We start from the raw sequence: 72089 nt of genomic DNA on the forward strand, positions 1-72089 counted from the left end.
ATGTGTAGCCATGCAAGACACACCGCCCTGGAATCTCCTGGGTGTTTACTTTAAAAAATGTGTATGGTTGGTTGGTTTCCATGAGTGGTGGCTGAACATGGCCCCAAATACCGCAGCTATCCCTATTGCTGATCTCTCCTGCAGTACTTTAGTGACTCTTATGCAGCAGGCGGTCTTTTGGTGCAACAACGCAAGAGGGGTGCCGTTCCTATCGAGAGACATGTGGCAACTCCAGGTGTAGGAAACTGTGGCAATACACAGATTTCAGAACTTTCTGTCAAAGAAATGTGATCAAAATATGTGTTTTTAGTCAAAGTGTAGGGTTTGCAAAGGCTTGGACTCTCCTTGTTGTTTAGTTTTAAAAAATGTGCAGGTTTGCTAGGTTTCCCTAGGTGCCATCTGTGCTAGGGCCCAAAATCAGACAGTGACCGACATCGCAAAAATAGGTCCGTTTTTCAATGGAAAAATGTGATAAGTCCATGTTGCATTTTGGGATGTTTCCTGTCACAGACACCAGGCATTCCCCCACACAAGTGAGGTAGCATTTGTATTGGGTGACTTGGCAGAATACTGGGTAGTAGGAAATCCCTGTAGATTCCAGAAAGTTTTCCTCACAGAAATCCAAGGAAAATGTGTGTTTTTAGCCAATGTTTGAGATTCGTGAAGGCTTACGGGTAAGGAAAGCTGGGAATAGGCATGCAAGTCACCCCACCTTGTCTTTCCCTAGGTGTGTAGTTTTCAATAATGAACAAGCTGGCTAGGTTTTCCTAGGTGCGGGCTGAACTGGCGCCCAAAATCCACAACTACTGACATTGCGAAAAATGCTCAGTTTTTAGAGGAAAAATGTGATGTTTCCATGTTGCGATTTGGGCCATTTCCTGCCGCAGGCACTAGGTCTACCCACATAAGCGAGGTTCACTGTTGATCAGGAGACTTAAGGAAATGCTAGGTGGTAGGAAGTTTGTGGGCCCGAGAGATTGCAGAACTTTCCATCACAGAAATGTGAAGAAAATGTGTTTTTTGTCCTTTAGTCAAAGTTTGTGGTTTGCAAGGGATTCTGAGTAGGAAAAAACAAATGAGAGTCATGCATCTCACCCCAAGCTGGATTCCGATAGGTGTCTAGTTTTTTAAAATATGTACAGACTTAAAAGGGTCAGTTTTGAGTGGAAAATGTTGATGTGTAAATTTTTTATTTTGGACCCTTTCCTCAGCCCCAGGTCTACCCACACAAATGAGGTACCATTTTTGGTCCCTTTAGTCTATTAATCAGGAGTTTTTTGTACAGCGTATATGCTGCACTAACATATTTAAAAGTGCTATTATATGTGATAATGAAGAATAGTTACCCAGATTATATAATTTGAAACCAGTTTATGAGTCAAGAGCATTAGTTAGGTTGAGGAGATTATTTAAGTCACTAGACCTGTAGGTCTAGAAATATTTTTATGATTTTTCAAGTCCTGGCTCTCCTAGATCACCCATGGGTTTCCCACCAGTTTCTACCACCAACTGGAGGTAGGTTGCAGCCCCCTTAAACCCAGAAGTAGAAGAGAAAGAAGACTGCTTGGATTGTAAAATTTAACCCAAAATTAGATACTTTTTTTTCTCGGCTCCTGCAGTTTCTCTGCCTTCCCCGACCCAAGCACCACTGTATGCCCCTCAGGCTCTTTCCTCACCAGTTCGCCAGAAGCAGGCAAAGAAATACTAGAAATTGGTCTCGCCCCGCATAGGTCTTGCGGTGGGCTCAGGACACAAAAAATAACACAATTAGCCTCCTCACCAGTGGGGCATGAGGCAGGTCCATAGCATAAAAAATATTTGAATATCAAATTAAGCCAGCTGCCCAGTGGACATGCAGTAGGCGAAGGCACAAATAAAAAAAATTAAAATCAGACCCACCATCAAAGCACAAACAAATTATAAAATTGGGCATACAGAAGGTTCAAGGCACAAAAAAACTAGAAAATTGGGCCAGCTAGCCAAGAAGGAATGCGTCAGGTCCAATGCCACAAAAGCTATTTAAATTGGACCCGCCTCCCGTGGATCATGCAGCTTGCCCCAACACCACCCTCCCACTCCACTCTTCCGCTCAAAGAAAGGAAAACTGTGGACCCACCCCACATAGGAAAAACAACAAGCCCCACAGTCACTCCTCTACCGCTCTGTAACAAATATATAGAAACTCAGGAACGACACCCATTTGTGATATGGTGATCCCCTATCACCTTTCCCTCGCCCAGAGTAGCTCTCGTTCAGTCCACCATTGGGCAAGCAGAAGGCCAGCCTGTCACCCTTTTTCCACTCCTCCACCCAAAGCACCTGTGTTTGGTGCTAAAAGTATGATCAATGGGAAAAGTGTTCTAAAAAAATGCCTCAAACATTCTACAGAATTTCCATTGTGATGCTGCAAAATTTCCATTTTGGTGCTACAAAATTTACTGATTTATGCTGCAATACTGTGCTGGGGAGGTCTCACAGCGACCTAATTGAAGGTTTTTGATTTAAAAGCATTAAAGGTACTAACATTGTGCATTCGTTTCTGTATACTTAAGAAGTACATCTAAATCTAATGATTAGAAATTACAAAGTTTATATTTCTGAGAATCCTGGTCCTTACTGCCTTTCTCTCCTTCTTCGTCTCCCATTCTCCTTTCTTGCTAGAGAAGAACTTAAATTATTTAAGTACTGCCAACAGAAAATACACTGTTTACCAAACGGGGAACACTCAATATTTAATGTCATCAGATCAGGAAACTTCCACAAACCCCCTTTATTGACAGACCTCGACTGGGGAAAAATAATAATAAAGAAGTTTAAACGTATCCACTGGCAGCCTGTGCATGAAAGGACTCCAGATAAGATTTTTTGTTCAAGCGGGTCTTCCTTGGGTTAAAATAACTTTTAGAAAATACAAATGGATAGTCATGTTTTCATTAAAATGACACTTATAGCACAGAAAACTTGACTACTTTGTACTAGCACCACAGAGTTTCAGATTACTGTACTTATGGTTGAGCAGTTTCAAACTTGCTTCCTCTTTTCACCGCAAGATAGTCGGTGCTGAATAGAATGTGCTGATTTCAACAAATCTTTGTAGATGATCCTTAGATCTGCTTTTATATAGCAAGACACTTCCAGCCAAACCCACCCACTAATATTGTGGAGTGACCAGGGGCTATATCACATTTAGGGTGCACTCTCCCTGTTTCTGGTGTGGCACACCATAACGAGGAGCATCAGGGGCACACAGGGGCAGTGTACCATATTACATGTACTGCCCTGCCCACAGGGCAGCCGCACACTTGCAGATGCTGTCAAGGCAGAATGATTTAGTGAAAGATGGAGCAGCTGCCTGAAGCAGCTGCTCCTTCCTTCACAGTGCAGGTGGCCTCTGACCTGCATTTCTAAAGGGGGCAAAGATCTTCCTGTATGTGGGTACGGTGTGTGACTGCACCAGTCTGAAAAGGTGGGGGGAGCGTGGGGGTCCATGGGATCGCCTTTATTCCATCCTGAGCGTAGCTCTCAGGGGATGCAATGATCATCACACCTCTTTGTGGTGCTCGGTCAGTGAACCTACTAGGGCTGTATCATTATGGGCTTTGTTGGCACAGCACAGACTTGAGTGCCTGCTTTACGTGCTTGCAGTGCATACATTGAATTAATTTAACCTGATATTTCTTTGAGTTAGTGCTTTATTGTCAGACTGCTCAGCTCAGAAACAGTAAGAGATAAAAAAATCTTGCTTGCTGTTTCCAACCTGTACTATCTGAAAATAAAGCTTTAACTCAGAGTAAAATCTGGTTAAATTAATTCACTTTACTCACTGCAGCCACATAAAACAGGTGCTTGGCTCTACGCTGCACCATCAAAGTCTATCATGATGTAGTCCCCGATGGTATCCCTGTCTGTACGTCTGCATCCATAACATGGCACTGGCACAGAGGCAAAGTGATTCCCACATTAGTGTGGGAACAATCCCCCATGCAACCAAGGTAACGCCCACTTAAAATGCACAATCGATATAAGTGCACCGGCGCTTGCTGTATAACAGAACAGACCACACAAGTGTCTGCTCTTCTGTTATACTACAGTACCCCGGGGAGCAGAAAACGGAGCACATGCCTGTTTGTGCCTCTGTAATATGTTGCCACGTGTCCCAGATTTGCTGGGAGAGTCTGGGTTTTTCAGCATCTGTTCCTGCAAATTTCAATACATGTCATGGTTTTCAGGAAAGAGTGAACTAAACACATCAGGAGGCAAGGTGTCATGTGGTTCAGTATAGAGCTAGTTAGCAGTTTCTAGCAATTTAGTTAACACAAGTGCTATTGTGCATAAAAGTGCCTCATTTTCTGTGTGTCTATTTTGATCAGCTCTGACAAATAAATCTTTCTGTGCCTGTCGATCAAATCAAAATTGAAGTCCTACTTCTGTTTGTGGAATGTCCTGGGCATTGGTTTTCAAAATCTGTTACCCTACCACCGCATTGTCAGTTGCACTCTCACTGGAAAAGAAGCCATGATTAATATTGTAGACACCGGGACTGGAATTAGTATGGGGAAGAGTGGGCGACTATCACCCTGCTGGCTAAAGCTTTAAAATGTCTGCCACACACAATTTGTTCTTCAACAGAAATCACATTGCATCCATATTAGATTTGACAACAAAAATAACTGGTGAAGGAAAGACCAAATGGTTGTACTTAATGTTGGTGACTGCACACTGACATGGTGTGTTTTATAACAAGGCTTGTTGGCCTATATTACCTATTTTATAAGTGATATGGACTACACGAAGTGTATTCCATATCTTGAGTCAAAAGAGGATGTTTCCTTACTTTTAGTGTACATACTGTGTGCACTACACAGAAAGAAGCAACAGAGGTGCTACCAAGATGTCTGAAAGAAACTTTTGTTTAAAGAGCATCTAAGCTTATGTCCAGGGCGTGGTTAATTTCATGGAAATTGCGGGTGGTCAGTTGTAGCCCATTTTGTTACGTTTTCCCCTTTCTTGGTGACATTTTTCAACATCACTATCTTCAAATCTGTTGGTAACTGTTTTCTTTTAGAATTAAAAGCGTAACAGGATTCAGACAATTCAATAAATGATCCGGTTTTGGTTAGATGGCCTGTAATTTTATAAGCTGCACATGGATAAAAGGTTGTACTTTTTATCAGGTTTAAAACCAAGAAGTTGGCATGTTCGGCAGCCTATCACTCAGGAGACTAGCCTATCTTTCCTGTTAAACCCAATCTTCCAGAAGGTCATCCTATCCTTTCTGAAAAATGCCATCTTCCAGAAGGGTAAGCAAAATGAAGATGGTCAGGAGGTAGGGATCAATATTGTAAATTACAGAAGAAAGGGTAATAAATGCTTTCTTCGTGGATTAATTACTTTCCAAAAATTTATTAAATACAGATTTCATAGGGCAGCCAGGGAATTAAACAAGTGATTACATGACAACAAAATTCTTACATCACATAGTACAAACATTAAAGACATAAACCTTCAAAGACCAAGTACTATTTAAAAGCGATACCCAAATTGTACACTTTTTTTTGGTACAGACAATCTGTCTGTCAGTGTGAAGTTGTCCCCTACTTAATCTCTTGAAAAAGAGAGGCAGTGGTTACTCAAAGTCTTTGCTGTTGTAATCCACTTGAAAGCGATAATTGAAGGCTGGGGTAGTGACCACTGTAGGTACCCTGTCTATTTCTTCCTGGGGTACCTATCAGTGTGAGTCAAATGCTCTCTGGACTTGAATACACATATGGACCCAATCTCGCAAAGGTAAGTATCGACGCGTTTCGGCCTCTCAAGTATAGGCCTCATCAGGACAAACACAGGACAACACTGATTCTGCAAAAATAAAAAAACAAGCATGAAGCTAAAATAATGAAGAAACAACTAGACAAAGCTAAAAACCGCAATGATATTGCGCTAGTTCTACTATGTGAAAAAGTAGCACCTTTATAACCCCGCACACAGACAGGAACTCGTGGCACACACTATGTTCTATACATACAGAGAGTGTGCACATGCTTAGAGTAACGTGTAAGTGACCAAGGAGGAAGGAATGACTGATACCTTGATTGGTCAAAAGTCGGCGTATAGGTTTGGAGAAACAAAGGACGGCTCGTAGGCTCCTTGCTCTAGGAAAATATATATGCTGGAATTAGGGCTCAAGGGCAGGACCCTGAGGCACTTGTAGACTCACGGAAGGAGTCATGAACGTTGTTGACTTACTTGTAGGAGTGAGTCCAAGGATGGTCCTCTAGAGGGTGTGCGGCAAAAGTCTGCATCTACTAAACCTCTCCGTGTGGGAGCTGCAATATGATTCAAAGGTGGCCGGCGTGTGATGCTGTGGGCGTCTGAGATTACAGGCGTCCCTCGTAAGCGCGCGCTGATTATGAAAGTAAGTGCGTAAGCTGGGGCGTGTCTATGGCAACGGCTCCGAGGCCCAAGGGGGTGGCCATGGTGGGGAGGCAAAATGTAGACCAGCATATGGTCTGTCTATGCAGAAATCAGCTGCCAGGCGGATGCAAAGAACTGCGCTATCTAGACTAATGAAGGAATGGCTGTTTCTAACCGATTCGCTGAACATGACACTCGGGCAAAAGGAATTACTGTGAGAATAATAAGCTAACATAACAGGCAACACAAATCACCATTATAAAACAGGCGGAAGAAGCATATATACAAAAACCGCATTATAAGTATAACATGTAAAATATGCACAGGTATATAGATAAAATCATAAGTAGATTAGGGATTTGTATGCGTGGAGGCATAACGCAGAGGCACGTCCTTCAGATCTGATCAGTGTCCCTAATTCATCAATGTCATTGAGCCCCTTACGGCTGTTTGGTACTTCTCAATCATTCTTGCTTCTAATCTGAGGAGCTTGTTCAGTGTCGGTTGTCCATCTAATTTGGTCTGGACTACAGCCAAAACTGTCCAACGAATGTCTTCTGCTGTGTGTTTGTGTTCAGTGACATGTTCAACCAGTGGTGCTCCTTTCGTGGCACATTTCATTCTCGATCTATGTTGTAAAATCCTAGTTTTCACTAGTTGGGAGGTCTGTCCAATGTAAATTTTGTCACAAGGACACATAATACAATACACCACATTTTTAGTGTTACAATTAGAGAAATCCTTCTGAATATGAACCTTACCATTCAGTATCACTTCCTTTGAATTCTGTGTATACTGGCATGCTAGGCATTTACAGCATCTATAATGGCCCTGAATGGCTGGTAGCTGCAACATTGTTCCCAACCCTTTCTTTTCTGTTTGTGTAATGGCTGCTCTCACCCATTGATCTTTAAGGCTGCGTGCTTTTTTGAACGCAAAGAGTGGTTTTGTAATGCCTAAGTCTTTAATTATTTTCCAATTACGTTCTATTATAGATTGGATTTTGTTGGCCTTGGGGCTAAATGTGATGATGCAAGTCAGTGGAGTTTCCTTATTTTTCATTTTTGGAACTAGGAGTGTCTCTCTGGGGGTGTACCAGGCCCGTTTGGAAGCTGCTTTCTCCAATTTTTGGGGATAGCCTCTGTTTATCAATTTTTCTAGGAGTTCAAAAGCATTATGGAAGTAGTCATCTTTGTCAGTACAGTTTCTCCCGATTCTGAGGAACTGTCCATATGGAAGGTTTTCCTTAAGTGTCATAGGGTGGTTGCTAGAGAAGTGTAATAATGTATTGCGATCTGTAGGTTTCTTAAAGAGACTTACTTATAGCTGCCCGTTTCTAGTCTGAATCCATAGGTCAAGGACATTGATTCTATTGTTGTGTTTGCTTATAGTGAATTTAAAATCTGCTGTCCGTTGGTTTAACCACTCATGGAAGAGGCTGAGGGAATAATCGGTTCCATCCCAGATCATCTGAATATCATCGATATATCTATACCATTTACAGATATTTTTATGAAGGGGTTAGACTGTGAATAAACCCATTTCTGTTAAAAAAAAGTCCATTACTAAATTGACTATTTCCGGTGCAAAGCTGCACCCCATAGCCACTCCTTTGATCTGTCGGTACCATTTTTCTTTGTATTTAAATAAATTCTGTTTAAGACAAAGTGCGGCTAGGGAGACTAAAAATTCTGTGGTAGGATTTGTGGGACTGATGTTGCTATTGAGTACTTCCCTGATCACCAATCAAGGTATCAGTCATTCCTTCCTCCTTGGTCACTTACACATTACCTCAAGCATGTGCACACTCTCTGAATGTTTAGCCTTCACCTTTCCTACTCCTTATACAACATAGTGTGTGCCACGAGTTCCTGTCTGTGTGCAGGGTTATAAAGGTGCTACTTTTTCACAAAATAGAACTAGTGCAATATCATTGCGTTTTTTAGCTTTGTCTAGTTGTTTCTTCATTATTTTAGCTTCATGCTTGTTTTTTGATTTTTGTACAATCTGTGTTGCCCCATGTTTGTCCTGATGAGGCCCATACTTGAGAGGCCGAAACGCGTCAACACTTACCTTTGCGAGATTGGGTCCATATGTGTTTTCAAGTCCAGAGAGCATTTGACTCACACTGATAGGTACCCCAGGAAGAAATAGACACGGTACCTACAGTGGTCACTACCCCAGCCTTCAATCATCGCTTTCAAGTGGATTACAACTGCAAAGACTTTGAGTAACCACTATCTCTCTTTTTCAAGAGATTAAGTAGGGGACAACTTCACACTGACAGACAGATTGCCTGTACCAAAAAAAAGTGTACAATTTGGGTATCGCTTTTAAATAGTACTTGGTCTTTGAAGGTTTGTGTCTTTAATGTTTGTACTATGTGATGTAAGAATTTTATTGTCATGTAATCACTTGTTTAATTCCCTGGCTGCCCTATGAAATCTGTATTTAATACATTTTTGGAAAGTAATTAATCCACGAAGAAAGCATTTATTACCCTTTCTTCTGTAATTTACAGTATTGATCCCTACCTCCTGACCATCTTCATTTTACTTGTTGTTATTGAACCCAGGTCAGGTTAGGGTTATTGGGTTCACCTCTTTTTCATACAATCTTCCAGAAGGGTAGCAGATCCGTACTGACTAATGACATCTTCCAGAAGACCAGTCAATTTTTCATGATAAATGCCATTTTTAGAAGAAAAGTATGTTTTTTCTGATATCTACCATCTTCAGAAGTACAAGTCTATCTTTCCTGATAAACAACATTTTTCTGACAACCAGTCTGTTTTCTTGGATATATGGCCCATTGACTGGTGGCCAAATGCCATAGAAGTGATGACAAGACACTATATCATTTCAAACGTATCTCATTTCCAGGTTCATTCAATCTTTGTTTTATTGAAAGTTTATAGTTCAATATTACAAACCAGAAATGACTGTTAGAAAAAAGTTCACAGATGTAAGATACATTTCTAAAGTCACCTCTCTAGAAGGGGTAGCCCTGATGGTGACTTTTTGCTAGTCCCAAAGAAGTCCACACATATCCAAATGTTGCCCTAACTCTTCATGAAACTTACACGTTTAAGGTGCTCGTCCTTAAGGATGGATACAAGTCCAGTGCCCCATTAGTCCTCAGGCCTCGATCTAAACAGCCATCTGAAGATGACATTGCTTTGGTCCTCGCCTCTTGGCCAGCGTTCCTTGATCTGTGTTTTCAAGAATGTTTTGTTGGTTCAAGTCACAGTGGTTGAGTGTGTTGTGGAATAATTTAATTGGTTTTCAAGCTGTTTCCTGACTCAGTGTGTCCATGGTCTAACATGATCTGAAATGGTATTGTGGGCCTGATGCTCCTCTGGGAGTTTATAATGTCTGCACAATGGCATAGCTGATGTAGGAAAGGCGGTAGTTGAGGAATATTGTGCAACATTTGATAAGAAAAGACTAGGGCCCAGATTTAAGAACGCTTAACACCTCTTTGAGCCACTTTAGCTTCATTTTATTTTACGCTAGTGTGGCCCGAGGCCAAAATCGCCAGTCCAAATTTACAAAGTTGTGCAATGGATGCATTGCACCACTTTGTAACCCCTTGTGCCACATTATGCCTGCACTAGGTATAATGTATACAAGGGGACGTTTCCCCTTTAGGGGGGAGGACAAAATAGCTCAAAGCAATTTAAAAGATTTCTTTGCGCCATTCTTTGTGGCATTTTTAATGCCTGCACAGAGCAGACATTAAAAGGGGGCACACCATTATTTATAATGAGCCTCAATGTGCTTTAAAGGATTAACGTAAAAAATGTTTACGCTAATCCTGCAAAGCGCCAAACTAGCGTCAATATTTTTTACACTAGTTCCCTAACTACCACCATGGTGTGCTGTATCTTAAATATGGCGCACACATGGCGGCGTTAGGGGGATGCTAAAGGGTGCAAGAAAAGGGTACTGCATTAGATGCAGTTACAATTTTCTTAATTCTTCCCCTAGATGTTTCAAAACAATGAAGAACTTTTCTCAAACCACTGCTGTACCTTTCATATGCTGTTGTGTCAACTGCACCAGAAACTGCTGGATGATTTCATCCGTTGTGCTGCTTTTTTGCTATTGAAATACAATGAAAATGCTAATCTGTGGATTAGTTTGATACCGAATTCAATCGTTCTAGTTTACTTGTAATGTACTTGACTCAAAAACCGCTTCTAGCAAAAAGCATAGTCTCTGTTTTTTTCCCTGCTAGGGAGGGAAACTGCAACCTCTTTTTCTGTTTGGGTTACGCCCCAGCAGATCCTTCTGTCCCTGTTTCTTATTGCACCTCTTTGCAGTTCCCGTTTCTGACACCTCATTTCTGGATTCCTCTTGTCTCCACAATGCCTGCTCTCCCTGCTTCTTCTGACTTGCAGTTGCTGCAACTCAAGGTGTCAGCAATTTCTGCTCTCCCAGTTTCTTCTGTGTCTGTAGCATCTGTTGTCTCTGCTCCCCTTGGACTTCCTACTTTTTCTCTGTCATTCTTGCAGTAGCTTTCGGTTGTGGCCTCTCATCCCTCAGCTGTCCCTTCTCTTCCTGCTTTTCATCTTGCATCAGTTCCTGCTTTTCCTCTTCTCAGCAGCTATTTCTCATGTAGTAGTAGTTTCTGATTCCTCCATTTCAACAGCTCTTGCTATGACTGATTTTGACTCCGACAGTTACATTTTCCCTTTCAATGAGTCAGTTTATAGGGGCATATTAATTTGCTCATTTGTTGGGGTGAGCATAATTTGCACACAAAAAACGTGCTAGTGCCTAGAATGTTCCTTAGAAGACTGCCGCTAGTGCTGCCAAAGGTCATGGTTCTGAATACCATGACTGGCTAGTCTTGATTCCATCTCAAGCCTCTTCTTCCAGCATCCCACAGTTCCAGTCAGATTATCACTAGCAGATTAGTTTTCAGTCTTGGTTAAGGTTTTCCTAGACCTTTTTCTACTTTCTCTATCTTTGTCTCTCTTGCTTTGGGTCAAAGTAAAACTAAGTTTGGGTCCCCCAAAATGAGCTCAGCTGCCTGCCACCTGCAGCCACTGGCACACATTGAGCATTGTCTCCACCTTCATGTCTTCCAAGAGGACTCAGTTAGTTCCATTCCTCTTGTGTTACACCACATGCTGTTCCCCTCTCACCCACTGTTCCTCTGGAATGTACTTCTAAGTGCTATCTCATCTCAGAGCTAGTCGCCAACTCTTTCATGACGTAGGATGATGAATGTGTAAAGAACAGCTGCTGGCTGTATTTCTGGAACAGTTCTTGCATCTCCCTGTGGCCACTGGAAGGCTGCATAGCCACCGTCAACCCACCAGCAAAGAGAGCGGGATACAGCTGTTGTGCGGGAAAACTGCAGTCCAGGGCCTTAAATGGGGAGCAGCTCCACAGTGCTGGGAGGTGGCTCACATAGGGATAGGTCATCTCACAGGAAGGGGATCCCAGATGTCCAATGAAAGGTGCGAAGCTCATCAAGTCACTGATGTGGGCAGATCTGTGCTGGTCCAATGGAAAAGAGTAACTGGAAAAAACACAGACGCACAACATTAGGTACAATCACTAATTTCTCCTGCATTCTATACCCCTGCAAAGTATCTGTCAGGCTTCTGAACCTCACTGTAGCTCCAGCCCATCAATATCAACATCCCATACAAAACGGTTAGTCCGTCTACATCCCTGAACATGGATACTGCCAGCCTGAGCTACGCCTGCAGTTCTGGACCACTAGTGTGATGGGGTTTTGCCTGTTTTAGTGTGGAGAGTACTGTAATATGGCAAGTCCAAAGTATTCCTTCTCCCAGAGCCTTTGAGAGCTTAGGAAATGACTGTGTGCGCCTCTTGCTTTTCCCACACACTCCCTACCCTGTCAGCTGCTGTCTTTGGACAGAAATGAATTGTTTAGGGGCAGTGTATGAAGGGGTGCATTAATGGTTTGTCTGCAGTGACTGGGGTGCATGGAGATGGATGGGAAGGGAAACACCTTACTGTTTTTTTGTACGTAAGCGTCCTTCCCTGTGTGACACCTGTTTTCCCTGTTGCCATCAGGCACTGCTTTATATTGCATCATTACCCATCTGCTTTTTGTGTCACAGCCCTTGAATGTCCGGTCTTGGGGTGATTTCTTTAGTGTACTGTTGGTTACTAACAGCCACCATAGAGTGCTGGCACATAACAAACACCTCTGTGAGGTTCCTTTCTCCTTTCTGTACTCCCCCGATCCTCCCTTTCTACTCACCAGTATGGGTCCATACATTTCTGATGCTGCGATTGGTGCAGTTTGAGATAACATTGAGAGGACAAACCAGGGGACAGCAAGGGAGAGCTAAGGTTCTTCTCTGTGCAAGGGCTGCAAGGCTGTGGTTTATGAGGAGGAGCCTGAGGGAGGCATGTCTCTTCCCCTCTGCCCTTCCCCGTGACCAAAGGCCTTCTTTCTACTCTTGCATCAGCAGTCCCCGGGACCCCCTTATCTGATGTGTTCGCTTGTCCTTTGCACTCTGCTACTGCGACTGCCGGTGGTTTCAGTGTATCTCTTGAAAGGGCCATCCCAACCACTGGTAGACGCAACTCAACCTCTGGGGGGCGCAGCTCATCAATGTGTGTTCTTGGATCCTTCTTGGACAACAGCTGGCCATTCTCCAGTGTCATCTGTGCATTCTCTGGCAGACTTGCTTCTTCACTCGTTGGTACCCTCATGTTTCCTGGCAGACACAGCACATCTCCCACCTCTCTCAGCTTACTCAACAGTGATCCCTGCTCATTTTCTGGTGGTTTCAGCTTGTAGACTGAACTTGGAGTCCTTGGAATTGTTTTTTGTTTTTTACTTCCTAATAGGAGAGATTCAAGAAAACCACAAGTTACTCTGGCTCTCAATGTTGCTACTGTTAACGAGAAGCTCCTCTTACTAATCCTCAGCCTCCTAGTGTAGCAGTCTATCACCCCTAACAAGCTCTCAGTGACAGCCTGGAGCTCTACCATGAGCTACTGGAGCAGTTCTCTTCATTAATCCCCAGATACCTAAGCAAGGGCTTTACCACTGACCAGAAGGAGCAGATTCATCCACCAAGTCTGAGACATCTAACCAACATCTAGAATCCCATGCCATTAAATAATAAAACAAGTAATTGTATTTAAAAGTAAAGATGGTGTTCCCTTTTTAATAGGTATGCACTCTGTTTCTAAGAGTAGCACATTTCTAATCAGTTGTGCACACCTTTAAAAAAAATGCTGAGTGCATTTTTATGATAGCTGTGGAAACTTTACATAAATCTTACACATTTTGACATGCATTGTAAGCATATTTGTTAAGAAAATTTTATTTGTGAATGCTGAGTGATAGACTCCCATCCTTTGAATGGTTGGTACAGGGGAATGAATAAATGTATGGCCTTGAAAAAGCGTATTTATGAGGACATAGAATGCAATGTTGAAGAAAGTAAAGGTGTTAGGCCGTTGGCAGGCATGATTCGGTCTTACATAGGCTTCTTCTTGTGTCCATTTCTGGAGTTAACCTTCTGGCTGGAGAAAAGGGGCTATGCCAAAATGTGTTCTTTGCTCCACTCATGTCATTTATTAACCTGTAGTAATTCTTTATATTGATTCTCACACATTTACATGTGAAACCTACAGAAATACCAATACATATGTTTTATTAAACAAAATAAATGGTAAACTTTACTTATGAATTCTGTCCAATTTAAAATAAAATTAGAAGCATTTTAAACAATATTCAGTATAATGTTTCATATAAATTGTGCCCCCTTTTTCAATGCATGCTGCTCGCCTTTGCAATGAAATCTGCACATTTTTTGCTCTGCTAAATTTTTTAATGAATTACTTTCACTTGTTAAATGAAATCTTCTTTAAACGTTTTTATATGAATTTTGAATTAAAACATTTACAGAACAGTGTTATATGAATGAGGTGCATGCCTTTAGAAGAAATTGGGTGCATCTTATTTGTGAAATATGTCGTATCTATATGGATTCTGTGCAATAATTATAAACATAAAATCTTCTTATACATTTTATACACTTTTGAAAACTGGTTTTACACATTTAAAAAAATAATTACACCTTTTTCTTTAACTTTCCAAACAGCTCATATCAATTCACTGCTGCTTTCCTCTTACAGGGCAAATGTGCAGGACAATATGCACACATTGTGTGTGTGTGTGTGTGTGTGTCTGTGTATATATATATAATTATATGGGTAGTTGGTGTACAATTTTTAAAAGAGGTATTTAACAATTCGAACAATTTGTCTATCAATTATGCAGTCTTTTTTGATAGCCACATTTTATTGATTTTCAGTGATATCAACATACAATAAAAAAGAAGCACGCTGCTATGCAATAGGTACAAAATGCTTGGGGCTACAATATTGAGATCCCACATCTGGCCCATAACGCCTCATAGATCAATTATTCCTGACGAGCCCACCAGTCTACACCCTTTGGCCACATGTACAATGACCTGGGGACTGGCGACTTCCAGTTACGTTCAATATGTATCTTGGCCACTATGGTAGCCACCTCAACAAAACTCCTTTTCATTCTCAGTCCCTCAGCCCCATCCAAAAGACCCAGTAGAGCATCCCAGGTCAACGTGTTAGCTGAGCACAAAAGAGATCTTGCGTCCCACTTATCCCCAGAAGGGGGTCAGTGCTGGACAAGTCCACACCATATGGAAAAAGTCAGCTTCAATAAAGGAGCATCAAGCCCGGCAGGCCCCAGGAGTTCTTCTAGCTCATTGTAGTCTCTGGTGGGTCAAGTCATTTTGTCATCACCCTACTCCCCTCACCCACAGCCCCCATTTTTGTTGCACGGCGGAGAAGAGGTCTGGAGCATGGATAGTTAATGAGTGGTAGATTCTAGAAACAGCTCCTATGCCCAGCCTCTTCAACAAAAGCTTGGCCTCAAGGGGGTAAAATAAAAAATCTGGGTATTTGTGGGAATATGGTCTGATAAAGAATGGTGTGGTTGTACGTAGTGGTTAAATTGTGTACAGGAAAATTGATAATGTTCCTGTATGGCTTGAAATGACATCAGCGCACCACCACTCCAGATATCTTCCAGATAAATAAACCCTATTTTGTCCCAAGATGTAAAACCTATGAAACCTGCCACTTGGTGTAGCCGTGTGCCACACCATAGAATTGTGAATCTGGTGAGTTTGTAATCCCAGTTAATGAACCGAAGTGCTGCTCTCCAATAAAGCAAGGTCACTTGGGTGCAGTCGGGGAGATATTGAGGAACTGGGGATCCATAGAGCAGACCCAGGAGATCCTCCAATTCTAGGATATGTAGCTCTACGTGATAAGCAGGATCCACCTATCCTCCATTAAACCAGTCTTTTATTGTTGCTGTTTGTGCAGCAAGGTAATAGCCATAAAGGCAAGGCATTCCCAGTCCTCCATCATACAGAGATTCCCTGGCATTAATAAAGGCCACTCAGTGGTGACCCGGGCCCATAAAAAGGCAGTGGCCCCTGACGTCAATGTCTGGAACCATCTCCGAGGGATAGGGTGGGGAAAGTTTGCAAGGACATACAAGAAGTATGGGAAACACATTATTTTAAACAATCCCACTCGGCCTGGAGGTTTAGAGGCAATCGATCCGACTTCAACAGTTCCTTGGTCAGTCCATTCTTAAGGGCTGAAAGTTGAAATTCCACGCCAATTCGGGGAGGCGGGAGATGTAGATACCTAGGTATTTCTAGGAGAGACAGTGCAATGGGATTTTGGGATGCCAAGATTGTCCACTTACATCACCTTCAACAGGCACCAACAGAGATTTGGACATGTTGGCCTGTAAACCAGAGGCATCCCCATAGAAGTGAAGGATCTTAAGGCATTTTGGGCCTGAAGACTGAAGATCACCATGGAATAATAAGATATCATTTGAATAGAGAGTATGCACTCCTCAAGGCCTCCTTCCCAGAAACATCCCTGTATTTGGGCTTCACATCTAGTGAGGTGCACTAAGGATTGAATCCCTAGAGCGAATAAAAAGGTAGATGGAGGGTATCCCTGTCTGATGCCTCTGTGGGTCAGAGAAGATGGGGATAGGACTCCATTAACCCAGATATGAGCAGTACGAGCGGCATATAGAAGACCAATAAGCCTACGGAAGAAAGGCCAGAAGCCTGTGCGTCTCAGCTCAGCATCCAAAAATGCTCATGCCATGGTATCCATAGTCTTTTTCAAAATCAATTAGGAGCAGGGCTAGAGGACCGCGAAGATGATGCACATCAGATAAGGCGAGCTGCACTCCCCAAATACAATGATGGGTACCTCTGTTGGGCATGAACCCACATTGATCTGGATGGATTAGGTGGGGAAGGGTTTGGTGCAATCGAGACTCGTAAGATCTCAGCAAAGACCTTAATGTTGATATTTATCAAGGACACAGGCCTATATGAAAAGCAGCAGCACAGGGGTTGGCCAGCCTTTGGTGCCACATCAAGTTCCGGTGGGAACGTTCTGCGGCTCACCGCCTGGATGTAGCGTGCTACAAGATGAGGAAGCAGAAGGGACCAATATCATTTAGGAAATTCAACCGGAAATGTATCCAGGGTGTTACCCTCAGCTAAGTCGGAGATGAATTATGCAGTTTTTTTCTGAACTATGAAAACTGGTTTAACATACGTCTGTGATTGTTCAAAAGAATTTGTGCATCCCAAATAATAATTCTGCACCCCTGTATACATTCTCTGAACTCAGAATTCTGCACACGTTTGATAAATTGTTTTGCACTTGCAATTGTGTGCAGTTTTCTAGGGATGGATTCGGCATCCTCTGAGTGAAGAATGTGCTTTTTCCATCAGTTATGAGGAAAGAAGTCGGCACACTTTTTATAAAGACATACTTTCTTGAAAATAATTCTGCAAGCCTTACTAAGAATTCTCATTTTCTAAGAATTCACTGCAGTTCTTGCAACTATTCAGCCCGTTTTTAACTGATGGTGATAAGACTTTTTCAAAACTATAATTTACAGTTCTGAATTTGAGGTTCAGACACAAATGTTTTAACGGGGGCTAGTTTGACTTAAATCTGGGAAATACAATAATGTATTCATCTGTAGTTTACAGCTCAGTAATAAATTCATAATTTATGTGTGCAAAAAGTATATCTGTGTTATATAGCATGAATCTGATGTGATACATAAGAGCGTAGTAAAACATTTGTGTGTCAAATATAAACATGTAATTTTCCCCATAATTGCAGCAATGGGCGAACTTGGTTTTTAATAGGAATGGTCAGGAAAATGTTTGTAAATATGATCCACTCAGTCCTACCTTAGTGACAATACACAAATAATTGCAAATACGTTCCCCACGCTTTTAAGCACACACTGAAGTTACACATATGTGACTTAGTTTTTATGTAGTATACAAATAAGGGAAGGTGGGACAATCTGTTTGCATGCGAGTGTGTGACAGGAATAGGTGGAGACGTAAAGTTTTCTTTTTTTTTAAAGGTATATATGAAAGTAAAATCTGAACCTCCTGAAATTTTATTTAACTAGTCACACATACTGTTTGCAAAACGTGGAGCATGGCTATGTACAATTAGGAAAACAGGCACTAGTCAAGTACTTTTATCTACCCCGGCCTAACATACACGAGTTACAACATGCAAAGTGTATGCATGCATAAATAAGAAACATTTTGTGACCCAGCCAGGCAGGTGTAAAGTCTGACCATTTGAACATTTCTACTTTAGTGTGTCATAATTTATATCTGTTTTAGGGATTTATTTAATTTTAAAATATTTTTATGTGCATTTTTAAGGACCTGAACTTTTTACAGGAAATCAGAATATCATTTGCATATATTCTGTAACAGCAGGGAAATAGTCATAACATGTTTTGAAAACTGTGGATTTTCTTCCAGGATTTCTGAAAACTTTCACATTAGAACTCTTTACAAATTTAACTAACTGTACAATAATTCAGGCGATTTTTTTTCAAGGAATCCATTTATTTTTTATGTCTATTGTGTGCATATTTTGTGAAAGCATTCTGCCCTCTTTTATGAATTCCGTGCTTTTAACAATATGATTCTGTGCAGTTTTATTAAATAAGCTGTATACAGTCTGTAAAAACTCAACATACATTTAGAATTCTGCAAACTTTATAAATAACGTCTGCTTGTCCTTTAATTAAATGATAATGTACCATTCCATTTACTGGACGATTTTAGTATGGATTAATTGACAATCTGAGTGGTTTTCAAATAGAAATATTGGCATTTTTACGTGATTTAGACTACATTTTCTAGAATAGTTCAGCACATATGCTGTGGAAATTCTACACTGTTGTCATGTTATGCAGTATTACGTATTGTTATGGTATATTGCTTGCTTCTATGTGGTGCATGTTTGTCCACAACGTGACTTTTAGCATTTTTTGATGCAGACTCTTTCTGCAAGTGCAAGTTTGACCATGTGGTCTTTGGTGGGGGTGTCTATAGGGCAACAACTTGTGAAGTGGACTTTGGGTTGGTGTAGGTCTTGAATTTCTCTCTAAGTTTGAGTTCCATAGGGACGTTGTTATTGTGATCTGTAGAATTGGTGTATTTTGTTTGGTCTTGGTGGTTAACATCGCAAAGGGCATGCATCTTATCTGATTACACACGTAATAGTTGTCAATTGTGGAGGTGTAATTCATCACTTTAGGTCTTGTTGGGCCTTGTACTGAACATTGTATTGAATTGCTCTTGCCTTATTTTGCATGAGTGATAGTGCTAGTGGTCAGTGCACTTTAAGGCAACGGTTACGTCTGTGCAAGTGTTCTTCAGATGAACATTTACATAGGAGACTAATTGTACAATATGCTCTGTTCCCTTATATTGGGATTAGCTGTGTTATATAGCTTGGTGAAGCTCCTATTTGATTTCCACTATTTGTCTGTTACTATTCAATTGGCCTATCAGGGCCATGCCACTGCATCCAATGTCTCTCAGTTCCCATGTTCCATTTTGTTGTTTTGTGTGGTTTGTCAATCACAGTTACTGGTTCACTGGTCCACGTTGCTTGTGCTTAATCTGTCTTAGCTTCCTTTTCGCTCTTTTTTTGTGATGCCTATAGTGGACTCTTTTCAGGACTGAGAGGGTCAGTTTGGAGTGGCAATCTCGAAGATTGGCAGTTGATGCTGGTTGTTATGTTATTTTGGCTGCTGTGTTGATATGTACTTGATAGACCTCTACTGTGATATCATGTATGGTTTGTGGACTGTTGGTTGAGGACAGCTCTGTTGTGCTGTTGTGGATATTTTGGCTGAGATTCTGGGTATCGTGTTTGTGGCATTAGGTGCAAATATGGTGGGAAAGTGATGTCAGTGGGTTTTGATGTGCTATCGAGAGAAGGTTAGGCTATGTTATTTGACAACTATTTGCCTTCTAAGTGCTTTTCCTTTACAGAGGCTGAATCTGTGGTGGTTCTAAGCTCTTTCTTCCTTGACTTCTTTGGGGCCGTGTTTCCCTGATTGTCCCTGGGGTTAAACGGAGGTTTCAGGAGTAGTGGAAATTGTAGGGAGCAGTGTAGTTTCAGAGTGTACAAAGTGGTTTCAGTTTTATGATGTGGTTGGTCTAGTGTTACATTGGGCAGTGCAGTGATATGGGATGAAGTGTGCAGTGGGTTGTGTGCTTTTAAGGCATGGTATGCTGGACATGTTGAGAACTGTGAGGTGGCTTGGTGAGGTGGGTGGGGTCGTGTGAGGGTGGTGGGTAGTGTATTATGGAATGCTGGGGTGTTCTATATTTCACCGAGACTAGAAGTATGCGGTTTGGAATAAAGTAAAACTGTGGGTGGTTTTCTGATGTGATGAGGTAGCAGGATGATATAGTGTGGGGCCAAAAGGACAGGGTTTGACCTAAGCCAGTAGCACCCTGCTAGTATCGTTGCCAGATGGGCAAATACTCAATTCTTGAATGAACTGTGTATAGTTCTAAAAAGGAATTCCACTCATTAAAAAAGTACATTGGTGCAAACCTTTCACATAAATCTGATGACTGTTATATGAAGTCTGTTTAAAAAATGTTTGCAGTACAAGTTCTATAAAAACAATTACGGAAACCTTTTACAGGAATTAAATATGTTAAAAATAATAATTCTGTGTATTTTCAAAATGAATGACATACATTTGATATTCAGAGCATGTATACTTCATATTTCAATTCTTTGTACTTTCCAGATGAATCGAAGACACTTTTTAAAACCTATTATTGTTGTATTTTAAAACTGTGAACGTACTTGATATAAATTCTGTACACATTTTGTAAGACATATTAAGTAAGTTGTGCATACATTTTTTTACACTATTTATAATTGATTCTTACCTACTTTTAAGTACAGTACATCATATTCTAGAGTTCTTTGGACATTTTGAAAAGACTTCGATGAGCATAAATAGCAGGTTTGTTTTGTACTTTTTAACATAATTCTGAATAACTTTAAAATAATCTCTGGGCAGAGCCAACCACGCTCGTTGATGGCCTTGCTTTTTTGGGGATCTGGTTTGACTTAATTCTTAGAGGCTACTACCAGAGGGCTAGGACCTGAGTAAGTGTTAAAGAGGATGCGCCTTAACCAGTGGACCTCTCTACCTTCTGTTGGATGTCCAAAGGTGGCAAGAGCTAATCTGTGGCCCAAATGTACCGACTAGGATGATCACCATTTTAGTCCACAAGATGGCAATGTTCGAGGATGCTATCTAGGCTGAGGGAGCCCTCAGGAACAGTTCTCCCAAAGTTCATGCGGAAGAGCCCTGTTTGTTCTGAAAGCCATCAGAGCAGAACTGTCACTGTAGGAAAGTACCATCTTTCTTGGCATGTTACCCTCAATTTTACATGTATATCAGTATGTTTTTGCCTGTCTCATTGGGATCCTGCTAGCCAGGACCCCAGTGCTCACAGTTTGTGGCCTAAATGTGTATGCCTGTGTAGTGCCTGTGTCACTGAGGCTCTGCTAATCAGAACCTCAGTGCTCATGCTCTCTCTGCCTTTAAATTTGTCACTATAGGCTAGTGACTACATTTATCAATTTCAATTGGCATACTGGACTCCCCTTATACGTCCCTATTATGTGGTACCTAGGTACCCAGGGCATTGGGGTTCCAGGAGATCCATATGGGCTGCAGCATTTCTTTTGCCACCCATAGGGCGCTCAGACAAACCCTTACACAGGACTGCCAGTGCAGCCTGCATGAAATAATGCACACGTTATTTCACAGCCATTTTCACTGCACTTAAGTAACTTATAAGTCACCTATATGTCTATCCTTCACTTGCTGAAGTTAGGTGCAAAGTTACTAAGTGTGCGGGCACCCTTGCACTGGCAAAGGAGCCCCCACACAGTTCAGGGCCATTTCCCCAGACTTTATGAGTGCGGGGACACCATTACACACGTGCACTACATATAAGTCAATACCTATATGTAGCTTCACAATGGTAACTCCGAATATGGCCATGTAACATGTCTAAGATCATGTAATTGTCCCCCCCATTCCAAATCTGGTATTGGGGAGTCAATTCCATGCATCCTGCGGGCTCCACTATGGACCCCGGGTGCTGCCAAACCAGCTCTCTGGGGTTTTCTCTGCAGCTACAGTAGCTGCCACCCCACAGACAGGGCTCTACCCTCCTGGGGTCTAGGCAGCCCAGTCCCCAGAAGGCAGAACAAAGCATTTCCTCTGAGAGCAGGGTGTTACACCCTCTGCCTTTAGAAATAGGTGTTAAAGGCTGGGGAGGGGTAGCCTCTCCCAGCCTCTGGAAATGCTTTGAAGGGCACAGATGGTGCCCTCCTTCCATAAGCCAGTCTACACCAGTTTAGGGAACTCCCAGTCCCTGCTCTGGTGCGAAACTGGGCAAAGGTAAGGAGAGTGACCACTCCCCTGTCCATCACCACCCCAGGGGTGGTGCGCGGAGCTCCTCCAGTGTGTCTCAGACCTCTGCCATCTTGTTTTTAGAGGTGTGGGGGCACTCTGGAGGCCTCTGAGTGGCCAGTGCCAGCAGGTGACGTCAGAGACCCCTCCTGATAGGTGCATACCTGACTAGGTGGCCAGTCCTCCTCTGAGGGCTATTTAGGGTCTCTCCTGTGGGCTTCTCATCAGATTACGACTTGCAAGAATCCAGCAGGACTCCTCTGCACTTCTCTCTTTGACTTCTGCCAAGGATCGACAGCTGACTGCTCCAGGACGCCTGCAAAACTGCAACAAAGTAGCCAAAAGACTACCAGCGACATTGTAGAACCTAATTCTGCCAGCTTTCTCGACAGTACCCTGGCGGTGCATGCTCTGGGGACTGCCTGCCTTCACCCTGCACTGGAAGCCATGAAGAAATCTCCTCTGGGTCGACGGAATCTTCCCCCTGCTTCAGCAGGCACCAAACTTCAGCTTCACCGGTACTCTGGGTCCCCTCTCATCCTGACAAGCGTGGCCCCTGGAACACAAGTGGTGGACCCAAGTGACCCAGACTGTCCAGAGGTCCAACTGTCTGAATTTGGAGGAGGTAAGTCCTACCTCCCCTCCCCAGACAGTAATCCTGCGCACCGTGTGATCTGCAGCTACAAGGGCTTCTGTGCACATTTCCAAGAAATCCCGCATGCACAGCCGAGCCTAGGTCCCCGGCACTCCGCTCCCTGAGTTGACCTCCGGTGTTGTGGGACCTCTCTTTGCAGTGTTGAGATGACCGCCATGTTCAGTCTTCTTGAACCTGTGTTTGAGGACTTCTGTGGGTGCTTCCTTCCTTTCCATGGGCTCTCTATGTTGCTGAGGGCCCCCCTCTGTCTCCTCTACCCCGTGGCGACATCCTGGTCCTTCTTGGGCCCGGGCAGCACTCTTTTTCTGCAACTGCGACTCTTGCAGGTTGCAAGGCTTGTTTGCGGTATTTTGCCAGGGAAACAACTCTGCATCCTCCAGCACACCGTGGGACATCTTCTGCATGAAGAAGAACCTCCTACCTCCTTTTGTTGGTGCAAAACCAGCATCTTCCAACTGAAGGGCAACCATTTTGCACCTTCATCTAGGGTTTAGTGGGCTCCTTCGCCCCCCCCCCGGACACTTTAGCGACTCTTGGACTTGGTTCCCTTCCTTTGCAGGTCTTCAGGTCTAGGAATCCGTCTTCAGGGGCATATTTATACTCTGTTTGCGCCGGAATTGCGTCGTTTTTTTTTACGCAAATCCGACGCAAAGCTAACTCCATATTTATACTTTGGCGTTAGACCCGTCTAGCGCCAAAGGTCATTTTTTAGGTGGACACCTACCTTGCGTTAATGATATGCAAGGTAGGCGTTCCCGTCTAAAAAATGATTTCAAGGCATGTGCGCCTTATTTAAACTCCCGTGCAAAAATGGCGCACGGGAGTGGGCGGGTCAAAAAAAATGACGTCCAGCCGCTTTTGCGTAATTTCTTAATGCCTGGTCAGGGCAGGCGTTAAGGGACCTGTGGGCTCGGAAGGAGCCCAGAGGTGCCCTCCCATGCCCCCAGGGACACCCCCTGCCACCCTTGCCCACCCCAGGAAGACGCCCAAGTATGGAGGGACCCATCCCAGGGAACTTAAGGTAAGTTCAGGTAAGTATTTTTTTTTAACTTTTATTGTGGCATAGGGGGGCCTGATTTGTGCCCCCCTACATGCCACTATGCCCAATGACCATGCCCAGGGGACAGAAGTCCCCTGGGCATGGCCATTGGGCAAGGGGGCATGACTCCTGTCTTTGCTAAGACAGGAGTCATGTCAATGGAGGGTGGGAGTCAAAAAAAAGGGCGCAACTCGGGTTGAGGCAGATTTTTTGCCTCAGACCGACTTGCCCCATTTTTTGACGCCCAAGCTCCATTTTCCCCTACGCCGGCGCTGCCTGGTGTGGGTCATTTTTTTTACGCACACCAGTCAGCTCCGCCGGCTAACGTCATTCCATAAATAAGGCGCCCGCATGGCGCTTTGGAATGGCGTTATCCGGCGTTAACATTTTTGACGCACAACTGCGTTGGCGCAGTTGTGCGTCAAAAAGTATAAATATGGCCCTCAGTGCTTTGCAGTCTGTTGTGGTCCTTGCAAAATCCTTTATAACGACTTTAGTGTGTTTTGAGGGAAATAGTAGTACTTTACTCCTACTTTCCTGGGTCCTGGGGTGGGGTCTCCTTTACACCCTTAGTGTTTTCTCACACCCCCAGCGACCCTCTACACATTACACTTGCCTAGGGGTGCATTCGTGGTTCGCATTCCACTTACTTAGTGTATGGTTTGTGTTGCCCCTAGGCCTATTGCATCCTATTGTGTTTTACAGTGTTTGCACTACTTTCTGACTGTTTTACTTACCTGATTTGGTTAGTTGTGTATATTTTGTGTATGTTACTTACCTCCTAAGGGAGTATATCCTCTGAGATATTTTTGGCACATTGTCACTGAAATAAAGTACCTTTATTTTTTAGTAACTATGAGTATTGTCTTTCTTATGATATAGTACCTATATGATATAAGTGGTATTGCATGAGCTTTGCATGTCTCCTAGTGGAGCCTTGGCTGCTCTGCTATAGCTATCTCTGTCAGCCTAAGCTGCTAGAACAATACTACACTCTACTAATAAGGGATAACTGGACCTGGCATAAGGTGTAAGTACCATTGGTACCCACTACAAGCCAGGCCAGCCTCCTATAGTCCACCCAGGGTCAAACTGGACATATGTGATTGAAGCCATGCTGATGGAGAGTGGAGGCGGCACTGTGGCACAGGAACAGAGGACCTGCAAAGGGCAGGATGGTGTTACATGCTGGACATCTACTAGGTGGCCTAGGCCCTGCTACATATATTAACAAAGAAAAAGATGTGTACAAGGGTGTGCACCCACACTTCAGAAATGTCGCTCAAGAAACATAAATGCCCAGTGACAGTATCCAAGGAGGAGTGTGGAAGTGAGAATCTCACTGGGGATCTGGAGCCTCACTCACCCAAGAAAAATTGCTTATAATGGCCATCTTGAGAGAGACACACTCAATCAATCGAAAATGGTTTGACTAAACAGAGAAAAAAATGTCCAACATTTTCAGAGTCGGGAGACATATGCAGTTCTCTGGTGTAACTTGAGAGACTGGGAGGAAAATAGAATGACTTGAGTGCGAGGTACTGTTGGCTGGCGTCCAGATTCTGGGACTGTTCACTTTGTAAACCCTGCTGAAGTTCAGTGTTCCTACAAAAAAAGATTTTTGACATATCAGAGATATTCCTGTGCACTAACTGACTGTAAATGGACCAGGGCCAGCCTCTAGACTCGGGCTACAACAGAATAAGTCATTGCTGTCCCTACATGATGCTGATTGAAAAATGTCAGGCAGATGATGCGGTCAGTGGTAGAGTGGTCAAGGAGAAAGCCTGGGCCAGACAGCAGATGGTATTGTCAGGAGGTGATTTGATCATAAGAAAATATTGTGCAGAAGGAAAAGAAAGGGAGCACTAGTGGTGGCCTGAAGCCACATCTCGCCCTTAGACTTGCATCGATCTTAGACGTGGGCTGCATGTTCTGTAGTCACCATTCCTTAGAAAATTATAAGTAGCAGCAGGAGGTGAAAGCAAGACCTAGGGCTATCTAACACTGGCAACAGCATTACAATATCACACTGCAAGCAGTAATATGATTGTCTTGTGCCGCCACCTCCTAGGGACATTTGGGAGAGTCCCTCTGTAGCTTCTTCTTAGCCTGATTTCCGGTGCGTGGGATTCCTGCCTGCACTAAAGGCCTGAACATCAAGCCCAGGGAAACCCAGAAAGAAGGAATAGGCAGTGAGCTTTTACCTGATCTCACCTCGCTCGTCCTGTGATGGTTTCTAGACAAAACACTTTTGCATTCTTAAATGTGAGTACGAAAGTTTGGAGTGGAGAGACAGTAGATGAGGGGAAAGAGCGGCAATGAAAGAAATGGGTAGAAATGGAAAGAGCAGGGCACAGAGGGAAAAGGAGACATAAAAGATGTAAGAAAATACAAAGAAAAGAGGTGAGGAAAGCAATGTTTCCTCTAACTTTTTGCTTACTGCAAGAGTATACTCCTGTGCACCCTTTCCCAACTCTGTTCAGAAACAAGAGTTGGGAAGGGGCCACCAAAGAGTGATCGTGGTGAGAAATCTCCTACAACAGAGGGCTGCTAACTGAATTAGTTTCGGCACTTTATAAGAAGTGTTTAATAGTACACCACAGAAACCATTTACCAACTTTAGATCAACAAAAGTTAACTCTGCCTGGCAAGCTACATGTATTTGTTTGCAGCTTGGGCTGCTCGTTAACTGTGTGAGCTACCTTATCAAGGTTGTAACGTCTGACCTGCGTTTACTTTAGTATATCCGTAGCAACTTCAATGTCTCATGTAGTCTTTCATCGACTACACATCTGTGACCTAGATGCTAAACTTTGTGTTCTACAATATGTCATTAACCCTCAAAGATAAACCTTTGACCAGAGATTTCATATACACACAGATATTTCCATCAATTGCTTTAACCACCTGCCTACCTTATCCACATTATACCCTGAGTCTTTTTGGCTCAGTTTGTATTAAACTGCAGTCTGTTTATGACATAGTAAGCTAGGGAGACAGCAGAGATTTGGTAACAAAATTTATCCACCTATGTTCCGCACTGATAACCCTCTTTCAGCATGCACTGAAATAAAGCAATGACCTGGAGTTTAAGCACATAGTAACATTTGCTGAGAACTGAGGATTGCATCGAAGAGCAGATGTTTAAGGGCTGCTGTAAGTGTGATTTGAACATGTACTTTGAGCATAAATGCACAGCGAGCCAGCAATCACCCATGCTTCTGAGTGCACCTCAGTGCATCTCCATGAACCATGCGCATCTTTATAGCCAGACACTTCACAGTTTCAGCATTCTTAAGGCTGTGTCAGTAGAAGTGTGACTGTACCGTTTCCCAATTTATGAGGAGTTTGCAAAGGACTATGGGTATGCAGATAATTTCGAGAAGAGTGTGTATAAAGTCTGCCCTTTGCAAAGCTTCTGCCCCCATCCCCCAAGCGCCAGCATCATGATGTGCTTTCTCTACAAAGTAAAACAATGAAAACATTTCTATTTTTAAATGACGTCATGGTTTCCTCTTTTGCATTGTTCAGAGTTGGAGTGCAACAGCAGACATTAGCCCAGACAGGAAGCCTGTTGCACAGTCCTACCAACTGTAACCATGAGGCTTGAGGAAGTGCTTGTCAGCAGGCAGCTTTCCTCCACATAAGCGAGGAAGGGCTGAAAAGATGCCATGCTGTACATAGGACTTTAGCCCTTCAGTCTCAGATTTATTTTTAATGATGAGAGAATGTGATCACAGACCATAAGGTGCCATAAGCCAGAAGGGTTTATATAGCATCAGCCTAGATACAACATATTCATCTCAACAGGAGTGAATAGTTAATTGTACTATGATGCAGCCTATGATGCAGCTGGGGATTAGCCTGTAAAAGTCAATATCTGCCTTTTGTTTTCAAAGCATCTGCGACAATGCTTTCAACCTCTTTGTGCACAGCAAGAAGAAGTGCGGGCACCCAAGCATGCGCATTAGAGGGGACACAAGAAGCATTAGAGGGGTAGGTTATCTAAAAAGGTGTTCAGTCCTTGGGTTGTGGAGATAGATTCCTACTTTTACTAAGCCCAATGGCTATACACTGCTTTTCACTACCAGTTTTGCACTTGCACCTCCCCCCCACCCGACCTGTGGGCTGGTCTGACAAAATTGCCAGGGCTACTTTGGGTTCCCAGTCAGGCCCTGTTCAAGCCTCATCCCATTAAGACCAACAAATGGTTGACAGGAAACCTTCACCAGGTGAAAAGTCAAGGCATAACACTGAAAGACACCAAAGTATAGCAAAGCTACTATTTCATTGCTTTTTGGAGACTGCACACTAGGATCTACAAATCACCTTGAACCGTATCTAAAAAAGAACACCTCCAAGCCCAATTGACTGGGGCAGATAATTCAATTTAAGAACCTTATTTATTAATAGACAGTAAGTCCTTGCCTAATGGCAAGTCTTTTGGCACCCTCAGATGGCCTGTGTCGCCTAACATTCTTCACCAACAAAACTGGTGCTCTGAAAGAGAGCACATATTCCACCTTATCTTGGCCTGTGATGTTCATCAAGTAGTGCTTGCCTCCTCTTTATCTATTTGTGAGTTCCCGCCAGTTATTGAGGATAAGATTAGAAAAACTGATGTCCTTCTAACAAATCTACCCGATCATGGAATGTCTGTTATACAAAGGTGGTTAGCCTGGGTCTCTTTGCACTATTCCCCTTCATCATCAGATTAACCAAAGCCCTCCTCAAATAGGACTTTACATGCTATTATAATTTTAAGGAAAGCTCCTGCAGGCTGAGAAATATTTTAAACTTCAGACCTAACTCAGACTTATTCTGTGTTAGACAGAGTCCATTGAAACACTAGTCATCGGTCAGCTTCCCTTTTGACTGGATTCAAATGGTCTTCTCGGTGCCTTTTAGTTGGGTTTCTTACCATGCAAGAGTGGAAAGTGAACACTTAAATATCAGGGCAAGACTACTCACTACCTGAAACCAAACATCCCCCTGTTTGTGCCTTGGGTGTATTGCACGTCTCAGACAGTGGGACGGAAGCAGTTGCTTTGTTTTCCAATCAGCACTGCATCACCTGCTGCATTACACCTGGCATGGCATGATGAAAGTTGTTCCAAACCATGTGAGCTGCCCAGCCCACACTGCTCTTGACATCAAGTTCGCCCTTCTGTGGTATGCGCTCTGCTGGCTGGAGCTGCATCCTGGTCATTAGAAAAAGATCTTCGCAACACCAGCACACACACAGGCATCACACTGACCCACAACACAACAAATCCGCCCCACGCACTGCTATAAAAGTTGTTCACTGATAGGCTTGTAAGACTGGCTCGTGTGGCACTGTCAGATCACTCTAAAGGCCAGACGTTCTACCCTGAATACTTGTACCATTCCACTGCTGACATAAAGGGAATTTATTGTATTTGCCTTGGAAAACACCAGTACATCAATTTCCTCTCTCTTCCCTGTGCTTCTCCACCTGCTTAATCATTTATTAATTAACATACTATTTACTTTTGTCTTTATTTTTGCGGGGAGTCCACAACAGCACACTGCTACCAGACCACTCATTTTTGTCCATCACAGACAATGTACATACCCAGGTCCCACTCTGAGCCTTTTTATCACTCTGCACACAGTTGTAGGACTTCTCTATTGTCCCAATTTGTGCTGCATTCATGAACATATATTATTTTATTTATTGCACTGAAATGACAGTCCATCATCTTGGAATGCTAAATTGAGGATAAAGTGTAATAAAAATCGTGCCAAGATTGCGGTCATATATAAGCACACGTGCACACACATGGCCAGGGACCAGGAACCATCTTGGAATGGTCTATTTTATACTTTGAAAAGAACATTCCAAGATGTCTATCCATGTGCCCATAAGGCATGTCCATACGTGGGTGGCCATCTTGCAATGGGTTTGGTCATAAACTATACCAAAACAAACAAGCATTTGCAAAGCCAATAGCTCTGTGCCAGCATTTAAAAAACAACACCTATTGGCTTTGACAATGCTTGTATTGACACTGTGTGTCCCGAATGCATTACCTCTGAGTCTACACAGTAGCTGCCCTATGCAATGGTTCCTTTGGTAGTTTTCCAATTTCTGAAATGTCTATATATATATATATATAGCCCAAGTATTCTGAGTTTCCCTCATTGACCATTCCGACACAGCAGTGTTTTACCCCTGATACCCTTGTGACACCTGCCTCTTCTGCATGACCAGGCTCTACGAAGCTGAAGGAAAGGATTGCTTTCCACACCATGGCAGCTGTTTCTGCATGTTCAAAAGCTTCTAATTTCCCTTTACCTCCCAACCCGCCAAGCATCAAACTGGTTTCACTCTCTTTAATGCCATCTAACCCAGAAACAACTATTGTACATGTTCTCTGCATTTCCCAATTGCCTCCCAATTTCCTACAGTTAATGTTCACGCAAAGTGTCAGAGGTCCTAGACTAAATGCAAATAAAACGGTAAACATGAAACGTGAATAAAAATCAGCGAAGTTTTCAAATGATTTTCTGCCAAACTGTTTTAAAATAATTTACAATATTTTGTACAAATGTCTATTGTTTTTCATTCGTTCCATGCACAGTCTGGGGCCTGGAATTGCAAAATGGCCACACTTTATATCAAAGTAAATTAAAAATAAGGTTGAAAAAAATTGTAACAAAGCCATGAATGGGCCCCGACCTGGTCTCGTTCTTTCGTCAGACACTTCTTGCTTTTCCTCCAGACGTTTCTTTCCATTCTCCCCAATCTTCGCTTCATCTCTGCTTAAAAAGAGACAATCTCAAACTCACTAACAAGATGTGAGAATTCTTTCCACAGTATGCTTGGCCACTTACCCACATTTTCCGAGGGGCAGCATCTACTTTGCAGCAGTATCACAATGCATAAAATGGTTTTTTTAAACTACAGGGGCCCCAAAGTATTTCTTAAGGGCCATCGCAAGTGCTTCTACATGCCAGGGTTGCTGAATACCAAGTCGGCCTAGTCTTGATTTCACCTCATGCCCCTTTCTTCCACTTCCCCTCCCCACCTTGGCCCCCAGCACTTCCTGTTACTTTATCACATTCTTGCAGGTTCTTCTTAATCTCTGCTGTCTCCCTTTGTCAATGTTTGCGTAGCTGTGGCTTCATCCTTTCCCCCCCTCTTCTGCTTTTCATTCTCTTGCCCTGGGCCAAAGTCTGATGATGACAATTATTTACCCGTCCCCAAAATTGAGAGTCAGTGCCCACCACCTGCAACCACTGGCACAAAAAAGCTGTGGAATTTCACCACATTAACTTAATGATCATGATGTTTTTTTTTGCTTCAATTCCCCTATACAGTCTCAAGGTGGTTTCAAACTGCTCCTAAAGTCTCGTTTGATCCAAAATGTCTTTCAAAATTGTGTTTTTAATGACAAATTGAGATCCACATAGGAAATCAACGAGAAAGGAGCATTTCTTGCCACCGGTGTGATAGGGCACATAGTCAGAGGCACTGCTATGACTGACAGATCAGGCACAAATAGGAGAAACATCTGTGTAGATGACAAGGGGAGAATACCAAGAGTCAGTAGCACTTGATTGGTATACTGGCAGAGATGGCTGCTGTTTTAGAGGTGCCATAATCAATGCCACTGGAACTATGTGATTCTGTAGCTGTGTTGTTTAACTCATAAATATAGGTTTACCACATTTGCCCTTAACCCACCATCTTTCTAGCTCAAACGGGCAGAAAATTACTAATAAAGAACCACATGTGGTGCAATGCAGTGGCAGGCCATGGCAAATGTTAACTGGGCAGTTTTCATTTGCTGATTGCAGTAGTCAGGAGTTACCCTGGGTCTAAGTTGTGGAACCTTTGCTAAAAACAATATTAAAGTGTGTTAAGATGACAAAATCGGAAAAATAATAGACCCACAGAATGTGCCACGTTATGTCGCATAATTTGTCTTTCCTTGTTGTATAATTTGTCAACCGTGCCCCATAGTTTAGTCCGCTTAGGCTATGGAAGTAAGCAGCAATGGTCACTGTTCATGGCTAGGATCTAGTCACGGAATTCAAGTGAGATCTTGTATTTGGTGAGCACGACAGAACCTACATTGTATTAATCGTTTTGTATTGTTCCCAGCACTAGAACGGCAGGAGCTGTAGCAGGGCAGTGAATAGTGCATTGGTAGAGCTTTATGCCAAGCCCAGGACTTTCATAGAAATGGCCAATGCAGGTCAGCTCTGAAAAGCTTTGGCAGAGCTGTGAGTGTTGGTACTATTCTTGGATATCTGGCATGCTGCATGATGGATCTGTGTTTTTTGTTCCTGTTTGACCCAAAGTCATGTGGCAGGGGATCAGAAAGATGATTAATCACTAGTGTCTCACCTGTCCCGGTGGGATTTAAACTCCTTGATTCCCTTCGCAAATGGATTTTCTTCAATTTTTAGTTGTGACAACTGTAGAACAAGAACAGAAATATGTTACACACTCTCAAGAAGTCAGGAACAAAAGTCACATTTAGAGTGCCACTCTTCAACAATCCCAGACAGGATTCAGCTCTGGAGATGCTGCCTCACTCATGTCTGAATTTCCTACCTACTACCACAGAGCACGTGCAGTGGTAGGAACCCCCTGTGACTCTTCAATGACTCTTAAATTGTTGTCTCTTTTAAGCCACCTCTGCTGTGTCGGCCCAACCCTTGTTTAATATAGATGTACTTCCATGTCTCTCATCCGAGTTTCCCCTTCAATCCCCAAACATTCATACTGCAGGATTGGGTTACCATGCGAAGTGACTAACGCAGAACTTGGAATCTTGGGAAAGTGTGGTTACCAATGCCTGAAGCAAGACAACAACAACTGTCACACAGTAGCACAACTTGCTTATGCCTCTACCTTCGTGCACTGGACTCTATTGTTATTCACGCTCCCTTTTTCTCAGTTTTTAAGTTCAGAGAAGAAAGAAGACTGTTTGATTATTAATCAATTATAAAGGTGACCCGGTAGGTCTAAGTCACGATGTCAATGACAGAACTAACAACCTGCACACATATGGAGTTCATACCAGCAACTTGTACTATATCATCAAGGTATGTGTGTGTAGGACATTATAGATTTACCACTCTAACACCACATCTACTTCCCTTAAGAATATGGCGGGAACTGATACAATTAAGTTGATATTTGTGAAGGTCGATATTAATAACTAAGCATTGTGACTTCCTATCAAACTGCGACAATGGATGACTTGCTGTGTTTAGTGTCATTGGGGCCTTAGTGGCAGAGTACCTGAATGACACCCTGATAATCAAGCCAGTCAACTGGGGTGGCTAAGCCCCACTTGAAAGCTGTTCTCGGCTCTCTCTCTCTAATGAACAATCACACATATCTAAGGCGCCGGTGAACTAGGCTAGAAATACCCCATTCGCCCCCACTGCTGAACGAGGAAGCAGAACTTTGGTACCTTCTCATTCTGGTAGCTGGTCACTGCGATAAAGGATGTCTCTGGGAAATTAAAGCAGATAACAGCAGCTCCCAGACATCCTCCACTCTCAGATGTGCATACCAGGCAGAGACGCAGGGTATATCGATGCATAGAATGCAGGATCAGCTGCAGTTCCAGTGGGTGAGAACGGTAGAGGAGAGAAAATTTTAACAAGGAATAAGAATCAATTCCACGCATATTAACAGCTAATCAAAATAAATGTAGAACATACACAATTGACACATTCATGCCAGGAACGAGGAAAATAGACAAAGAACATGGCAGCAGAACCATAAAACTTTACCAGATTCAGATCCAGTGCTGTACATTCAGTAGAGAGAGGCAGAGACTCAGAGAGCGACAGAAAGAGGAAGGCAAAAGAGCCCCAGAGCAACCCCTGAACATCCCTCTACCCTGCAGTAACCAAACGCCTTACATGTCCACCTTGGTCCAGCATGTTATTTGTGACTTTGAGCTTGCTGAAGGAGACAGGGCCAGTCATCCAGTGTTGGCCTGTAGCAGGGGCTTCTGGGTGAATATACAGCCGTGCAGGCAGGTGGGCCTCACCCTTGCCATTCCTCTGCCAGCCCCCACTGTGCCACTTATACCGGCGGTCATCAGGGGGTACAGCCTCCACTGATAGGACGTACGTGGCATTGGGATCCAAACCACACACGGAAACACTGAACTCTGGAAACATCCTCCTAAAACACAAAAGCAGGTCTCATTAAAAGTATTGTTGGTGCAGCCTCAGTGATGGGAAAGAACCTAAATTGGATTTATGTATCGTTTGGAATCAACCCTTAGAACAGCCCCTAGAGGAAGAACCCAAAGTGGATTTATTTGTCCCCAAAAGGACTCTGTGTGCAAACCCTAGAAAAGAAAACTCAAGCTGGATTTTTGTTTCTCCTGGGATGGATTTGGAGTACAAACATGTTTTTGGTGTAAGGACATCTAAATGGACACCCTAACAGATTAGTTCAGATCTATGTGAAGAAAATATCCTTCATTTATGAGGAGGCAAAATATGCCCACCCCTTTAAAATGTCAGTGAAAATGAAAGCCGTTCATTGTGTCAATCCTTTTATTGTAACACGAGGAAGCATCCATGACCTCATCAGGGTTTCCATCAGACCCCCATGCCTCATCCTTTCCTCTTATGCAAGTAAAGAGTGATACACTGGTGCTAGCCTAGGTTGGTACAATGCAGTTTAAAATTTCCTTTCAAATTTTAGTTTGGAAAAGTCCCAGCGAACCAAATCTAGTGTATATATCAAGCTAAGATTTCTTGGATAAGGTTAGGAAACTTCTGCCTTATAGCTAAGGAAACCAGAATAATATGCTTTTTACGCTGTGATTTTCATAGAGGAGGCTCCAACAAATACAACTTAGTGACTGGACAATAATTCATTTATGTATTTATTTTTTAGAGGTTATGCTTTCTGAAGCCATCTAAGGACACTGCGTGTCAAAAGAAAGAAGGCGCATGAAGAGGAATTGGAAATTATGTGCAAGGGAGAAAGACAGGGAAGGGTATACAGAGTAGAACAGGTTGATCTTCTAAAGTCCATACTGTCAGGTTCATGGCGGATATGTTTGAAAAGGAGACCCACATGAAGGGGCCTTGATACTGATGGGACATACATCAAAGATATTTGGACTTTGGCTTGCAAATAGTCGGGATGGTTTTCAAGGCTGCCCTTCCGTATCTGGTTACCTGGTATACCAGAACTACTCTGTACAGGTATGGTGGCATGATTTTTGAGAGCTCCTTGTGCAAGTATGGGATCCTAAGTCAAACTGTTGTTTAGTTCACAACCACTGTAGAGATTGCGTGGTCTTGGGGATGCGGTGTAATATATTTAAGCTGAAGATAAAGCAATCTACATAATTTTGGTGCCACTGCTGGTTGTTCAGCATTTTGATGGAGCCAAGCAGAGGACCTTTTTTTAAAAAATATTCAAGCCAGGACATAATTACAAAGACTAATGCAACTGGCTAATGTGCCTGTAGACTAGACATCTTGACGAGGGAGAAGCCTGACATGGATCTATTAATTTGTGGAATAAACAACAAATCAGCCTTAAAAATGACTCCCAGTTTGCAAACTAAAGGCTTAAGGGCTGAGGTCAGGACCATGAGAGGCAACCACATGAAAACAAGGTGCAGTGGATAGATCAAGTGCCTCCCCCTCAACAGGATTTGTCTCTCAGATGCATCATATACAGACATCTAGCAAGCAGGCAAGGCTAGGTGGGCCCAAAATATTCTATAACTAGATAATGAGAACTGGCACTATCCCACACTTAAAACACAAATGGCAGGATAGACTTAGCTTTACTAAAACGCATGTGTGACACTAGTCTCTGGCTATGAGAATCTACTTCATGATGACTTCGAGGACAATTTCCATTCCCACAACAGAGGCAGAAGTAGGCTTGTGCATTTTTATTTTTTTTACTCAGGGGAAATCTCATTAAATTCACAAATTTTATTTTTTAAGCATTTTGGCCATTACGCAGTGTTCCCTATTTTTTGTAATTTTAGGTAATGTCCATGAAAATTATGCATATTTCTAAAAAAAAAAAACATTTTAAAAAAACATAATTTTGCCAATCAGAAAGATAAAATATTAAGTTGAAGATAAATGTAGAGCTACTGAGTGATAGCTGTCTTGAGGCCTCTAGCCATGAAGAGAATTCTTGAACAACTCACTAGAAACCCACGGGTTGAAATATGTTAAGTGGAGGGCTGATGACTGCAGGCATGAACTCATACCAGAATTGCACATGGCTAATGGACACTTTGATGAGTTGGGCCAGGAAGCGACAGCTCGGAAATCAGTCTTAACGACTTTGAATTACAGGTGTTGTAGCTTGGCTGCATAAACTGGAAGGCCTTTAGAGGTTTCTCTGCTTGTTGGTCCTGAATGAAGGGGAATGCTTTGATGCATGCATGGGGTGGCATAAGCCCTATGAATGCCTTTGAGTAATGTGGTGACATTAGCATAATGTGAGCTGGAGCCCGAGCCTGAACAGGCTAGGACAGGAGAGTTGTGATGTGCAGGTGACCAGCTGCATAACATTTCTATTTTCTACTTATGACGTGTTTCAGAGTTCTTCGAGGTGTAGTACTTTCCCTGAATCACCACCTTTCTTTTTGTTGAAGGTCATCAGTGAAAGAAGGATGGTTGATAAGGGGAGATGGCTACGCTATAGCAAATTAAATTATAGCTGCTGCTTGTGTAGACTTGTCTACAATAAATCCTTCCTAAATGATTTGAAATCTACATATTCCGGTCAGAGGGCTTTGCAAGAGCTCTGTATTCTTCACCACCTCCCCAAGTCAGGAGTGGATAATTTGTACACCTGCTGCATTCCTTGAAAGTGGTAGCTATATCTGAGGTTCCCACTCTCAAATTGAACCCTGATTCCTGTTACTCATGATCACCATGGTAGGCATCGAAAGTACCATAAAAATTTGATAGGGCAGACATCCAAATGTATTGTTGCCATCAGGGGATGTGCATTCAGCCCAAAGTTATCTAACATTACTAAAGTAGCTGGATGAACTCAGATTGGTATTGGACAGAAAAATGCACACGTCCTTGGAGGTCAGTGCTCGTTGGCATATATTAGCTCTAGAATTACCAGTTATCCAAGCAAAGGATGAAGTAATCAAGTGAACTATAACTGATTTAATAAGGGATTTGCTGGCTCACTGCACCAACTGTGTTTACTTACACAAGCATGGCCTAATCTCTGAGGCAAACATATGCTACTGGCAGAATCTACCAGGTAAGAGTAGATGGTGCAACATAGGTTTGATTCCTTTAAGGCAACATGGTCACTGACTGATAGTAAAACCTCTAATTGACAAACATGAGTGTGATGGAGAAGATACAATACATTTGATGCATGTAAATGGATAGTTGTTAGCGATGAGGGTCCCAAGGTGAATAATTATGAGATTACCTTTTTAATCTAATTTGTACCTCTGGGTAGCTCACATCATTGAGGTCAAAAGTAGGTAGATGATGGCAGATAGTGCCTGAACTCAACAGCATACAGAGAGCATGATGGGAGAAGCACAAGCATCATGAGAGAGGTCTAGGACTGAAAGACATTGAAGCAGCTCATAAAAGGACAAAAAAAGGCCTTGAGAAGGGTGTCCTGGCATTGAATAAAGAGAGCAGTGGAGGAATGATCCTTCCCCCCTTCTATCTTGCTGGGCCTAGAGGGATCATGGAGGAAGGGGAAGAGAGGAAGGTCCAGGCATACCAATATTACTCTGGTGGGTAATGCAGAACTGAGAAGCAGAGCTAGGACTCAGGTCTACCTGTTTCAAAATCATTACTATCATGCCTCTGTTCATCACCATCGGTCATAACTGTGCTAGAGAAATACACCACTCCTTAGCCTCTTCTTCTCATGTTAACTGTAAAATCACTACCCTATTTGTTGCCTTTGTTACTGGTAGACTCGGACTACTTTGTTTGCTGCCTTTGTTACTGGTGGACTCTTACTACTTCTCCATTAGAAAATACCTGGCAAAAAGTTAGGATCAAGGCATCTTGCCTGTAATAGTTGGAGACAAGGCTCAATCTCTAGAACATCTGTTTTCTAACATGCGATTATATCTCTGGTGGCGAATAAAGTGAGGAAGTCCAGCTGAGGTCAATGGCTATTACGTTGAAATACATTGTTACTGAATCCCATTGGAGATTTCAGAGCATGGATGAGGGTGGGATGGTCAATAGTGTCAAAAGCAAGCTGAGAAGTACAGCAATATCAAAAAGGCAGGGGTCATCACCTGTGGTCAGGGGGCTGTAGTCTGTAATGTTTACTGTAGTTGTCTTGAGCTCTAGTGTGCTCTGTGCTAGCACATAGAGACCTTATAGTTTAGTCTGATGAACTTACGGGAGGGAGGGTTAACAAATGGCCAGAGACACAGATTTTCCTGGTTGGCGGTGGGTCAAAAACATCAATATCAAGCAGCAAACAAATGGGCTTGTGGAGCGAGTGAAGCGATGTACAGGGCATAACAAGGTTAGTACCAGGGATTTCACACAGAAGAGAAATGGCAGGCACTATTAACAGCTGGAGAGTCACAGATGGTAAAAACATTATATAGGGTGCTTGCAGGTAAGGAGGATTCAATTTGAGGCTAGAATGCAGCAATAAAAGGATTTGAGTTAGAGGAGAGAGGATCGAATGACCAGAGAGTGGAACATGAGTGTCCAACTTGGGATAGGTGTAACATGCTATACCCCAGGAAGCCCTCAAGTATCATGAGAGGGGCTGTGGTTCAAAATGGCAATGGGAAAATGGTGGGTACAAATGGCAATAAACTGAGCTGCTGTGTACTTGTGTCAAATACAGTAGCCTAAACAGGTAGTGCACGATATCAGTTGGGCAAGCTCTGTGTGTGCAAGGGAGCAGGCTGTTGGAAACCACATAGTCAAATGCACGTTCAGTTCCCAGGCAGCCAGGGAGATAATGAAAGTGACACCAGGCATGTGTGCTTGTCCATGGAATTGATGAATTGGTGGATGGAGAACAAGCAACTGTCTGAGGTGATTTTCTGGTCTAGAAGATACAGTATGTATCTGACCTCCTTGGTGTTACAGGTGTCACCCTGCCAGCCCTATGGTGATGGTGCTGCATTACTGCGAGGCACATTTGAAACTGGTTTAGGTTCATGACTGTCACATTCAGCATACTACAGTAGCCTATTCAAAACTGTGTGTGTGGAATCATTGTTGTAATCACAGTCGTACACTATAGATCCTGGAAGGTCTTGAGGCACGGGTCTCCCTTTCTACTGATCTCATACAACAGGCTTCTCAAGACTCCCAGGGCCCTATTACAGTGAATGCATTGGCCCTAGGGCAGCCGCCAACTCATGCTGCCCTGGGGGCAGTGAATTCAAGTGAAATATGGAGCGGCTGCTTCAAAGCCACTTCGTGTTTCGTACTGCAGACATCAAACCTCCTGTACTTTAAAGAGGGGTTAGAGATCCCTTTGTAGGCGAGTGCAGAGACTGACTGCAACCACCAACAAGGGCATGTCTGAGGGGTCTCCCCTTCCCACCCTCCAGAGAGCTGCCATCAGGGGACGCACTGAGAGTGCACATCCTGACTGCTGCTTTGCCTTGGCACCTGCATCCATCATACAGAGCAGGCACAGAGGTAGAAAGATTCCCTCATTGCACGGGGCCACACCACATTTCAAATGAGAGAACGCCCTCTGGAGAAAGTGCTGCCACTGCACGTGTGCCAGTGCTATCTCTATTACAGATGGGGCTACATAAGCGTCTATGGCCCCTTCTCTAATACCAACGTGCCACAAACAGCACAAAGTGGACACACAGGGCCCTTTCTGTAATACACCACCAGGTGCATTTATGAAAAAGAATGACCTAATACAAATTTTCAGTGTTGATTCTTATATCACAGGGTTCTGTACAATATGTATGTCAGCAATCTAGTGCCATGTGGTTCACACTATGGATGTATACAAGTGACTTCTCAGAGCCACATGGTCTGCACAAGGGTAATTGTGGGTCATTTGCCTCTTGAATGGTCTGCAAGGAGCAGGTAACAATGGCCACTGGCCTAAAAGGCTTCTGTAACATACCCCCCATCACCCTGTACCCCCATACCCCCTCTTATTGTGTATCTTAACTCAGACTTCTGCAGCTTCCAGGACACACACAGTGGCATATTTACAACCCCTAGCTCAACCTTGTGCCGCCATAGCCTCATTTGTTTATGCTAATGTGGCGCTAAAGTGGCTCCCCCCTGCCCCCGTATTTACAAAGCGCTGCAATGCTTGTAGGCATAATGTATGCAAGGTGGGCGTTCTGATGCAGCGAGGCCCGAAAATAGGGCGCAGTGAAATTTACAAACTTTCACTGCACCATTTTTTCCGTCATGTTAACGCCTGCTCAGAGCAGGCATTAAAATGACGCACCCATTTTAATCAAGGGGCATCCCTGTGCTTAGCTGCACTAGCGTCACATTTTTGACGCTAGTGCAGCAAAGTACCACAATAGCATCAAAACGTTTGACACTATTGTCCTAACAACTGCCATGGTGCATCATGTAAATACAGCGCAACCACGTTGTTGTTAGGTGGGGCAGGGGCGATGCAAGAAAAGTAGCGCATTGGGACGGATGCACCACTTTCTTGTAAATATGCCCAACAGATTTTCAGCTGATGCCTGCTGAGTTACGCCAGAGATGGGGCTTAAATCACAGCGTCGTACTAAGTAGTTTGCAATTCATTCAGAGGGTGAAGTGCATAAAAACGTATGGGAACTATGTTCAACTAATTGAAGGGAAATGCAGTCTTAAATTGTGAAAGCTCAGTTGGTTAATGCGGTCACTTCAGATGACTGCGTGGAACCAGTCATAGAACTGAATTCTTGCTCGTGCACTAGGTAATAGTGATGTTTATTTATGGTGCTACGAAGTCATAACGTGTGACTGGAAGCACTTTGAATACACAAGTCAATATTTAAAAAATATATTACAGGCAGTGTAAGATGGGCTGTCACAAAATGAGATTTAGGCCCATGTTCAATAACACTTTGCACTGGATTTGTGTCACAAAAATGACGCAGACCCAGCACAAAGTATGGTGGAATTTACTTTACAACCCAAATCCTGACTAGTGTAGGAAACCTGGGTAAAGTAAAGCAAAGTAGCACTGTGCACAAGAGGGCGTACTACGGGTGGTACACAGGCATTTCCGTGCATCCAGAGGTTTTGTTACAAATTTCCATTAACATTAGTAGACAGCAATTTGTGCCAAAAACTGAAACCTCCTTGAGGCATGCAAATCCGCATGGCAACTTTAAAAAGATGCCATATATCTCCAACTGTGCCTCTGTGCTGAAAGAAAACAACCAAAGTGGGAAAAGCATTAAAGCATACTTTTTGTGCTGCAACGGTCCCCTACCAGCACAAAATGTATGCTTAACATCACACAAACACCTTTGCACTATGGTGCTAGGGTGTGTGCATTGCACAAGGCAGTCTAAAGTGTGTGAGCACAGGGAGAGAAAAACAACGCTGTAGGTATGGTTTAGTTGCTGAGCTCTGTTGCATGAAAAGTTAGTAAATCTGTCCTTTAGTGTTTAACATAAAACAAGTGTGTTAAAAATATATATATTATTGGTAATACACAAACAGACTTACCTAGTGTAAACATTTGCTTATACATTTTCATTAGAAGGGCACCTCCAGACGCTGCAGGCTTGCCGGGCAAGCACTATTTTAAATGACCCACTCAGCAATCTTGTTTGTATTAGGAAAATAAACTCTCAAAGTGGGAGTTTGTTTTGTCAATTCAAACACCAGTGGCCTGATTCACGAGGAGCTTTCCTCCTGCATGTGGTTGCCTTTCTACATATTCGATGTCTTCTTCTACCTTGCCTTGGGCAGGGAAAAAGACTGATGGTAACTCCCCCCTCAATATGGTGGGACGGCCATCATTGTGACTTGTCATCCCTTAGGCAAATGGGCCTCCAGGTCAGAGGTTTACAACAGCTGAGTCCTCTTAGGTCCCCCACCTCTCGAAGTTCGAATTTGGTTGCACCCTGAGTATGGAGAAATATAAACACCCCCTATATAGCTCAGTGTCTCCGAAGGGCCAGTGAGGATGACGGCAAAGTTTTAACCTAAAACGTTACTATTTCCCCCAGCCCTTCCCATCTTTCACGGCCCGGACCTCTGGAGAGTTTTACCCATGTCCCTTCAGGCCGGTCTGCCAGTCTCCCCGCGTCCCTTTAGTCAGGTTTCACGGTATCACTCAAAACATGAAAGACCGACCACAAAGCAGGGAAAGGGCTGGTATAGAGGCACGTCTAGTAAGGGTATCTTAGGCCGGAGTGCACGAGTGTTTATGCTCATGATCTCTTCCGGATTCCCTCTTCCTTCCGGTCTCACTTCTGTCTCCTCTCTCTACCCTCCCTCTTTATCAATCTACTTGTCGCTGCCGGTCCCCAACAAATGCACCTCACCGACATTAGGGTAGCATAAGGCAGCCGTGGATAGGGTCGGGAGAGCCCCGGTACCACTGTCCCTGGGTACAGCGCCACTCACCTGCCACCTTTAGTAAGAATCATCTCAGTGCCCACGGCGTGGAACTTCTCCCACTGAGCCTTGTTCTCCAGCGTGGCGGTGACCCGAGGCGGGGGCCTGCAGACGGGCCGCAGGGGGCGCGGAGCAGTCGAGGCGGGCGGCGGGTAGAAGCTCTGGGCTGGGGTGGGGTATGGCGGGGGGCAGCCAAGATACTCCTGCGCCGAGAGCTGCTGGCACCGGGAAGCGCCTGCAAAAGAGAAGGCATCAAACGGGCGCCCAGGGGGTCAGCAGGTAAAGTGTGGGCGCCAACCAGAGGGAGGCAGAGGAGTAAAGAACGAGAGCGAGCGGCAACAAGGGGGTAAAGGAGAGAGGGGGATGGGAGATAAAAAGAGAAAGGCGTTGACGTCGTTTAGGGGTCGCAGCTGCGACCACCAGCTTGCCCGTTGCGACCCCTAGAACAGCCTCTGCGATCCCTGGCTTCAGAGGTGGCAAAATCAGTGCCAGGAGCGCAGCGGCAGCTCGTCCTTACGGACGTTGCTTGGGGTCCACTTCCTTGTTTTCAATCATTTTTTTATTAAACCAATCACGAATAATATATTATTCACGATTAGTATAATAAAAATAGCATAAAGTTAGCTGGAATATAGCCCTCCTTGGTAGGTGAGGAAAGTAAAAAACACTTTTGAATGTATGTTGTGTGCATACTTGCGGGTGAGTGTGCGTATGTAAAAAACAGAGTCTGGGTGAATGAATGTGTGTGTTTGTATAAGCATGTGTGGGAGTGAAAATAAAGGTGAAATTGCGTGTGATGTCACTTCCTTGGTGAATTTACGTCAATGGGGAAAGGGCAGGTACGGTGAGAAGTGGAGAATGAAGCAGAGGACAAAAGAGAAACAAGGGGCACAATGAGAAAGGGAAGGTAAAAAGACTGAGCGAATGGGGAGAGAAATGAGAACAGAGGCAATCAAAAAGACAGAGAGGGAGAAACAGAGGACGGGGCACGGACACAGACAGGCTGAGACACATAGGGACCGGCACTAGAAAGCCAAGGGGGGGGGGGGAGGGGGGATGGACAGAAGAAAGTCAGAAAGCAGGAGGGAAGCAGAAAGACAGGCAGAATGGGGCGTGGCGAGGAGACAGACAGAGTGAAACATAGCTGGGGACCGACAGGGGCAAAGAAAGAGCTAGAAAGAGAGGGAGAGGTAGAAAGAGAAGAAGAGACACAGAAGAAAGACAGAAGGGAAGAGGGAAGCACGGAGAGAGCGAGAGCACAAACATACTTACCTGAGGCGCACCCCACACCCAACCTACCTGCCGCGTGGGAGATTTCAAGGCGCAGCTGTACCCACAAATAACCGCTCACAAACTGTTGGTTACCCAGCAGGGCATAAACCAGTCAGAACACGTAACAAAACACATGGGTCATTCCTTAAATTATGTGACGTTACATGACACGTACCAAAATAAATAAATGCTGACATATCACATAACCTATACAAACAAAAAATTACGAGACATAAAAGGTATGCTTACTAATATGGGTGGCTCTTTTTGAGCCATATTTGGCATTCATGCGTTTTTATCCAAAATATGGTCTATATATTGCTTGTTATATCGACAAAATGATTGAAACGAAACAAAATGAAATTCTCTAAACCAAAACATAGAACACAACAGCACATTTAAAAGCCTACATCGTGATATAAGCCATGAAATGCAACAAATAGTAATCTAGCGCATAAGGACACGTATGACGTAACGAATAAGCCAGCATCATGAATATATCCTGTAACATACAAACACGTTTTTTCCATACAGCGTCTCCTGATATTGGACTAGGCTTTATGGCGTTCTAATTTGATGTTACTATCACCCTAGTCTATGGTAGGCATTGTAAAAGCCTTAGAAGGATGAAAGGTTGAGATGAGACTGCTTGGATATACATTTCTAACCTTCGAGTTACAGCCAGACCTCTCCAACAGATCCATTAATCTCTTGATCCATTATACTGAGCCTGAAACCCATGACCTACAGGTGACACCCACATGTCTGCAGTAGGCACAGTAGCCTTCTGAGCTGTGTCCCTGGGCTGGAACTTGTGCGCTGCGGTTTCATTGCGACTGCAACCCTTGATCTGAAGACAGATATCACCGTCCTAGGGAAATTATCTCACTCGGCTATTTTATTACAACTTGTGACCAGTAAGTCACAAACACCCGTGTGTCTCCCGCAGGCACATTAACACACCGAGCTGCCTACTGAACGCCCATTTTACACACGTAGCAGCTTTCTGGATAACGTATTACTGCTGTGTAACAGGACATATATCATAATATATTGTACATAATATAATATGCTTAAACACCACAGACACCAGAACAGACTTACAGGCACAAACGCACATACACAAGAAGAGGACAGACAACCAGACACATAAAAATTGTTGGTATAACCATAACTCAGACAGGGTTACAGGCAGATATGCAGGCCAGTCAAAGAAATAACGTCAAAAGATAGACTGAAACAATCAGGCGCATCTTTTGTTAAAATATTTCGCCTTCCTATTTGCTTCCAAAATTCAAGTGCCTCAGGGAGAGGTTACTTTACCCATTAAACCACTTCGACGCCTCGTCAGGGGTAGTAAACGCTATATAAATACGATTACAATACAATACAACTACCAACACCGCCCCCCGACCACCACCACCACTCTTACCTGTCCGGGGTGCACACACCATGTGGCTAGAGTTTGGGGGCCCGGGGTACCCCAAAAATTGACTGCCGTACATAATGCAGAGCAGTGGTGTCAGCAGTCATGAGGGACAGGGGGCGCAGGGTGCTTTATAGAAGAGGGTCACGCGGAGGGGCGGGGAAGGGCGGTGCCCCCCTCTCCCTCACGTACCTAGACGCACCAAGTGTCCGAACAGCTGCCAAAGCAAAGCTAGGCCTGCACGAAAACCAGTGAAAACCCAGCAGATCTGAGGGGACATAAAAGCACCCGGGCCCGCGGCAGAGGGGGACCTCTGCAGAGGTGTTAATTGGGTAATGATGGGGCTTAAATCAAACATAAACAGCACTATGCAGAGAGGGGAGAGGGCTCCGCCATAAACTACACGCTCCCCAGGGGCTGACGGAGGGAATGTGGCACCTCAACAACCGGGTGGTTAGCGTTCACCGTGCCAGACGCATCGCAAACAGGCACTACCAAGGCGGTTACATTTGGCTGTATACTGTGAACCCGGCTTTATGAGAATGTATGCCGATACACAGCCCCCACTCTGCAAGTAGGCACTCTACTCCCCCAGGCGCACTTAGCTCGGGCCCATTTGACGACTTATTAGTAATTCATAAAGGATCCCAGGAGAACTTCGGAAAAACTATGACCGTTGTAAACGTTCATGTTTCCTCCAATGTGGAAAGCTCGTACAGGTGGAACTTCCGTCAAACAGAAACATCAGCAGACACAAATGTGTTTTTCCACATGTAACTTCGTTTTTCTCCATTACTGAAACCCTTCCTCCAGACTCCGATTAAAATTGTGCGTGTATGTTTGTGGTATGTATGTGTCGTGTGTGTGAGTGTGTGTTTGTGTGCAGGCTTTAAGTGGGATGGAAAAACTCGGGGAGATATCTCAAAGGGTCGTGTCCGATATAATTATGGGCGTGGCTTAAAAATACGTAAGCTAAACATCTGTGCAGCATAGTGTGCCGCCCGACTGGTGCTTTGCTGCTTCTTTCTGTCACTGCATCCAGATACATTATACAATATGTAACATTACACTTACAACACGCCAGGACTATTAGCTTTGTCAATGGTACATAGTTGCATTAGATAAGTAAGTAACCACAATAGCTTCATTGTATATAATTTTGGAAATGCTTCAGTTCTGAAACGATGAGACTGTGAAATAACTATAACACATCTCTTAAAAGTTACATCAAAGGCAGCGAAAGGTTAACTGCTGCAGGGTCAGAGCTTTTTTCATCCGAGGGCAAAAATGGAGAGCAGCCGTCTCAGCACCTGCTTTTTAGAACTGCTGGTGCTCAGCACTGGCAGGACCCGGCCCACTTAAAGCCCTGTTTGTGTGTGTGGTATGTGTGTTAGTGGGGAGGGAGCTCTACTCTTTGTCAAAAGCACGTACACCTTCCTTTTACAGAAGTACATATGTGCCTTTCCATGCATGCAAACTACTTTCAAAATGATTGCGAACACCCGCAAATTGATGAACTTTTAGGTGATTGGTTCATTGTATGGCCCTGGTGCCCACAAACCAAACTTTAAACCCACGAAAGCACTGCAGAGTGTCAACAATCGTAAAAGCACCAGCAAGGCATTCAGCAGCACGTGCGAGTGTCAGCTACGTACAGATTGCACTAAAATACCGTGGGAAAAATGTAGTCTGACAAAAAGTCTTGTCAAAAATGTAATCTACAGAAAAAATAGAATGAACAAAGTTAGGGATACAAAAACGTTGAAAAAACATGCCGGGAGCAAGGCAAGGATACACAGGGAACTGAGGCAAGGGGGCATCCATATTCTAAAGTAGAGAGGAGCTTTTACAGTGAGGTGAGGAAGTGGGAGGGGACTAACAAGGGAATTTTAGGATTCGGGGAAGAGTAGCGTTAAGGGGTTAGTAGGGTTCTGGGAAGGGTAGCATTAACGGATGGTTCAGGGTTCTTAGGGTTCAAGAATGGGTAGCATAGAGGGTAGGAAGGAGTTTTAGGTTTCAGGAAAGGGTAATGTTGAGGGGTGGTAGTGTTTTTTTTAGGTTTCAGGGAAGGGTAGGAATAAGGGGAAGTAATACGCTTTTAGGTTCAGGAAGGTTAACTTTAAGGGATAGTAAGTTTTTTTTTTTTTAGAGTTCGAAGAATGGTGTGCAAAGTGGTAGTAAGGGGCTTTGAGGGTTCAGGGAGTGGTAGTATTAAGGAGTAGTTAGGGGCTTTAGGATTCAAGGAAGGGCAGCATTAAGGAGTGGTAGGGGTTTGTGGAGTTCAATGATGGGGAGCAATAAGTTGTAGTTCGCGGTTTTAAATGTTCAGGAATAGGAAGTGTTAAGGGGTTATTAGGGTACAGTGAGATAAATTAATGAATGCATCTAATAAAAATGAGTTTTAAATCCAATACTTTTGAAATTCTCATAGGTAATAATGAAGGACCAGCGTTATTGCTGGTCAATTCCAACTCTACTTTAAAGTAGCCAACATTTCAAGTGTCAATTTAATTGCAAAATATTCTACTTATTATACACACACACAGTAGCTAAGACATTGTCATAGTGCAACGAGAGACTACATAAGCAATTTGGTACAACGCATGGGCCTCACCCACCAAAAAACCTACAAATGTTAAAACTGACATGCTTTCCCTACTGAGTGCACAACTCCAAAATCCCAATCAAGCTTCATCTGCAATAAAAACGTCTGAAAATTCATACACCAGATTACCAAGAGACGCTGCGACATCATACCATTAGCAGATTGTGCACTACCCAAGTACCAAATAATAACACAACACGAAACTTACAGGTGGAAAAAATCCACCAAACCTGAATTTCCTATTAGAATGTGGCATCAATATATGCAATATGTTTGTGCGCTTTAGTTTCTCATGGACACACTGAATATTTTGGAAATCTGGCCTACAGGAAGCAGCGAACAGTGTTACCTGCCCAAAGAGGATATGTGTAACATGATGCACTATGACCATTACATCTAGGGATGATATACACTCCGCACATTGATCAGCTGACCTTTTGGACCTGTCTCTTTGAACTACTCACGACTTCTGTATATTGATCTCGACCGATCCGTCCCACCGCTATTACACTCCTCTGTGCCACTTAAAGTGGTGCTTCATCGACAGTGGTTAGAGCACCAGGACCTAGGTAACACTTGGAGGATCCACCACATAGCCTGCCACAAAATTTCTTTTTATTCTTCCGTACATACGATGTATACTCGTCTCATCTCCTAACACCCTTTGCACACTCTGGCCATCTCTGTTGCTTATTATACCTGGACCCTGTCAGATCATAATCCCATGAAGTTGATTATTACCCGGGGTAACTTGTCTGCTCTGATCCCCACCTTGACCTTGCAGGTTCCCATGCTGGAGGACGCTCCTTCGGCCAACCTGTTGTTGACCATATCACATTTTTTCAAGAAAACAAAGGGACTGCCTCTACCCCATAGATGAGTGGGAAACCTTCAAGTTGGTCATGAGGAATTTGAATATTAAACTGGCGGTGGGCATCTGGCAGACCCATTCCTGAGACCTAGCAGCTCTAGAGGTTTCCCTACTCAAGATGGAACGCACTGTTGTCTCCACTCCTGACAAAGTCGATGACTTGCATACAGCTCGGTCCCAATACTTTGACTGTCTGTAAACCCTCTGATGTCACAATTCTGCTGCATATCAAGCGAAAATTCACAATGATGGAGATAAACCCAATCGATTATTGGCACAACTGTTTAAACCTCACCCAGGAAGATATAAAGGGTGGAACCCTCCTTTATATCCGCTTAGCATATGGAGCCACAGCTTGTACTCAAGCGGCCATTAACACCAGCTCCTTATATCATGCTCTGGTTGCTATACCAGCTCAATTTCTGGCCGCGTTTATAGCCCCGGTTCACCTCTACTGCCTTCCTCCAGAGGCTATACTCTCCCTAAATGTCCCTATCAATTTACAGGAGATCGAATCTGTATTAAAAAACTTCTCCCATGGGAAAGTTCCAGATAACGATGGACTACTGGCCAAAATTTACACTTTATTGGTACAGTCTCTGGCTCCCAGGTTGGAAGTCTTATACACAGTGATATTAGCTACTGGCACCCTCCCACCTACCCTTAATGAAGCTCTCATATCCAAACTGTTGAAACTACACATAAATTCTTCTGACATGGTCTCATATCGCCCTTTGTCAATCTTAAATACAGATTGCAAAATTCTTGCTAAGATCCTAGCCTGTAGATTATTGCCAGCACCACCTGATTTAATTAATGAGGATCAGTCGGTTTTTATTCTAGGAGGCAACACGTTCCTTAACTATTGCAGACTTGGTGAATGATTATCCATCAGCTATATGTATTGCACTGGATCTAGAAAAGGCCTTTGATTCCCTTCATTGGGACTACATGCACAAAGCTCTACCGCTGTTTGAGCTAGACCCGAATTGGCGTAAATGGGTACAGATACTATACTCTAGCCCATCTGCTAAAGTAAAAACTGAGAAATGTATCTCTGTTGCATGCCCCATGGGCAGGGGCACTCGTCAAGGGTGCCTTCTTTCCCCATTACTGTTTGTCTGGCAGTGGAGCCATTGGCAGCTCAGTTAAGGTTTCCCGGCACACAGTGTGGCATACTGATTGAAGGTGTTTTCCACTCTGTGTCTCTCTATGCATGCAATATCCTGTAGTATGTCCTAGATGCAAACTCTGACTTGTCACCACTTCCATGCCTTTTAGATGACTTTGCTGCAATCTGCGTCCTTAGAGTTAATTGGGAAAAATTGTGCATCTTCCCTCTGCAGACGTCCTATGAGTTTCCTCTTTCTCTGCAACTGGACCGCTGTTTGCCTCGACAACCAGCACATTTTGGTATCTAGGGATTAATGTTATCAATCTGCTATCGATTTGATGGATGGCAACATCGACAAAGCGATTCAGTACTTCAGGCTCAATTTGCATTCTGGTCATCTCCTCCACTATTGGTTTTGAGCCAGAGAGCCCTGGAGAAAATGGTGGTATTGCCCCATTTATTGTACTATTTTAAGAATCCACCAGTGTTCAATCTTTCTTTAAGCAATATGACTCCTCACTAATATCTTTGATATGGGAAACTGGGTGCAGATGAATGGCGCTTTCCACTCTAAAGTTGCCTATGTCTGCGGGTGTATTGGCTCTTCCGGATCTTGAGAGATATTATTTAGCCATGCAGCTCCAATGGTTAGCCCACTGGCTGTCTGGTTACTCCCTTCATGAAGCAGGGTTTACCCAAGTAGACTCACAACAGGGCACACTACATTACTCACACTATTCTAAGTATGATATACAGCTCCAACTCAACAAGACGTCAATAAGACACTGTACACTATATACCCTGGCAATAAACTGAATAGATGGCTCTACCAAACCTTTCTGCACCAACTTTATAATTCTTATCTTTTACTTCATGCCCACCGGGAGACAGATACGGCTTGGCTTCTGAATGATGCAGGCTAGGCTAACATTCTGGAATATCCACACAAGGTGTAACATAGCTCCATCTTCAAACATATCCAGTTTAATTTCCTGAGCTCTGGCTGCCTCACACCTGCCCGAATTAACAAAATATTTCCCAGAGCTGCCACAACATGTCCCTGATGCCTGGAAATGGGTGTTGCTCGACTACATGTGCTTTGGTCCTGTCCAACCCTCTCTTCCTGGCAGAGAGCTCTTGAGATACTGAGAACCGCTATTGGGCCAAGTACTAGAGAATGCTCCAGAAGTACTCATTTTGGGCCTACTCTCCTGCTCCAAGCTGCAGAAGTCTTTTACCAGGTTCCTCGAGCTAGCTCTTTTCCTGGCGAAGCTCCACATTACGCTTCTTTGGAAAGATCCTCCTTCCATCACAGGTTGGACTTAAGTATCACTTTCTTGGTTTCAATCTGCAGGCACATTGCTGTATAGGAGGAACGCAATGCCCTCAGGAAATTTCCCATTGCACAAGCATGGGATACCCTAGGAGGCCCCTTCAACAGTGCACCAGAGACAATACTTTGCTCCCGTCATCCTCCCTTGACATAGTTTCTCCTCCTTCTCATGACCGTAAAGGGATCATTCCATACTCCGAAATATGTACCGAGTAATGGCCTGTAGGCGCTCAGATTCATGTGATGATGTGGGAACTATTCCATCATGTGTCTGTCCCTTTTCCACCACAGGGGCTCTTCAGTTTGTTTTTATTTATAGTCCGATATGGCAGCGGTGGCTGGGCAGGGGGAAGGGATTATTTGATAAGAGTTAAAGGTTTTCTATAAGAGGAGTAAATGTGTATGTCGCTTATTGGTTCACAGGCATATTCCAAGACCACTATTCGCTTTTAGTGTGATTTATTTGATAACACTGTATGTGATCATTCTTACACTGTATACTTCATGATGGCATACAACAATAAAAAAGTATTAAAAAAAATGTAACATTATGTCGACTTTTATATAAAAATGTGGACAATGATGTATATAACGTTTAAGTGCTCTGTAAGAGTATTGAAGGTGCTATGCGACGTGCAGCCTGCATAAAGATACATGCGTTAAGTACACCACCTGGACCCAATGCAGACCTGACACGTCGTACTTGTCTCAGTCAACCAATAGCAAACCACCACTAGGCAATGAATGAATCTATCACAATGACTCCAAACCAACTTGAGGCGGGCCAATGGGAAATCATAGAGCCAGTGGAAGGGCTTCCAGACTCCGAAAGCACTACAAGACCATACAATGGATACTCATATCGCAAAAAGTAATGCAAAAAAGATTGGCCAACCTACAATAAAGTAATATTCCATATGCCCATTTTAAGTCGGCCTGTTTCCTGTCCAGTATGGCTTCCCTCCCGCCTCCCGATTACTGGCACCAAGGGCATTAGTAATTTCTAGGGAGTGAAAATATTCAGAACTACAGGATTTTATGGAAAAACCTTCTGAAAAAAGATGTTTCTGCACCAATATCTGCACTTCTTCTGAAGTTACCTTGTATCTTGTAATCTTGATTCAGTAATAACTCCTGCTACAGGCCTAATCGGGATTACTGTGGGACTCGTGACGTGGCTCCTAACTACTTAACAATGTGCAGCCTTATGTAATTTTTCTGTAAGAGTGAGCTATGGTTCACGTTCAAGGTTATTCGTCTTAACAGTGTTGAAAACCTCCCTCTTCTAACCCTAACCACTACTTTATGTTGTGGGCAGGAGAATAGTGCCTAGAGATGACTTGCTGAAAGCTAACAGATAAACCTTTAAAACTGCTTCCCAAAGAGGGAAAACTTTCTTCTGCAAACTCAAAAACAACAACTCATTTACAAAACCCGGGAAACATCTAGAGCAAGCTTCTCCGAACGAGTAGCTCGTGAGCTACTAGTAGCTCTCCAGCTACCCGCAACTAGCTCTCCACTACAGAGGCCTGATAAATTATACATTTTTGCTTGACTGATTTAATATACTTATACCAAAATTGAGAGTGCATATGTTAGATGAAAATATGTTTATTTTTAGACCTCATAAGCTGGTATTAGAAGTAAAATGGCTAAATTTCCAAAATATATTTAAATCAGATATTTGAATGATAAAGGATGTTGCATTGGGGAGACTTTCTGCAAATGTTATCACCTTGGTATCAGAGGCATCGGTGCCATGGCTGTTATGTATTACCAATGTAGATGCAAACCATAGTAGCAAAAGCTTTCTTACATTATACTTGGCGACCATGCATGATGAACTGAGGTGATCACTCAATCAATCAATCAGAGTATTTGTAAAGTGCACTACTCACCCGTGAGGGTCTCAAGGTGCTGGGGGGGGCAGGGGGGGCTGCTACTGCTCGAACAGCCTTGTCTTCTTGAGATGTCTCCTGAAGGTAAGTAGGTTCTGTGTCTGATGCAGGTGGGTGGGAAGAGTGTTCCACGTCTTGGCGGTGAGGTGGGAGAATGATCTGCCACCGGCAGTCATTCTGTAGATGCGTGGGACGGTGGCGAGGGCAAGGTCGGGGGAGCAAAGCTGTCGGGTCGGGGTGCAGAAGGGGGGCCATCTGTTGAGGTATTCTGGTTAGGTGTTGTGCAGTGTCTTGTGAGCGTAGGTGAGGAGTTTGAACGTCATTCTCTTGTGGACAGGGACCCAGTGTAGGTCTCTCAGGTGGGCTGTGATGTGGCAGTAGCACGGGATGTCCAGGATGAGGCATGCAGAAGCGTTCTGTATGCGTTACAGTCTTTTCTGGAGCTTGGCCGAGCTGGACGTAATCTTGCATATGGTAACCACTAATGTAATTTTGTCAGATGTGGTTACTACTACAACACTAATAATAACAGTAGCTCCTGATGAGTTTGATTGACTATAAGTAGTTTTGATTACAAAAAGGGTTGGAGACCCCTGATCTAGAGTAATACAGCAAATGAGTAACTGCCTTACTGAGCCTACTGGTGGTGATATTACTGCAACTACAGCTTTAAGTATGGAATGATGCAGTAACCACGATTATTGTTTTTCCCCACTTAATGCAGCGTAATTAGCACCAACTTTTTGTTGTTGATAATGAGCATGGTTTTCCGGTGTGGTAATATCACATTACTCAAAATATCAAACTTGTGTCTATATGTCTTGTGATCCTTTTCTTAACACAACTTTTTATACCTCTGATATTCTCCCTAAAAGGTTGCTTGAATTTTCTTACATAACCTGTGGAGCGAAAGTTAGAGATGGGGTGGTGAGTTTCTAGACTGGTTAATCTGCAGCAATGAAAATTAAGAGCCTTCTAATCTAGCTCAACAATTTTGCAGAAGATGGTCTAACTCAATAGTTTTTGTATCCAGCACGCCTCGTGGCAATAGTGATCAAACGCTTTGCCCCAAACTAACTAGATTCTTGTTTCAAATACAAGGACAATTTGGAGTACCTTTAAAAGCCATTCATAAATTGCACCATCATTAATTGTGGCCATGTACAGTTTTTTGGTGTCTTCAAGTTATTGTACGCATGAGGTATGTAATAATATGTTGGGAGCACGCAACAGTCTGCTTCCCGTTCCTCCCACCACATAGCTGGTGATATTGAGAGGCCAAGGGTCCCCCTAGGCAAGCTACTGGCCCCTCAATCTAGTTCACAAGGCAGCAATGCCACACATTTCCATGACAATAACATTCAAAGGTCTGTTCTAGGAGAACTTCTGAAGGGCCCGGCAAAGCAAAATCAAATCGTCTACATCGGCACCTTACACAAACGTTACCTGCCACAAAGTATAAACCTTTTAACATTCACTTCCAGTTAAAATAATAATACAGGCTAGCTGCCAGGTCGAGGCAGGAGCCCCATAAGCATAACATGGCTTAATCTTTATTTCACAAACCTAACTGTCAAGTGAATGGAACAAAAATCCACGGCCGTCTGTTGTAGCTGACCCACTTTGGCCTTTTCATTTTTAAATAAAAAAATAGTACCTCGTTGGCTGTGTCCTCTGGCACTCTACTTTAGGTAAGTCCTGGTATGCCAGCTCGAAGGTGTCCCCACTGTACATCTGCACTGCTGCTGGGACTCCTAGAACTGTCTCCACACTTCCTCGAGGAAGTCATTTCCCCTGATTTATCCTCAGGTGATTGGGGTAAGGTACAGCTTTCATGTTGTGTCACAGGGGGAGGCCTACTAGCCTCATGGGAAAACCGTCCTTCTTTTCTTTCTTGCTCTTTTGTTCCTTTTGTTCCCTTCAGCCCTAAAGCTGCATCATACTCTTTTGTTTCAGTGGTATTTGTGAGCTTCTGTTTAGAGATCAGTGTCCAACCACATCAGAAACATGTTGCCGGTTTTATTTTGCACATTTCCTGTGGTACCCACCCCTCAAGATGTTGGGTTTATGACGCTCCTTCGTTAACATATTTTAATTAGACGTGACAACCGGGGCAGTCTAACCTCTGCAAAAACCATGGCAGAAACGAACAACATAAAAGGAAGAACCCACCTTCAGGCACACAGGCAGGTCCGTAGGCGCCATGGCACGCAAATTGCATGTCTTTCCAATGCTCCTGCTTGCCATTGACATTCGGAACCAGCAACGCCGACATAGACACCGTCCGTAAGTACCACATCCTAAAAACACACTGGAGGAAAGGACATTAGTACACACACACACACAAACGCACAGTCACCATACTTACATGTGTAAGGAAAACCAGGACAAGCTATGTAGCCTTGACACCAACGGTGCCATTGTATATAAATATTATTGGAAATATCAAAAATGTCATGATAAGAACTATTTACAAAATGCCACAAGGGCCAGTGCATCAGTGTCCAAATATCCTGGGCACACTGGGCATGTGAGGAGTGCCCAACTTGACTACTGACTGCAATGTGCAGACCTCCACAGGGCAGGGGCATCAATGGGGCATGCAGGCACCTCAGGGATGGGGGGTGGGGGTGTGTGATCAGGGTTTGGATGGGGGTCCTTCCTCTTCTTCTCAGGCTTCATCCCCTTACTGTCCTGCTTTTGGGGGGACACCTTAGCCTTGCCTCTCTTTCCTGCCTTCTTAGGTGGGACGGTGGTAAAGGCCATCTCAGCAGAGGACCCAGATGGAGTTCTACAAGGGCTGTAGGTTTGAGGGGAAGGTGTGCCTGTTGTGGCAGCACTGCTGACTGTGGGGCATGGCTCAGCCCAGAGGAGGACAGGCAGGTGGAAGGCACGGCTCTGGGAAGGGTAGCAGGGTGTTTGGGGGAACAGGGACTGGATTAGGAGACGGGAACAGGGAAAACTCATGCAGGAATCTCTTTTTAGGGGCAGTGGGTAGGTCATGGGTTAGGAGTTTGGGAGTGGGGGAAGAGGGGATGGTTGATAGGTGCTTACTTGGATATGGTTTGGGTGCTGGTGTGTGGGTTATGAAATGTGTGTGCTGGGTGTGTGTTGGGTGGATGAGTGTGGGCGTAAAGGTGTACTGGGAGAAGAAGTGGAGGAGACACAGGGAGATGGCAGTAGGATGTGTGAGTGAATGTTGGGGTGGTGTGTGCAGGGAGGGTGTATGTGCTGCATGTGGTTGTGTTGACTGTTGTGGTGCGTGTGAATGTGGTGTATGGGTTACATGCATAGGGGTCAGCTGATGTGGTGATGGTGGCAGTGACAGGACATGTGTCTGGACCTGGGACTGATGATGTGGTGTCTGCATGTGCATGTGTGAGTGGTGATGTAACTGTGAAGGGGAGCAGGTGGGGGAGTCATGGTAGGTAGTGGATGTTGGTGTGTGTGCGTCAGAATGGTGGGTGTGTGCATAGCAGTTGTGGCGTTTGTGGTGAATGTGAATGTCCTTGCTCACTGGGTCTGTTGTTGGGGATGCATGCTGGTATGACAGTGTGCTTTGGATGGGAAATGGGAGAGGGATGTGGGAGTGGACCAGGTAGTTGGAGGGGGGACGGAAGAAGAAGGAACACTGGCTGCCGTCAATGAGGAGGCCAGAGCCATAAACGATCTCTGAAGGGCAGACAGGGCACTGTGAAGGCCTCCCAGGAATTCATTTGACTGTTGTATCTGGGATGCCAGTCCATGGATGGCATTCATGATGGGTGTCTGCCCAACAGAGATGGACCTCAGGATGTCAATAGCCTCCTCACTGAGGGCAGCAGGGCTGACAGGGGTGCCTGCGGCAAAGGAGATGCCCACCCTCCTGGGTGAACGGGCATGGGGAACTGGGTAGGGAGCTACAGGTAGGGCGGTGCTGGTAAGGGGTGTGACAGACAAGGATGGTGCAGGCATAGGGCCTGAAGGTTCCGCCACCACCAGGGAGTCACCATCGGAGGAAGATTCAGATGATGCTGTAGATGTTCCAGTCTCCCCCGTGGTGCTCCACTCGCCCTCCGTCCCACTGGTTCCCTCAGCTCCGCTGGCATCAGCCTCCTGGGTCCCGTGGGATGCAGCTTCCTCACTTGCCGGTGCTCCTTCTCCTTCGACAGATGATGCTGTTGCACACAAAGACAGAGGAGCAGAGGGAGGGAGGGTGGGACACTGATAGACAGGGTGGGAGAAAGAGGTCAATGCCAGCACAACAGCCACATACAAGTCACTACAACATACTCTTGTGCCATGTCATTACATGCCATGCCTTCACAAACACACACCACTGCAATGACAGCCCATGCGTGCCACCTCAGTCATTCACATGAGTTTGACACATGCTGACACACATTCAATCCTGTACAGGATGAAAGCCATACCCTCAACACATGTCTGACTCACCCCATTTGCTCATGGTTCTATACAATCACTAGACCCAAACTTTGTACTCTACGAGCGTTTGGAGGCATACTTTCACAGCCACATAACCCAAGCACATACAGCTGTATGATGTGAAACCTCAGACTTCGCAGACTACACATACACCACATGGCAGCAGACAGCAGATAGGGATATGGTCCCACCAACACTGATTGGATAGTTGGGAGTACAATGTGTGTGAACTCCAGAAGCAGGAACCCTGTCCACATCTAAGACCTTGCTCATGTACTACACAGTTGCCATGTCATTGATGCCACTTAGCAGTAAAGTCAACATCAACTCACATCCTGCACGGCATATGAACACATTTATGTTGCACATCCGGCATCAATGTGTACCAAGCCTAGTCATACAGTAGCTACCTAGCACATATTACAGAATCTTCACACACTGCACAGGCTGCACCTATCAATCTTCACATAACCTAAGTACGAATGTGAACTCACTCCCTTGTGGCTGCTGTGCTGCCCTCAAGCGCCCATCTACCTCAGGGTATGCCACTGCCAAAATGTGGGACATAGGGGGGTCAGGGTCCGAAGGGCCCCCCTCCCTCATTGGGAGGACATCCCCAGATGGGCCTCACTGGTCTTCCTCACCCAGCGTCACAGGTCCTCCCACCGCTTCCTGCAGTGGGTGCTCCACAGGGCATGGACCTACAGGGTCCTCACTTGCTTGGTGATGGCACGCCAGATCTCCTTCTTTTGATGGGCACTCACCTGCTTGAAAAACATGGAGAAGAAGAGAAAGTCATGTGGCATCTTAGGAACTGCATTGGACACAACACATCCCCTAAACATACGCACATGTCAATCTTCCAGTTGCCCTCACAGCCCTCAGCCAGGTCCTTCCACAAGTCACTCATCCTTGTCCCAAGGCCCCCATCCACATTGGTACCACTCACAGACAGTACAATCATAGAGCACTCACCTGCTGCCCTGGTGCCCCATACAACTGGGCATACAGAGATAGGACACCCTCCACAAGCTTCTCAAAGTTCCTCCTGTGATAAGGCTTGGGCCCTATCCCCTGCAGCACATGGCAGCTTGGCTACCAGAGGCAGAACACAGCAGCACACACAGTGGAGGTATACTCAGCACGAGTGCCAGTGGTCAAGTGAACATGAGAACATGAAATGGCGGTCACGCCCGCCGCGGACATCACCGTCACCGCCGTTGGTTATCGCCATTGGCTCATGTCTCCCATAGGCAACCATGTTAACCAATAAGGAGTTGCACAGCCACAGCGGTTGCGACCACCTACCGCCATGACGTCATATGCCTGCAGAATTTGCTCACTTCCATCTGTCCTGTGCATGCAGGACAGGCAGCTGCCATTTTACTATTACAATGTGTACAGAGGGAGTTTATGAGGTGCGTCATGGATGTTTAATAGTGACCTGTGCACAGCTCCGCTGCGTCCACACAGATCTTTATGCACATAATGATTGCTACTCCTTCCTATTCCTAGGTACGGTGGAAGAATGATGGTGAGGAATGCTCCTGTCTAGGGGTCCCTGGTCGATCTTGCCACCCTTTAAGAGAGGCACGTCATCCAGTGGTATCTGCTCAACTGTTAGACCATCATGGAACTTGTGAGGCTGTTGAAGCCGGTTCTGCAGCCTGGTCTTCCTCAATGTAATGCTATCACACCCACATTACAGGTGTTGGCAGTCCTCCACTTCCTTGCCTCAGGTTCCTTCCAAATAACAGTGGGCTGGGCTGCCAGAATGTCCCAGCCCATGTTTAGTAATGTCTTGAAGAATGTCCTATGTGCTCTACTCAAACATATTAGCAGCTATATCGAGTTCCCCCAACGTGATGATCTGCCCACCGTAAAAGCAGCCTTCAATGCTGTGGCACATGTGCCACATGTGATCGGGGCTATTGACGGGACCCACATTGCCTTGATGCCACCCAGGAGGAGTGAACAGGTTTTTTATGAACCATAAAAACTACTACTCAACCAATGTTCAGATGGTATGTCTCGCAGACCTCTACATCACTCAGGTGACTGCCCGGTTCCCAGGGTCAGTGCATGATGCCTACATACTGCAGAACAGCAGTATCCCTCACCTGATGGCACCACTGCAAAGGGATCGTGCCTGGCTGATCGGTCTGTATCATGTCAAATGTGTGCCTCTGTATTCTGCACACTCTTTACCACCTTCCAGATTTACCTACAGTTTTCAATATGCCAATTACCTCTGTGCACACAGGTGACTCTGGTTATCCAAACCTGCCATGGCTACTGACGCCTCTCAGGCATCTGACGTCAATAGCAGAAAACCGTTTCAATGAGGCCTCTGGTAGGACCCGATGGGTAATTGAACGCACCTTTGGAGTGCTGAAAAACAGATTCAGGTGCCTGCACCTCACCGGAGGGGCCCTACTGTACAGACCAGCAAAGGTGTGCCAGATCATTGTGGCGTGTTGCATGCTGCACAATTTGGCTCGTAGACATCACATCCCATTACTGGATGCTAAGGAGGGTGCAGCTGTACCAGTGGCTGATGAAGGGGACATGGGAAGTGATGAGAAGGATGATGACGAGGATGCAGCGGATTCCAGAGCAGAGCTGATACAACAATACTTCCACTGACATACAGGTACGTGTAATAGCCATGCTATGTAACCAGTTGCAATGTCTGCTGTGTGCAGGGCTGCTACCAGGCTTGTGACTTCAATGTGGATGTAGTGTGTACACATTACTTTAGATGTGGTGCTGTTAACTGTATTACAGTACTTGTAATTGATTGTTCCCCCTTCTGGCACTGTCACATAAATTGGTAGGTCAATTGTCTTCCTGTTACTTATATGATGTCTGTACAGAATGTACTCATGGTAGATAAAGACGTAGACATAAACTGTTCTCAAAGATGTTTATTTTATAATACAAGTGCAAGGGCTGATGAGTGGGGTAATGGCGAGTGGGATCATCTTTGTACTTATCCCACCTGTGGGGAGTCGTTGTCTAGTATGATGGCCATGTGACAAAGGTGTTATGACAGTGGACAGTCAACAGGGTGTCGCTGTGACACACAAGGGGGTATGTTCAAAAGTGGCTCACTTCCTGGCAGTGACCTTGGTCTTGGCATCAGTGGAGGCTGGATGTCTGGTTCTGCTCCTCAGCTACAGCGGAAGTGGTGCTGGTGTCCTACGTGTCCTGTGGCAGGGCCTCCATTCTACTGGTTGCGGCTGATGTGGATGGCTCAGATGTGATCTGGATTATAGTAGGGGCCTGCTGGTGGGAGGTGGACTGCTGCTGGATGGTGGCAAGTTCCGTCAGCACCCTTGCTATGGTGGCCATGGTGGCATTGTGGGTCTGCCACTGCTGCATGGCCTCCTGATGGTTCTCCCGCTGTAGCCTCTGGGTCTCTTGCAGGGTAGTGAGGATCTGGGCCATGGTGCCCTGGGTTTGGTGGTATGCACTCAGGGCATGGTTGAGGGCCTCCTGGCCAGTCTGATGTTGTTGCTGCCCCCCCCCTTGGATGACAGATCCCCTCCCACTAGCCCTGGCCCCCTGTGCCTGTGCCCGTGGCACAGTGTGCCCACTCCCACTAGCACCAAGGCCTTCATTGTCTGGGGCAGGTGCCCTTGACTCAAGCCCCTGTACTGTGGGGCACACCTCTAACTGAATGGTCCCTGAGGCACAGGTTTGGGGAGGAGGGGCTAGCTGTGGTGTTGTAGCCACACAGGAGGGTGAGTCCGGGGTGTCTAGGTTGGGGCTGCTGGAGGTAGACTGACCAGTCACCCCAGATGGCCCAGGCATTTCGTCATCCTCCAGACATCCACTGGGGCCTTCCTCCTGGGCAGGGCTGTCTGACCCTGGCATCCTCTGCTGGATTGCAGTAGAAGGGTTTGCTGTAGATGGAAAGGGTGAGAGTTATTATGTGGAAATGTCATTGTAGTGTCTTGGTGTGCCACTTGCAGTGGATGGAAACGATACCAAGGGATGGCAATGACATATGCAGCAATGGTGACATTGCATGGTGAATGTCCTTTGGGCCATGCTTGTCATATCAATTGTAGTTGTGGGTTTGCTGTTTGACATTGCTGTAAGTGGCATTGGTCGTGAGGTGGTGTTGGCTAGCAGTTTGGTTGGGCTGTGGGATGACTGTCCATGCAGGTGCATCATTGTGAGGTGTGAGTGTGATTCAGATCTTGCCTAGTGATGGATAGTGGTAGTGGTAGTTGAGGAGATAGTGAACGTTTAGTGTGCATTGTGCGGTTGGGGTGGGTATGTGGATGGAGGGAGCGGGCGGAGTAGAAAGGTGGGGTGATTGGGGGGTGCATTCTTGTGGTATGTGATATGATGAGGAGTGGTAGGTGCTTGGGAGGCATGCAGGACTGGAGTGAATGGTGCTCGGGGGGCGTAGGTTCCTTATCAGTACCAATCCCTCCAATGATTCCTGTCAGGCCCTCAGGATGCATGATGTCCAAGACCTTCTCCTCCCAGGTTGTCAGGTCAAGGGGAGGAGGTGGGGGTCCACCTCCAGTCTTGTTGAGGGAGATGTTGTGCCTGGATGCCATGGAACGGACCTTCCCCTTGAGGTCGTTCTACCTCTTTCTGATGTCCTCCTTTGTGCGTGGGTAGCTGCCAACTGTGTTCACCCTGTCGTCGATCCTCTGCCATAGCTCGGTTTTCCTGGCGATTGATGTTTGCAGGACTTGTCCTCCCATCAGTTGTGGCTCTACTCTGACGTTATCGTCCACCATGACTGCAACTCATTGTCGGTGAAGCGTGGGTGCTTGTTGCGTGACAAGTTGTGGGGGTGCGTGCTATGTGTGCGAGGTGCAGTGCCGGTGGATGATTGTTGTGGGGGTGCGTGCAACGTGTATATTATTGCTCTATTTGCAGTGGTTCGTGGGTCAGATATCTCTGGCTCATGTTGATATTCACAAGGGTTTGTGGTGGTGTGATGGGTTGTGTATTATAATGCGGTGAACAGGTGTGTGTGGTGTGTGTATATGTTTCAGGTGTGGGGTATTCGGTCTGTCCAATCTGGTGTTGCCTTCTATTGGCAGTGGTTTTCTAGCCGGCCGCGGTGCGCACTGCCAATGGTTTACCGCCAAGCATGTTCCGCTGTGCTGATTTGTAACTCATATTGTGGCAGCCGGAATGGTGTTGGTGTGGTGGGTCTGGCAGACCGACAGTCGCTCTTTCACCATCTGTGCACTGGTGGTGTTGGATTTCTGTCTGTGTTTTGTCAGCTTGGTGATTGTGACTCGTAATACGGCAGACACTTTACCACCAACACTGGCAGGATGGTGGGGGGATTTTTCATAGCGGTCTTGCCCGAAGACCGCCAAACTAGTAATAAGGGCCCCAGTGTAAGAGAGTGGGCTACAATGAGAAATGGAGAGACCTTAAGCAGCGAGTTAAATATGGCACCTAGGGTGCTTGAGTGCTCGGAACCAAGATGTTTGTACAGTAGTTAGGACCCTGGACCAATGGTCCTACCATGCTATAATCTTACCACAGAAAGTGATAATTACAGTAAGTTGGGCCAAGTAATATACAGCCGATCGCCTTAAACTCATTGATTTATGCAAAACAAAGCAAGATGAACTGAGAATACAAGATATGCCAACTTTGAAACAACATGGCGCAGGCCCTTGAGCTTAGGCAGGGCATCAAGATGGCAGCGGATGCAACCCGCTGCAATTGGTAGGTCAGAGAGCACAAGAGAGAGTGAAACAGAGTACCTGTGTTAGGTGTTCAGCAGAGGTGGCCCAATTTGAGTCGTACTCCGTTGTGTGCACTACGAGAAATGAGCAGGGGCTGCTCCACCCACGATGGCGAAGGAGCACCCCCCCCAATGGCTAAGAGTCAGCAGCTGGAAAATAAAACATTATTTTACTATTGTTTTATTTTTCAGCTGTTGGCTCAGCCAGCATGTGTAGGGAGGAGGTGGGGCTGGGCCATGGGAGGGGGGAGGAGGAGTAGAGTGCACTTAAGTGCGCTTGTCAGTTTGGCCGTCCGTCTCAGGCTGGCCAAACTAAAAGGCGCAGTTAGGTTTCTCCAACCCAGCTGTGTTGCACAGCCAGGTTGGAGAATGAGCACAGACTCCAGTGCAGTCTGAGCAGCAGACCAAGCTGCTCAGACCAATTGTAACGCTGCTCACATGCTAGGTACATCATGAAAGCAGCACCAGGATTGCGTGGAGAGCCTGTGCTGGTGTCCCAGGGACTGATGGGACACTGTCTCGAGAGATAAGGAGTGAGTTGGCCGCTGGCGGCAGCACAGGTAAGTAAAAAAAAAAAAATGTTTTTATTTTATTTCCCCTGTCCCCCCCGCTCGTCCCTCTCTCTCCTTGAGATTTGCGGCCACTGCCGCTGGAAATGAGACTTGCTGTGCGACACATGGTGAGGACTGAAGAAATCTGCAGGTCAGAAGCCTTGAGGGTGTTCTGAGATGGGACAGTGCTCCACTTGCGAGTGAACCAGGTACGATGGAGGCGGTGCTGCAACTGGGACTGTAACCACAAAGCCAGGACAGTGAGGACCTTGCAGCCCAGGCTGAGAGGCTGAGGTTGTCTTATGAATAATGCAGCTGAGCTAGAGTCAACTAGAGCGAAGGTCTGTATTTGTGCATGCACTGCTAAACAGCATTGATGCTGCAAGTAAACTAGGGGTAATATAACTACAGGAGCAGTCAGCAAACCTTAGGTAGACGTGAGTATCCATTACAACCAACAACAATGCCCACCAAGGTATCATTCTACACAAGAAATCAAGTAACTTCGGGCCATATGTACGAACATATTTTCCCATTGACACAGAATAGGAAAAACCCTTTGCTGCAACTGGCCCTTACTGTGAAAAAATTAATATATCATAATAAACATTTAGGGGGTCATTACAACATTGGCGGTAAAAGCCACTTACCGCCGTGCAGAAGACCGCCAATACACCGCCGCGGAATTCCGCCACAGCTATTATGACCCTCATCTCGGAATCCACCGAAATTCAGACACCCACACCAGTCCGCCACACTGAAGGTCAGTGATAAACTGGCGAAAACAAAACCTCCACCGTCACGCCAACAGAAACACGCCCATGCTATCACGATCTACGTATCCACGCAGCGGTCTTTCAACCGCGGTATTCCATTGGCAGTACACACCGCTGTGCTCAAAATACACACACATCTCCAAAACTCTGCCACATTGGACAATTCCAAATACACACACCTGATACACATACACACACCACTCCCACACACCCAACACAATATAAAACACACACCCACATCACCCACAAACCCCTACGACCCAAAATCGGAGACGAAGGTGACAGAGAGAGAGCACAGCAATAGAGAACCCCACCACACAGAGGCACAAAACACCATCACCCACACAACATCCACGCACAAAATTCCACACACCACCACACATCACCACACTCATCACCACATACACCACCCCACACATCACCTACACCACCCCATGGCACGCCAAAGACACCCCAGGTTTATCGAGGAGGAGCTCAGGGTCATGGTGGAGGAAATCGTACGGGTAGAGCCACAGCTATTTGGAGCACAGGTGCAGCACACCTCCATAGCTAGGAAGATGGAGCTATGGCAAAGAATCGTCGACAGGGTAAACGCAGTGGGACAGCACCCAAGAAATTGGGAGGACATCAGGAAGAGGTGGAACGACCTACGGGGGAAGGTGCGTTCAGTGGTCACCAGGCACAACATCGCGATTCAGCGGACTGGCGGCAGACCCCCACCTCCTCCCCCACAAATAACAACATGGGAGGAGCAGGTCTTGATCATTATGCATCCAGAGGGCCTCGGAGGAGTCGGTGGAGGAATGTACACTGGTAAGTCAAATCTTAACTATCATATCCCACACCCTACCTGCATGCTATCACACACCCCCACCCTCACCGTCTCCCCATCACTCCAACTCCTCACTAATGTACTTATAACACAAACCACACATCCCAACACCAAGCCCTGCATGACACAAATAAGCATGGACACCCATCACTAAAGCATGCCCACTGCACATACCCATAACACCCCCGAACCATCACCACATAAGCCCCCACACAGGAATGCTTGCACTGGGGTACACGCACACCCACCCATTGCACACCATGACACACACAGATGCAATAATCATGCGTTTATACCCCTGCAGGACCACTACCTAACGTCACCATATAGGAGGGTCCAGACATGTCCACTCCACCTCCAGAAGAGGCCCACAGTGATGACAGCAGCTCTGGCCAACTGGATCCAGATGACCAGCCCGGAGCATCGTGGGCCTCGGGACAGTCGGTTCCCCTCACACAGGCACAGCCCAACACAGACCTTCCACCCTCTGGTAACACCAGCACAGCACCCACCCAGCGGGCCCATACCTCCGTACCCAGGACACGTCAGTCAGCTGTGTGTCCACCACAACAGGGAACCCAGGATAACCCACCACCCCAACAACAACAGGGACCTGGAGGCAGTGGTAGTGGGCACACGGTCCAGGGGACGGAGGCACAGGAACACAGGGGAACTGGGAGGGCTGCCGTGCGACACGGGGCGGACAGGCCAAGGGAACCCGCTCTCCACGAGGCCCTCTCCTCCATCATGGGAGCATACCACCACTCCCAGGAGACGATGGCAACGGTCCTGGCCAAGTTTCAGGAGACCCAGTGCATGCAGGACGAACAGTATTTGGGGTTCAGGGAGGAGCTCAGAACCATCAGCCCTTATGGGCAATGCACCTGTTAGACTAATAGACTGGACTCTGCCATGGACATTCCTCCACCATCACCCAACACCATTTTGCCACCCCCTCCAATAATTAGCATTTCAATAAACACCCTTAAACCACAAAACAATCTGGAGTCAGCCTGTGATTTTGAAAATGTGTATTAGCTATGACAGTGACAAAATCCGTTCTCAATAGTAATGTCAACATACCTATGTCACACATCACAAGTCCATGAAGGATGCAAGCAGATGACACACGTTGGGAACCACACCTGTGAAACCGTAATGGAAATGTATCACTCAGTTAGCAGATACTACTTCAAATTGACAGACAGGATAGAGGTAGAAGTGTGAAAGTGAATGTAATAGTAAAAAAATTGTTCTCACCTGTGTGTCACTGGAAATATTGCTGTATGACAGAGTCCCTGTTATCAATGTCTTCTTCCTCTGCTTCCTCCTCATCACTGTCCACAGGCTCCACAGCTGCCACAACACCGCCATCCTCCTGCAGAAAAGGCACCTGGCATCGTAAAGCAAGATTGTGAAGCATTGAGCAGGCGATGATGATCTGGCACACCTTCCTTGGTGAGTAGAATAGGGAACCACCTGTCAAATGCAGGCACCTGAACCTGGCCTTCAGGAGGCCGAAGGTGCATTCGATCACCCTCCTAGTCTGCCCATGGGCCTCATTGTAGCGTTCCTCTGCCTTGGTCCTGGGATTCCTCACTGGGGTAAATAGCCATGACAGGTTGGGGTAACCAGAGTCCCCTAATAGCCACACACGGTGCCTCTGGAGTTGACCCATCACATACAGGATGCTGCTATTCCGCAGGATGTAGGCGTCATGCACTGAGCCAGGGAACATAGCATTTACCTGCGAGATGTACTGGTCTGCCAAACATACCATCTGTACATTCATCGAATGATAACTCTTCCAGTTCCTGTACACCTGTTCACTCCTGTGGAGGGGGGGACCAAAGTCACATGGGTCCCATCAGTGGCACCTATGATGTTGGGGATATGTCCCAGGACATAGAAGTCACCTTTAACTGTAGCCAAATCCTCCACCTGAGGGAAAACGATGTAGCTCCTCACGTGTTTCAGCAGGGCAGATAACACTCTGGACAACATGTTGGAAAACATAGGCTAGGACATCCCTGATGCCATGGCCACTGTTGTCTGAAATGACCCACTTGCTAGGAAATGGAGCACTGCTAGCACCTGCACTTGAGGGGGGATTCCTGTGGGATGGTGGATTGGTGAAATCAGGTCTGGCTCCAACTGGGTACACAGTTCCTGGATTGTGTCACGGTCAAACCTGTAGGTGATGATTAAATGTCGCTCCTCCATTGTTAACTGGTCCACCAGCGGTCAGTACACCGGAGGATTCCGCCATCTCCTCACATGTCCCAGCTGACGGTGCCTAGGAAGGACAACAGCGACCACAGAGTCAAGCAACTCCGAGGTATGTACCCACAGCTACACAGAACACGACACTAAATACAATATCCTTCCTGTATGTGTGTTGAGTGTAGGCCTAGGTATGTGTGACGCAGTTGTAAATGAAGCCATGTGGGCCCCTGAAATGGCGGCTACCTGACCTCTAAAGTGGGACAATGAGATGTGAGGTAACTGCGCTGGCGTTGTACACCGTCGCGGTAGGCGGTCAAAGACCGCAGCGCAATGCTGCATTGGTTAAGATTGGACCCTATGGGTCCCAGGAGCCAATGATGAAGTGCGCCAGCGGTGATGATACGTACCGCTGCGGACGTGACTGCCGCGGACGTGACCGCCATTTTCTATCTGTTCAATCACTCAATACCTGATCTTCAACAGGAGAGGACCTACACTGCAAGTGCTGCTGTGACCTCGGTCTGGAAGATACAATGGCTGGTGCGTCTGGGGAAAGGGCCCCTGCCTTCACTGCACAGGAGTTGGAGAAGCTCGTGGACGGGGTCCTCCCCCAGTACACGCTACTCTACGGTCCTCCAGACCAACAGCTAAGTACACAGGGAGCACGTTGTATGGGCTGTGCCTGGGTGGAGAGGGCTGGATGTCAGTAGGAAGGGGGCAGAGTCCTGTGAGCATGTAGAAGTGTGATTGCATGTGCCACATGGCAAGGGCAGGGATGTGGGCCACTCACTTCGACGGTGCTGTTGCTAATGACTTCTCTTCTTCCCCTGTACATGTCATGTAGGTCAGTGCCCACCAGAAGAAGGATATTTGGCGTGCCATCGCCAAGGACGTCCGGACCCTGGGGGTCCACCAGAGACGGAGCACCCACTGCCGTAAAAGATGGGAGGACATTCGCCGCTGGAGCAAGAAGACGGTGGAGGCTCAGCTGGGGATGGCCTCCCAACGTGGGAGGGGTGCCCGTCGCACCATGACCCCTCTGATGTTCCGGATCCTGGCGGTGGCCTACCCTGAGTTGGATGGGCGCATGAGGGCATCACAGCAGACACAAGGGGGTGAGTACACTCACATTTGCATGACTTTGCGCGCAGTGGAGGGGTCTGGGTGGGGGGGGGGAAGGGCTGTGGGTTTCCCTGGGCCAGAGCGAGTTCCGTAGGCTAGGCCCCTCCGGAATCCAGGTCATGTGCCACTCCACCCCACCTCTATAGAGTACCAAGTACAGGTATACATGCCCCTGCGTCATCTATGTGGGTAGATGACACTCATAGCCATGTAGGCCATATCCCAGGATCTGCATCTGTGGAGGCCAAGAGCACGGTGTAGTGCAGGGGGCTGCTGTGTCTGTATTGTCCGCCAACGGTAGCGGTAAACCATGCACTCAACATGTCTTTCTTCTGTTTCCCCACCCCTTTTTGTGCTCTCCCTGTTCTTTTGTGCATCAGCATCATCAGGCGGAGGTACAGTGGCACCGGAGCACGAGGGGGCTGCATCCCACATGGCCATGGAGGGCCACACCACGGACTCCAAATACACCAGTGGGACGGAGGGCGAGGGGAGCTTCACGTCGGTCACCGGATCAGCAACCAGCGACACGGACTCGTCGTCCGATGGGAGCTCCCTTGTGGTGGCGGCACCATCTGTGCCCCCCACTTCTACAGGTACAGCCGCCACCCCCCCTACCAGCACCGCCCTCCCAGCAGCTCCTCAGCCTTCGCTCCGTGCCTGCTCATCCAGGAGGGTGGGCATCACCTTCGCCCCAGGCACCTCAGCCCCTGCCCCTGTCACCCCTTCTGCCCTTAGTGAGGAGGCCATTGACCTCCTCAGGTCACTCACTGTTGGGCAGTCTACCATTGTGAATGCCATCCAGGGTGTAGCAAGGAAGTTGCAACACACTAATGCATTCCTGGAGGGCATTAATTCTGGTCAGGCTGCCCATCATCGAACCCTGCAATAACTGGCCTCAGCACTGATGGCAGCCATTGTCCCTGTGTCTAGCCTCCCCCCTCCAACTTCCTCCACCCAGAACCAATCCTCTGTACCCCAGCCTATCCCAAGCACACCATCAGACCAGCCTGCACACACGTCAACACACAAGGGCAGCTCAGGCAAACATAGGCACCACACATCCCACAGGCACTCACGCAAGCATCACCCACATACAGACACAGCAACATCAACTGCCTCCACTGTGTCCCCCTCCTCGTCGTCTCCCTCCTCCCTCCCAGTCTCGTCTACACTCTCACCTGCATGCACTACCACTACACCATTAGGACTCGCACCAGAACACCCAGCACCACACCCCGCTCACCTGCACTCACCACCCCACTACCATTTACACGTCCCCTGTGTCCTCTCCCAGTGTGTCTGTGACGCCCCCACCCAAAGTACACAAACGCGGACACCCACACACCCAACATCCATCCACCTCACGACAGACTCCAGAACCTGCACCCAAATCATCTAAAGTTACACCTCCTACAACCACCTCCTCTTCCTCCACTCCCAGACCCCCTCCAGCTACCCGTCCTAGTGTTCGTCAGAAACGTTTCCTGAGCAACCTTGACCTCTGTCCCACCACCCCCCCTACAATTCATAGGTCCCGTACTAGCACCTCAGCCAAAAAAACTCCGGTACCAGTGGTGCGTGTTAGAGGTATGTGGAGTGCACCGGCCACCAGGACAGTCAGTGTGACACGGAGCCAAAGCACTGCCAGTCCACCCCCTGCAAAGCACCAGAAGTTGGACAGTGCCCGATGGGAGAGGGTGAAGACTCCTGCCGGCAAAGCCGCCCACAAGGGTCCCGGGGAGAGTGTTGAGTCAGCTGTGACCCCTCCCAAGGTGGTGAAGGGGCAGAAGAAGTCTCCAAAGTCTGGTAAGAGCAGCACGGCGGAGAAGGCCGCCATCCTCCCCGCTGGCCAGGACGCCACCGCCAGCCCCATCGTCACTGGTCCAGAGACCACTGCCAGAGTCAGTGCCCTGGAGGGCAGCACTATCGTCACTGGTCCGGAGACCACCGCCAGAGTCAGTGCCCTGGAGGGCAGCACTATCGTCACTGGTCCGGAGACCACCGCCAGAGTCATTTCCCTGGAGGGCAGCGCTATCGTCACTGGTCCAGAGACCACCGCCAGCGTCAGTGTCCTGGAGGGCCCCGGCACCCACAGCCCCGCTGGGCACTGAAGGACCGTCATGCCACACACCGCTGCACAGGTCACAGACAGAAAAGTCAAGCACCGCTGAACAGGGCAAAGACTGCCATGGCAAGCACCGCTGAACAGGGCAAGCACCGCTGAACAGGTCAGAAACTGCAAAGTCTAGCACCGCTGAACAGGGCAAAGACCGCCATGGCAAGCACCGCTGAACAGGGCAAGCACCGCCAACTCAAGCATCGTTAGCCCATGTGCGGCTGGGAAAGTGACGAAACTGGGACCGTCATGAGGAGCGTGATGCACTCTGGGCACCAGTCCCCCTCCAGAACCAATGGAGAACTGCATCCACTACCTCTGTCCTTCACAGGATGAAGCACTCTGGGCACCAGTCCCCCTCCAGAACCAGTGAAGACTGTTATCCACTTGAGAGACTGTGGCTTTGCACTCCCCAGGATGGTACAGTGGGCAACCCACCCACTGTAGAGACTTGAGAGACTGTGGCTTTGCACTTCCCAGGATTGATCAGTGGGCAACCCACCCACTGTAGAGACTTGAGAGACTGTGGCTTTGCACTCCCCAGGATGGTACAGTGGGCAACCCACCCACTGTAGAGACTTGAGAGACTGTGGCTTTGCACTCCCCAGGATTGATCAGTGGGCAAACCACCCACTGTAGAGACTTGAGAGACTGTGGCTTTGCACTCCCCAGGATGGTACAGTGGGCAAACCACCCACTGTAGAGACTTGAGAGACTGTGGCTTTGCACTCCCCAGGATACATCAATGGGCATGGAGCCCCGTTGTGGATCTGGCTTTACACTCATCCGGCTGAGGTGCCCCCCGTTCCCTTCCCCCTGAGGTGCCTGTTGTATTTCTATCTGATGCCCCTGCAGTGTTCTCTCCGTTTCTGGACAGGTATCGTGTGTGGGCCTCGCCCATGCATTTTGGGCCCAGTGGTCCACGGACATTGAATTGTGCATACCTGCACTACTAATCGTGATGTATATATTTGGAATGTGTATATATTTCTGTATATATGAGCTTACAGTATTTTTATTAATTACAATAGTTATACTGATTCCCTTTTGTCTTTGCATTCTTCCGGGGGGGGGTTGTGGGTTGTTACTGTGATGTTTGGATATGCATTGGTGTGTGTGTTGTAGTGTGTGAGGGTGGGGGTGGGGGTGTTGCGTGTGTGTGTCCATGACTTTTGCCTCCCCTATGTCGTAGGTGCAGTACTCACCGTTG

At 45.8% G+C, this 72089-nt stretch overlaps 1 protein-coding gene across 4 annotated transcripts; it reads right to left on the reverse strand.

The window, feature by feature from the left end:
* Positions 1-9258: 9258 nt before the first annotated feature.
* LOC138304203 (T-box-containing protein TBX6L-like) lies at positions 9259-45386 on the reverse strand. 4 transcript variants are annotated; one of them, XM_069244066.1, is made up of 8 exons: positions 45280-45386; positions 42585-42810; positions 33912-34179; positions 33455-33601; positions 32377-32447; positions 30703-30782; positions 12658-13246; positions 9259-11943 (listed from the first exon to the last, which is right to left on the reverse strand). In XM_069244066.1, exons 1-8 carry the CDS (start codon positions 45350-45352, stop codon positions 11595-11597), a joined length of 1803 nt encoding a protein of 600 aa, XP_069100167.1. In that variant the 5' UTR covers positions 45353-45386; the 3' UTR covers positions 9259-11594. The 4 variants fall into 4 exon arrangements, with proteins under 4 accessions (XP_069100167.1, XP_069100165.1, XP_069100168.1 ...); XM_069244064.1 differs by having other exon boundaries at positions 30703-30785; XM_069244068.1 differs by having other exon boundaries at positions 11761-11943; positions 12993-13246; positions 30703-30785.
* Between the last annotated feature and the right edge of the window lie 26703 nt (positions 45387-72089).

This window comes from Pleurodeles waltl, chromosome 7, assembly GCF_031143425.1.
Source record: "Pleurodeles waltl isolate 20211129_DDA chromosome 7, aPleWal1.hap1.20221129, whole genome shotgun sequence".
Taxonomy (NCBI): domain Eukaryota; kingdom Metazoa; phylum Chordata; class Amphibia; order Caudata; family Salamandridae; genus Pleurodeles; species Pleurodeles waltl.

Bases quoted from the DNA above. Each gene is read 5' to 3' on its own strand.
- LOC138304203 (XM_069244064.1), bottom strand. From the start codon at position 45,352: ATGTACGGCAGTCAATTTTTGGGGTACCCCGGGCCCCCAAACTCTAGC. The intron at 33,602-33,911 runs GTAAGGCGTTTG...CTGGAACTGCAG, and splicing joins TGCTGGACCAAGGTGGACAT to CTGATCCTGCATTCTATGCA. The intron at 11,944-12,657 runs GTGAGTAGAAAG...TGTTTTTTCCAG, and splicing joins AAATGTATGGACCCATACTG to TTACTCTTTTCCATTGGACC.